The sequence below is a fragment of the Rhea americana genome, unplaced genomic scaffold (genome assembly GCF_003343005.1).
Source record: "Rhea americana isolate MKP2758 unplaced genomic scaffold, rheAme1 scaffold_87, whole genome shotgun sequence".
NCBI classification, from domain to species: Eukaryota; Metazoa; Chordata; class Aves; order Rheiformes; family Rheidae; genus Rhea; species Rhea americana.
Window position 1 is genome coordinate 284,717 of NW_028187055.1, and position 65,854 is coordinate 350,570.

Sequence of the window (65,854 nt, forward strand, 5' to 3'; positions counted from 1 at the left end):
CTGAACTTGAAATGTCTTTTCATTTGGCATGAAAGCTGCCGAAGCCTTTTGCAAGAAGTTTCTTCTCTTTGAGTACTGTAGCTGCAGCAACTTGTGCTGCACTGCGGGGGAAACAAGATGGGCTTAGCAAAGGGCCACATAGAGCCCCCTCTGGCTTTTCTCTCACCTCAGGGCACCCCACACCACACTAGAGGAGCCCTGTTGATTTTCCTGTTTTTCCTGCAGCTCGCACTGCTCCTGCCTTCATCTCCCCGCTTCAATGTCTGTGCTCCAAGCATGACCAGCAGCTGCTGTTGTTCAGGAACAGGGGAGGGTGTCTGAGATAGCACATAAAGGTTTCTGGGGAACAACTCGTTCCCACCTTTCTCAAATTCTTTTTTTTTTTCCATTTTCAAAGAAAAAAAGAGGGAAAAAAAGAGCAGAGGGAAATGGGGCAAGTGATGAAGTGGGAGCACAGAGTGTGGAGGACAATACATCTTCGCTGAAGACGATGCAGCTGACAGGGCTGACCTGCTCCTCCAGAGCCAGCAGAGCCTGCAGTTGCATGGGCACAGGGACTGAGGCTAAGGAAAGGGCAGGAGTACCTAGCAGGACAGAATGACTCCTTTTTTTGTCAGAGCACCATCTTTGATCAGCATAAGCTATGCAGAAAATGACACTCCCAATCTTACTCTGCTCCAGGAACCAGGAACTCCCTCTTGCACCTCAAAATCCTCAGAGTCCCCTCATTCCTTCCTACTCCACACCTTACCCATAGGTATCTCCCCTGACTTCCTTGCCTCCAGCATTTTAGGTGGAATGAGGCTTAGCCCACTAACAAAGCCTTCTGCAGCTTTCTGTCCCAAGTACTGTGCCAATGGTAGAAGCAAGGCACGGCAAACTGAAATGTGGTAACACAAAAAAGACCTCAGAAAATATTTTGCAGGAAACTGAGATGGAGCTTCACGCCTCTTGGTTGCTTAGGCAGGAGGTACGAGTTTGGAAATGGGCAGGGCATGGCAAATGTAGATCTGCATTTGTATTCTTAACTCAAAGATCAGACGATGAGATTATGGAAATTTGTAGCTCTGGAAACACTGCTCCGAAAATAACTCTTCCTAGAAAACAGTTACAGCTATTTGGAGATACTTGTGCTTTTAGAGGTGGTAGATACAACTTCTGGATTATCTCCAGTTTAAACACTGAGGAAGAGAGGTAGAAATTTGTTCAGCATGGACAGAGGAGGTTCTGGCAGCTGGGTGTCAGGGCACCGTGTGGCTCCCTGTGGCCACAGACCAGTCTCAGCAGGGGCTCCTGCTGGCTGCAGGGCTGGGCCTCTCTACTGGGGCCCATCCCACTGCCTGAGAGGAAGCCAGGCAGCTGGAGACAACTAGGGCAGCCCCAGACCTGACAGGCTGAAGCCAGAACAGGTAGTTGTCCGCTGGTTGCAGTGAGGGTCAGGGGAGGACCATGGCCAAACTGGGGCAGGGCCATGGCGGACCTGGAGCCAGCACTGATGCAGTGTTGTGGGACTGGGACTGATGGCCCCCAAATGGGCTGAAATGGGGGCTGGAGCTGGGGGTCAGGGAGACCTGCAGGGCTGGAGGAGACCCACAGGACCCCGACACAGGGACACTGGGGCAGAGCAGGGCCTATCAGATCGCCAGTGCTGTCTCTTTTGAAGTTAATGGCAGAAAAGGGGGACTAGCCCCACAGTAACTCTTCCAGTCATAGAAACACAAGAGTGGCTGGCTCTCCCTGCTTATGGCCAGGTTATCAGTGTTATCTCCCCTGGGCCCTTTGGACTAGAGGAATGGCAGCATCTCAATCCTTTGGCCTTATCTCCTGGGTTTATCTCCCTGCGTAACCACTCTGTAGATGCTTTGGCCTGACACAGTTGTAGAGGTATGAAGACTCTCTCAGTACCACAATTAGTGATTCAGGTCTTTTACCTCTGAGTTCCTGTACTGCTCTTGGCTGACTGTTGTTGGGCCTATAGTTGCTCCATAACCCCTCTTTGTTCTCAGACAAATTCTCTGCTGATTTCCCAACAGAGAATGGTCTTGGTGTGAGAACATCTCTGAAACCTCTCAGGGWGAGCAGGGATGAACAGCATTTCTCTGGTTTCTCTGAAGGAATTCTTTTTGATTTCAATTCCTTTTGCTCGTTGTTCCACAAGTTCTTATTTGGTCACTGTTACTTGTTTTTACAAGTAACTTGCCAGCACTTTAGATCCTTTCTATTTTCTTCTTTGAAAACAATTTCAGCTTCTTGGAGGATGCTCCTTTATTCAGAATGCCTAGCCATTCTGCCTTCCTTTTGCTCCTTTCAAGTATTTCTTGACAGAGGGGAAATGCTCACTCTGTGCTGCCAATATAGGGAACTTATATAGTGTCTGTGTGTCTGTAGGGATTTCATGCTGTAGCTGGAATGCCATTTGTACCTTCCTTGGTCATGTCAGGCAGTTCAACACAGGCTTCGCATGACGACCCAGAAGATGTTAAAAGGAGTGGAGACTGTTAGACAGGGCCTCTCAACACACAGCTGTGATGAGTGCTATTGATGCTTTAATTATGAACAGAATAGACAACAGTGGCCACGGGATTCAAAAGAGGGAGAGCCCTGGTTCATGTTATCTAAGATAAACATTTCAAAACTAGGCATTAAACATATTGTATATTTCACTTACAAGATATATTACTGATATTAAAACTCCATCTGCAAGATCTAGTCTAAACCCAATCTAGTCAACAAAAATACATCTTCCTGCTTTTTTTTTTCCCGAACTTCTCCTCAATCACCCTCCAAAACCCTCATATTTTCTAAAGTGTGGTAAAAGCCCATAGCTGTGAAGAACAGACAAGCCTAGTGCTGCAGCAGGAGTGTTTGCAGATACTTGGCTTCGTGCTCTGTTCTCTTATATATCTTGACTGAAGATGCAGGAGTAAAGTGTATGGTTGGAAGATTTGGTCCAGCATTTCTGTTCTGAGGCTTGCCACTTAGTATGTTCTCTTTCCCTCTCTGTGTCCTAAGAGCTGAGTTGAAATATCCCATTAAAATCAGCACTTCCAACTGTGCTTCCTCCCCATGCTTTTCCTTGTTAATGGCTGAGAAGGTAATGGCAAGTGATGGGAGCAGGAGAGTGAGTAACCTGAAGAAAGCTCATTTTGTTCCAGGATTTTTCTCTCTGCCTTTTCAAACAGTGGTGTGATAGAGTTTGCATTTCTAAGGAACTTCTGCCAGGAGAAAGCAGATGCTCCAGTCCTCTGATCATCTTTGTAGCCCTACATTGGACTCTCTCCAATAGCTCCATGTCTCTCTCATACTGGGGATCCTAGAACTGGACACAGTACTCCAGACATGGCCTCACCATGGCTGAGTAAAGCAGCAGGATCACCTCCTTTGACCCGCAGGCAACAGTCTGCCTAATACAGCCCAGGATACCATTTGCTTTCTTGGCTACAAGGTACATTGCTGGCTCATGGTCAACTTGTTGCCCATCAGGACTCCCAGGTCCATCTCCACAGAGCTTCTTTCCAACTGGTCAGTCCCCAGCTTGTACTAGTGCATAGGGTTATTCCTCCCCAGGTGCAGGATCCTAAACTTGCCTTTGCTGAACTTACATGCATGACTGAACAAAAGTAGTTTCAGTCTATTTTGGTTGACTCACTTTCATTTAAGATATCCAATTTTGCCAGTCAGAACTGATGATTCTTCCACCTAGGTATGAGTTCAGGGGGGTGTTTATGCTTCACTTTGTTGAGTTTGGTGTAGCAGCATATTTTTTTGAAATGTCTTTACAGTTGCAACACTTAACAGGCTTACAGCCCTACTCACTTCAGAGGTTTGATTATAAAGAAAAGGGAAAAAAAATGTTACTAGTCACTATTTCTTCAAGCTTTAAAAGATTCAGGTTTGGACGATGCACTTTGGATTGTTTCTCATTGCCTTCGTGTAAGATTTTGGAACAACTAAGGATATGGTAGATGCTCCCATCTCCTGAGGGTCTTCCTAATCACTGCTAGATTTTCCAAAAATATGTGCTGCAATATAAACAGAAATTATAGAATGGTAGATCAGGTTCTTCAGTCTGTCTCAAGTAAGGGTTCAAACCAGCTGATTGTTATGGCTTGTGCCACACCATCTTAAAAAGACACAAATTAGTGAGTAGACACAGATTTTCTTTCTCGGAATCTGCCCTCCTGTGCAAAAGAAAGCCTGTAGTTTTTATTGTTGTTAGAGGATCAGAAATTTAAACTGTGGCGTTAGAAGCAAGAAACAAAGAAGAAAATCTGTTCAATTAGATTAAAAAAAATACCAACAAAAAAGCCTAAATCTCTCTAGACAGAGTACAGGGGAATGACTTGTCATTGCAATATAGAACAGAATAACTGAACTGAGCTGCTGCAAAATGAAGTGTTGCACCATGCAAGTTCTAAAACTGACTCACTACCTTTGACATGTCTGAAAGACTTTGCTATTCTCGTGTTAAATCCAAAGTATATTTTGCCTGTGTGACTGTAGAGAGAAGTGTTCACAATATTACAGAAAGACATGCAGTCTGAATGAATAAGACCTAAAGGGGAAGGAGAAATGATCTGAGAATAAGCCACACTGCAACTCCTTCAAACCATTTCTCTTTTGAATGGTGCTTTGTCTTGTCATTTCTTATAAATTGATATTTTAAGCAATAAGGGTCTAAACATGTCTTCCACTTCAGAAGTACAGAAGACTCTCTCAGTTCTGAACTTCCACACAGTGTGGGAGACTGTGAAAAAATGGGGCCATCCGAGATGTCTTTCAACCACTATTTTCCTTCTTTCCACAGCAGAGAAGATGCACTGATAGTACACTGGGGGATGACCATGGCAGTGGTAAGAAACTTGCTCTTGTGCTTCTTGCTTATGCAAGCTAGAGAGAACAAGGGAAGGAAATCCTGCAACAACCAAAAGCCAGTGGCTGTACTAGGAGTAGGAGACCATCTGTGCAATTCCTGAAATCTTGTCTGCGCTAGATTTCTAGGTGAGCATTTTGCCCCTAGATCCATCTTTATTAATCCCAAAGCCCTTTAATTAGGTCTTGCATGGAAAGTAGTAGAAACTGGATAGAGAAATCATTTATCTTGCTCTTCATCCAAGACACTCTTAGGAGAATAATTTTCATCTTAAACAGGAAGCTCTTTGAACCAGGCTATTATTTTACTACAGCTGTCTATAAGCCTGGATATAAGGTGGTGTACCTATAAGCCTATATGTATATTATTCTCCACATTATTCAATACCTTTCTCACTGACAACTCTGCTGCCCTATTTTATCCAATACCCACTGAAATCAGCAGACACCTTCCCAGTGGGCTTTTTATCTTCTTGTATATTATTTCAATGCCACAAGTTTCTATAGACCTAACTAAAACTTTCCGGATCACCTATTCCTGATATTAAAATGTTAATGTTATTGTAAAGTTTTTTAGCTCACTCGAATACATATTTAGTATCCTCTGAAGTTTCCCAGTAGAGCTTAATGGACGCATTAGATTTCAGAGGGATTGAAAAAAGTTATTTCTCCGTGGGTTGCCTATATCCTGGGTAAATATCACTAGGAAAGAGAAAAGAAAACATTTTATTATCAATTTCTGCACTTTGTTTTGTAAAATACAGAATAATAGTTTCCTGTTATGGGCTGATATAATTTTATTTTCTGTGTTTTTTGCAATGCAAGTCTGAATGTCTCTGATTGTTGGTGTTACGAAATGTCATGATACCAACAGCTGAGTACAGGAACAGCTCCCTTGCTTTCAAAGGAGGTAATCAGTTTACACTAACTGAGGATTTGGCCCATTTTTTGTAAATTTTACATCTGAAAGTCAAGACTGGTTCCAGATATAACTTGTGCATTTCACTGATCATACAGAGATGAATGTGCAGGGTGTGTTCCTTCAAGCAAGGCGTAAAATGCACATGGTGATTTTGTTGTATTTAACAGATCTGCCAAATACCAACTGGAGGAGCAAGAATCAACATGTTCACAACTCATCTTAGCTGTGTTCAAGGATAAGCAAAGGCCTTCTCTCTGTCCTCCACCAGAAATACACAACTGAAGAAAATGTACACTGTAGAGGCAGGCCCGTTTCTAGTGAAAGTTTCAGTGAATATTGATTCTAAACTGCTCTTTTCTTTAAAATACAGATGTTCTGACTGTGAAACTGCACTAAATAACTCAGGGAAGGTGTATACCTTTACCCACATTAATCACTCAGACTCACAACTACTCAGATCATGGAAGAAAATGACTCATCTGATGATGACAGTGGATAAAAGAAACAAGAAAAAAAGTCTCCCGATTCTCACATCTCCTCCCTTTGTACATAACAGAGAAACACAAAAGGGAATAATACAAACACAGACCTGGAAGGGAAGCTATGTGTCAGAGTCCAGGTCTGCTATGGTGGGCAGTCATATCATGTAATCTCTTCCAGAAACTGCTCAAACTCTGAGTAAAGTTCACACATTGATCTATTTACAGGTGCAACCCTTTCGTGCATGCAGGCTTTCTTATGCTAGGCAATAGAGTTCCTGATAATTCTGAAAAATGTTCCTATGCTCATTTCAGAACTTACTTACTGATTGACTTTTATGCTGCCAATAACTTACTAGTCAAGGTGCTCCCCAGATCATCAGAACAATAAATTATGGATATGTGCAGAAAGCATTTTCAAATAATAACCGTATTCCAGTGGTAAAATGATCTCAATAACACGAGTGCAGTCATGTAAGCAATACTAAAGAGAGAGGCACTTTGGTGCATTGAAGCTGCCAAAACTCGAAGATTTGAAAGTTTATTAGATGGAAAAAAAATGACTGAGGAAACATGACAAACCTGAGTTTGCTTCCATTTTTTTCTGGGTCAAGCAGCAGGTTGTTTAGAGTTGCAGTTACAGTCCGGCAAAAGGAAGTTGGTGCAGTAATTGCCAGCACCAGTGACAAAGGAAAAAGATTATTATCAGTATTCCCACGAGATGGCACCCTGAACTATCTGTGTTCACAGGGGTGGATTCAAACTTTCTTCTTCCTGTCAAGAGCAGATCATCAGTCAGAAGCAGTTAACTCAAAGCATTGTCCCTCTGTTTGTTTTGTAGAAGTTGATCTTAGTCATTTCTACAGTGGAGAAAAAGATAAACTTTCAGATTAATATGTGTCATGCTTTTTTTGTGTTTTTTACATACATGGAAGTTCTTTCATATTTCCTAATTATATTATGAGGCTATTTCCACAGGTTCTCCCAAGTAGTCCTTCATGTCTGTGGCCTTTATTAAGCTGATTTATTTGTATTTCATCAAGCATTATCCCAAGTGCTAAGTACTGGGAGCAGTGTCTGAATGGAGAATGGTCAGATGGTAAATGAGCCAATTCCAGCACATGGGATCATTCCGTTTCTATTTGCCACATTAAAGGCTTTGTTCTGATTGAAAGTTGTCAGCTGTTTGATGGTCTGTTTCAATTTTTTTCCAATGAAATGTTTGCTCCAAACCAAAATAACCTTACTAGGAAAACCAAACGATGATGTGAGCACGTGTAAGTATGAAAAATTAATTTCCTGTCTGTTGTTAGAATTAATTACTGGTGAGTAATACTTCTACGTCAGTAGACACATCTAAAGAAAACTGAATTACGACCGTATGTTCTGAATTGGTATGTTGCTGTCTGACACCACCCTTTACGCATATCAGTGCAAATGCCGTGGGAAGAAAGGGAAAAAATAGAGGGCTAGCAGGTTACTGTTCGGTTTATGCCTCTTTCAGTGGAACCATAGAATAACACTTTCGTACTGTAGGTGTTATTTTAATTGCAAATTAAATTTTATGTTTTATAACTGTCAGTCTGATCTTTATTAGTGTTAATAAATTGGAAAATATTTGTGACTGTGTTTATTCCTATTCCTTAGCAGTAACATAGACCCATGTTACATGAGGAATACAAGAAGTTCTGCTGTGTGTACATATTTAAAGACATTGCAATTTTACTCTGAGTTTTTCTAGTTTGGTTAAAAAGTTGTTAAATCAAACTAAAGGCATAAAAATGACTTCCTATTACTGACTTTCTTGCAAGATCCAGAACTTACTATGAAAGCTGCAACTGAATTTAAAAATGCTGTACCTTTCAGGGCTGGATGGCATAAAAATACGCACCAGTTTGTTCTATTCAGTCCAATTTGCAGGTGATTTCTGATGTGCTCTCCAGAGCATAATAGAATTAATTGCAATCAGATATACCCTGAGTATCAATGAATTAAAAATAAAAAAAAGACTGTAATAGACGCTTTGAATCTCTGAAATAGTTTATGACGCACTGAAGAAGCAGGAGTATTTATTTCGTTTTTTTTCCTCCTCCTACCCCCCCCCCCTTTTTTTTTCCAAATAAAGCTTGTTCAAAGGGAGGAGAGAAGTCTGTTTTCTTTCAGGTAGCGTGTAGGAACGAAGTTCCTGGGTGGTGTTCGGAGGGAGTGGCAGGGAGAGTCAAGGGATCTAGGGCACAACGCTGACTGAGTAACAGGAAAGTCACAGCTCTTCCACAGTGAAGCATGTCTAGCTTGCTGATTCATAGATGAGGACGTATATATTTTATACGTATTTGCTGGATCCTAGTGCCCAGTAAAGCATTAGTTTGTATCTTTCATTGAGCTATTGAAAATGTTTGTGACCTGGAAAAGGGAGACAAAAGCTCAACTGTTGCTTTGTTAGTAGACTGTAACTTGTCTGCTTTATGAGGATTCAGTTTTTAATAACCAAACTATTCTGTATCACACACCCACTGTTTCTACCTTTTTATTCTCTAACTTATCCTTTGAGATAATGTCAGAAAGGAGATCTCCAAGTTACAGGAGAGATAAAATAGTTTTGACTTTATGATGAGGAAAAATCCCATTACTGAAGCTATTAATTTTTAACTTAGTGACAGAAATACTGGTTATTGTAGGTGTGCCTTGAAAATACTTCAAGGTTAAACTGAACAAGACTAACTTCGTTCAAAGTGAATACAGGAGATGATGCAGCCAAGTGTCAGTCAGTCAGAATGAGAAAGAGCATTCTAGGATGGGAAGCAAGCTTTCCTTCTTGTCTCCTGCAAACTCTGAGTACATCAAGTTAAACATCTTCTGCTTTTCAAGGTAAAATGTTTTGGTTTTGCAATTTTCCCTCATTGGTCCATATACATGACCCAATTAGCCTGGCATGCCCATAAACATTAATATAAAGAAGTTCCTTACTTTCATAGCCTTACTTTCTAGCCTTCATAGCAAATCAACCCAAAATATGAATTTTAAGAAGTAGTCGGACTGCCTTTTGAGCCATTCTGTTATCAGTACCAGTATGCATCCCTTCATTTGAATGCATCGCAATTCCAGCAGTGACTATTAGTTTCATGGCACCACAGAAGAAATAATAAATTTCTCAGTAGTAACTACATCAGGTTAAAGGATTCTGTACAGCTGCACAGTGCCAGATCTTGCTTATCATGGAGAAGTAATCTTGTAGAGGTTAAATGATGTTTATGTACTTTGGCAAAATAGAGTTCTTCCACTGTTTCACTGCCCAGAGTAAGCCAAATCTGTGTACTTACCCACCTGTATTTCCCACCCATCACTATCAAGGGAATTGATCTGATGATTTGTGCTGTCTCTATAAAGAGAATCTAGCAGTTGTCCACTCTGCTGTTTATCTGGAAAGCTCCTAAATCACTTCATAGTGGGCTATATTTGTAGACTTGAGTGTGAAGGAACGTTTGCTCCTGCAGGGACAGCAATGTATTGGCTTTAGATTACCTGCAGACAGTTGAAAAGATTCTGGTAGCTAACATTCTTGTGGATTTTCATCAGAATTTCTCCTCCTGAAGACACAATAAGATACATAACAATGATGGCCTTCCTGCTCAGATCACACAGTTTACCAAACTGGCCTGTATCTTCTTTTAATTGCTTAAAAATGTCCACACTCTGTGTTTATATGAATTCACTTATGCCAAAGCATAAAGCTTTTAATTTCACTATCTGGTGAAATGGCACATCCTTTCCTCATGTGGATTAAACACACACAGTAGCCATGTTGCTGATCCCTGCTGCAGGCAGCTAGACTTGCTGACAAGAGAAATGGTGGTAGAGCAGAGGTAGGCCACTTTTTCCTTGCCAAGAACYGAGCGCATCTTTCAAATAAAAACAGACCTGGCAGGCTGCATCTTCACACCTTCCTCTCCTTTTCTTCTTCCCTCCTCCCCTTATGTTCATCAGTAGGAATGCGGACAGTAGAACATGAAGCCATGGCTTGTCCTGGCCTGTGGGTTCTCATGTTCCCCATCCTGGAGGTTAAAGAGAGGAGCCACAGTCTTTTGTTCCCCTCAGACTTTTGGGGACAGCTAGCAGAGGGCCAGAAAACTGAGTGGGGAAGTCTACTCCTAYGTAGATGAGCCTGGCTTCCTGATGGAGGAAGCTCTCTCTTCAGAGGAGCAAGAAGGACAGATACTTTTCCTTGAGGATTAGCTCCTGTCTTGCCTTGGGCTCTTAAGGCAACCAAATGTACACACACACCCCTTACAGAGAGAGTGAGACACTGCCTTAATGCACAGATGCAAAGTGCCCAGCCATACACTCTTACATATTATGAATTTCTTCCTAAGTGTGTTTTTCACAATTACAATTTTCTACAAATAGCATTGATTCCAATGTAACCTGGAGCACTGTTTTTGCTCAGATCTTTTAATTGCCCATTCACTCCTATACTCTGTCTTCTGGAGTCTTCATTCTTTTTTGTCTGGTGCCTTTTGTAGTGCACTTGCTGAAGGCAACATACAAAGGCTGCTATTTCTTGCTGGAGCATGTTGTTGCAGTCAGCAGCTGGGCTTGCAAGGACAACTCTGGTGTGAATCATTTTGCTCTTCTGAAGTAGGAGCTGGTATGAAGAATGAGTAAGGCACAAAAAAAAAAAAAAAAAAGAAAGAAAGCGAGAGTGAGAGAGAGCGCATGCACACAAATTAGGATTGGGAAAGTGGGAGTGGTGTCGATGAGCCGGAGAGCTAACAGATTCTTCTGGTCGGCAAAGTTTCACCACAAGTAGCTAGCTCTTCGTGCTGTGCTGATTTCATTGATTTGTTTACCAGGATTATAGCCTTCAAAGTAAGTACAGCTTCTTTTTCCCCCTGATACTTTAGTTATTACCTAACGAGTAGTTAACAAATCTCCATCATGAAACATAGTTCCGTAAAGGGAGTGGGATAAGGAAACTTGTATGAAATAAYACATTTTTTATGCCCTATCTGCATATGGGAGAGCATTCCAAAGACCTCCCAAATGGTTTTATAGAACATTTTGCTTTCATTCCAGAATTGCTATATTTATCATGCTACATTCCTTCCCCCCAAAAGATTATTTGCAATGATGAATAGGTTTTGGCAGTTGAGATTGCAAATACACTAGGAATTATTAAAATCTTTGTAATTCCTACTGTCTATTGCAAATTGTTTGGCATGTATGACAAAAAGCAGGATGTATATGATTTTGTGAACATGTTCCATGTGTCTACATAGAATTTAGGCAGTTTTAGAAGTCTTTGTTGCAGAGGAGTATTCCTCTCATTTTCTATAGGGGTGTGTATGCTCTGCTCTGCTTGCTTTGACTTACTGATCAAGTAACTAATCTTCACCTACTTAAAGTGAAGGGCAGGAACTTAGATCTACTAACTATCAATTGATTTTGATTGTGACCATTTACTTGAAGAATTCACTGGTTATTCAGGTACAACAAAGCATATTCTGGCAGTTACTTTCTGTCTTTTCTTTTTTTGGAGTGACTGTACYTGCTCTATTGCTGACAGTGCTTTTTCCGCAACTATGTAAGATTCACTGAGCCCACATTAGTAAACCATCAGTTTCRTGTTTTGTGTTTCTTAGAGAAATGTCTGTTCAGAGGAGACTGTGTCCTTATTAGATAACCAGATAGTCTGCTTGTTAGCTGCCATTCGTTTAGAAGAAAAGGCCCACAAGTCTTCCATTTCCTTTATATTTTGTGTCTTTTATATTTTCCTTTTTTTCTGTTTCCTATTTATATTTTCCTATGTTTTCATATTTCCTTTATATATTATATATTATATATATTATATTATATATATATAAATATATATATATATATTTATATATATATATATAATATATATATATTATATATATTATATATATATAATAATAAAATATTATATATTTTCCTTTGTATTTCTAGTAAAAGCTGAACTGGGGTCATGTTAAGTGCAGGAGCTTGAACTAGTTTTGAACGTTCATGCCTCATTTGTCAAATGAGCATGTGGGTTGTTTCATATCATTTCTCCTCTCAGTGGAAATTTTGTTTAAACTGAAGTGACTGCGGGGCTTTCACTCGCAGCTCTTAAGCTGTAAAACCAGTGCACAACCTGGGCATCAGCTAGCCAACACTTTCCATACTTTACTTCCAAGATGTGTTCTGCCAGAAGGACTTCTTAACCTAGAGAAGAATAAAATAAATACTTGTTCTGCACCATCAGRTTATCCCTACCATATAGCTAACCTGATTTGTCAGGTTTCCACACAGGTATTGCTATTTTCCTGATTATTGTTTTAAAGGGTAAGCTATATTTAGTTCTTCTCATAGTAAACAAACAAAGCCTTTCTGTTTTCCTTTTGTTGCATTCATTAATGACTAAGCAAAAAATGGTGTCTTATACCAAAAAACAAGCATAAATCAGTTTTTCCTCTACCAGTTCTATAGCCTTTATGGTATTTGAAGTTGCTTCTATARCACCTTGGCCTAGCCACAGGTTTAAGCAAAGCTGGGTGGATCACAAGCAACCTGTGCTTGGAAGATGCCACAGTGCCGGGGGCCTCTGTCAAAGTGCTGACATACTTCTTTCCTGGGAAAGGAGGGACTCAGCAAGAATCCATGCTGCAACCCCTTTTCAGATTTCTTTTTCAWCTTTCTGGCTCCTCCCTGCTTGAGGGTTCCCCGTGATTACTGACTCAGGAGCCCTGTCTGGTTTCTAAGGCTGCTAATGGGCAGCTAATGGGCTTTCCTCCTGATGGGAGTCTCAGTCCCTCTCACTTAATAGGAGTTTGCTTTAATGATCTCTCAAGCCTTGGGACTCTCAATGCTTTAAAGAGGTTCAAGATTTTATAATATACAATACCGTAAATTCTTTTCTAGAATATGAATATCATGAGCCTCTGAATAGCATACATCACTAATAAATAGAGACTAAATACTCTGGCTGACCAGGTACAGTTGAAAAAGATGATGGAATAGAGATTATTCTTTGCTATCCAGCCCAGCACTCAAGAATACAGATGAAACTGAGCTTTTTCTTCTAATAAAATGCCCTGATTCTGCATTTTTTCTACTGTAGCACTAAAAGAAAGAAATTATAAAAATGGAGAGCTTTATCACTACTAGAACCAGTTTTACTCTGCACAAAAGAAGCTAAAACAATATCAGCAGTTACTGGATGAACAAAGAGTAAATGAAAGGTTCGTCATCAAATATCTTGAGTTTTCAGCTAAGGTAAAGGATACTCCTTTCTGAAGAAGAACATTAAAACCTAGGAGAATATAATCCAATAAACAATATCAGAGCTACCAGTGAGGACAGAAGAAGAGAGTTTCTAAGTCATGTTACAGCTTTTCACTGATGTAAGGAAGAAGAGTTTTATTCAGTTTTGCAAGATTTCGTATTTGATTTCTGTACTCTTAATTTCTTGCAACCCGAGAGAGCAAAACACAGTTAGCACATACACATTTTAAAATAACAGTAGGTCCATTTGCCAACACAACGGAAAATATTACTGGTAGAATGTCAGCATAGTATTTGTAGTAGAAGGAGTGAAACAATAAGTGTTTTCAAAAGAGTATGATTGCATATTGATTCTTAGTCTGTAAGGTTAGGCTATAAGCCCAGATGGAATAATATTAGGCCAGTCAGCACTAGAGTATGATATTATACTCCACTAGTAAGTTCTTCTGTCATTCTGCATTGTGAGATTTTGTGTATTTCAGTCTTTGTGAAGATTGTAAGTGTCTAATGACAAATTCTTCTTGGTTCCTTGGACTTTTTCCAACAACTTCTTAGGAAGAAATGCCTGGGAAGTTGGTACTTGCCCCAGATCTGCACATTCTGATTTTAGCTGATGAGAGAGGAGACAAAGTATGCACATATATTGTGTGCTTATGTGTGAATGACTCTTCAAAGGTCAAGTTAATGGGGAAAAATAAGATAACCTATGCAAAATAGTTCATTTGCAATATTTAACTYATACATAAGCACAAAGGTGCATGTCTGTGATGACCAAGTGCAGAGAGGCATTTTAAAGGAAGATTTTACATTTGCTTCTTTGTCCCTGGTGTTCCAAGTTACTCTCTAAAMAACAGTTACCGGTCTTTACATTGGTTTTAACTGTTTTTTGCCACYGTTCTGCTCAAAGCTCTCCTTCTTTAAATGCTTAGCCCAAAATTTCTAGCAAATTTTGCTTTTCTAGCAATTAATTACTCTCGTGTGCAAGAAAGTGAGACTGTGGGAATGAGATAGACAGTTGCAGTGTGGTGGTGGCATTTAGTTCTCTGCTTTATATTCCACAAGATACCTGGAGTTTCTTGGATCTTAGTCTAACACCAGCTTGAAGCATACTGACACTGTAGAATGGAATCTCAGGTGGAGAATTTCTCTTTCCGAAGCTGCTGTCAAGATTAGTAGAACGTGGTCATATCCTGCCACTATGACTTAAAAAAACCACATACAAGTGTTCTTGAAAAATGTCCAGATGTTGTAAAGCATCCTCCTTCATCCTCTTTTAAGTGGGAATAACTTTTTTTTTCAGTGAAACAATTTATTTCCCTCATCAAAATGAATTACTTTTTTACAATGGGAGGGGATTCATTAGCAAATAGTTTGATGTTAATACCAACAGAGAGAGTGCTTTGCAGAAATGCAGTGCCATCTAGATGTTCTTTTCAAACATGGATTTGAAAAGCCTTGATGCCAGTACACTGTTTTTAATTAATTAAATTGYGCAGTGCATTTCAGTAACCTTTTATGCAGGATCTTCAGAACCAAATAAACCAGAGGCTTATCCAAGAATATATAGGGAAGTGAATTACAGTAAAACTAAAGACATTTATTTTGTAAAAAGCCCTCTCTAATCAAACAAGCCCCACCAGTAAATGAAAGAGTTCTTTCTACTTCGTTGAAGGCAAAGCATGCACCCGTTCTGTTATTCTCATAAAAATATATAAACAAATTATTTTGGAAGTCACCACTGTCAAGTACCACAGCTTCAGAGGGACTGCTCCATAGCTTCTGTGTACATTCATGTGGGATATTCAGCTAAGCTGGGCAGTAGGGCATGTGCACTCAAATAGGAGAATTTTCTCATTAAAAAATGCCTTTCTAAACAGCGTTGAGAGTGAATGGTCAGATAACATATCCTGCTGGAGAGAGTTCGCTGCCCATATATTCCTTTTCCCCTTTTCTGTCTTCTGTATTTTGCTTCTCTCACCCAGAGAGATCCTTTCTGGCTGGGATGCAAATGATATGAAACAGCTAAGTTAATTTTCACAGCTGTAGTGTTAAGTAGTCAGTTGTTTGAGAGAACTCCCTGTTCTTAAGGAGTTTTTCAAAGGCTTGGTAAATCTCTTACCAGTACAATGCTTTGGAGAAATAACTGAYTTTTCTTTTCATAGTAGAAAGATAAAATAGAATCTGTAGATCTTCGGTAGCAGAGCCTGAAATGTAAGTGTGAATAGGCATGTGTTCAGATAAAACACACATCTTTGTATCACCCCCTCCACGCTATATTTATTCCAATATATTGTCAGTTTTCCTGGAGAGAGCAAATGCTGAAGACAGTGTTAAGGGCCTGTGTAAAATCCTGACTCTTTTGAAGTTTCTCACAGTATTTATCTTTTCCTGGCTGTCAACAGCTTTGAAGAAGCTATTTAACCCAAATTTTAACACATTGCCTTCTTTTCAGAACACATGATGTTGAGGGACTTGTTAGTGTTARTGTTAAATTCCAGAATATACCCAAAAGATCACCTTCCGTGCTTGCTGGTCTAACGTCAGACTTAGGCTATTGAYTTAAATTCCATTGTTCACTCATTAGCTTGAATCTACACAAATGTACTTACACCAAAGTACAGTTCAACCTTTTCGAAAATGGTATGRGAAGATGAAAATATTCCATAGCTTTCCCAGAGCATTGACTGTAACAATCATCCCTTGAGCACTACGCTTTCCATTCCTGACTTCATAGGTCATCTAACTACTGTACAGCAATTGCARTATTAGGAACTGCTAGGAAAATATTTGCAGTTAAAACCTAGCAAGCAATGACTGGGTACACAATGGTATTTACTTAGGTGACTTTAAGTTAATACAACGATCTCAGCTAAMGGGACCAGACAGCTTTCTGCAGAATTCTAGCAAGACTAGAGAGAATAGAGAATCCTGCCTTAGAGGAAGGACATGTGCCAAAGCTAAAGCTTTCACGGACAATTAGTCATGAAGTAAGAGAGCRGGAAGATTTAGAGACTAATAAAGGGATGTCTGGGTGTCAGGGGAGCCCAGAGCATAGGCAAAGTATCTTACAGGTTGGCATGTTTCAAAGAGTATCAATTCAAAACAGATTAAATTCCCATTTGGTCCAGTTTAACTCAATATGCCTGGATCACCCTGACCTGCCCAGATTTGTTCAAGTGCATCTGGGAATACTGTTTCCCTGTAACACGTGGCATTGCCAGCTGTCACTGAAGATGATGAATCTTACTGAATCACTCACATTTACCTTTCTCAGACACGGATGAGACCTTCCCTGTTCCTCAAAAACTGCCGGTGTGCTCTGAAGCTGAGCAGGTTCAGTCAGGCTATTGCATTCTCTCCTTGTAGGTTTAAGCTGCCCAGTTCTCATACTGGTGTCCAGCCTTTTTCTTCAGCAAGTAAATCAGTGCTCTGCCCAGAGACCACTCCAGCAGGAGCTGGAATTACGCTGTCAGTCACATCCCTCTTTCCTTTTCTGTTTCAGGATGACGATGGATGCTCTACAACTAGCAAACACTGCCTTTGCAGTTGATATGTTCAAAAAACTCTGTGAGAAGGACAAAACAGCCAATATAATTTTTGCTCCACTGTGTACCTCAACTTCTCTGGCTCTGGCCTATAAAGCAACAAAAGGTGACACTGCAGACCAAATGAAACAGGTGGGCTGTCAGCATCCTCGCTGTTTGTGCAAAATTATGTGCATGTTGCAGATGTCTTTCTTATTTTTTCTTTTTACTACTCTACTGGCTGCAATAGCAGTGTAACAGTGGTTTTCTTATATGCCGGACTGTAAACTGTCCATCTGAAATTCCTTAGAGACCACACTTCAGGGCCCCACATATCAAAAGAGATTGAAAATCACYGGCATAAAGAAAAAGCTTTCTAAAATGTCTATAAGATAGTAGGTGACAKGGGGTAGGCTGAGTTCTCAACTGCTGCATAAAATCTCATTGCTTTTGAGCAATCAGGGTTGACTGTAATTCCAAGTTCCAATCCAGATCCCTGCATTTTCTGGATAATGTTTTTTAATTGTTCAAGAAGGTCTAAACTTTATAGAATTGGAAATAACTTAGTCCTTATCCATCAGCAGTGAGCATTCTTGGTGGCCTGTTGTCAACCTTTCCCCTTTCTCCTGTGATACACTGAAGAGAAGGCGAATGCAGTAGAAGAGGTCCCAACTTGAACTACGTTCCCCATGCAAGCAGCTCATGGTGTTAGAGGGGTTTTCAACACCACAGCACAGAATCACACCACCACGATGTGATGAGTGTACCAAATCTGCACTGTGGGGCAGGGAGGTGGTCTCACAGCCTCTTTTGCTGCCTCTTCAGGCACAAAATTTTACATAGTTTTTCTTTTTTTTATCTCACTAAGAGTGCCCTCATTTTCTGCAGTTACCTAAAGGTGAATGAGAAGCAAACTCAGTACGCATGTATATGCAAATTATTCCCTGTCTCTGAAGGACATTCTATATATTCTAAWTCATTTTCCCTCCTTTAGAAGTTCCTCATTCTTGAGTGCATCTTCCTTCACTGAAGGTATGCTGAGCACATCCTTCTATGCCCCCCACTCATTACACAGATTACACTGAGTCTTGTGCTATTCACAGGGCTGTACAGCAACACGTCCAAGAAGATCTTCTAGAGATTCCAAAATATTCTGTGATTTTTCAAAAAAAAAAAAAAAAAAAAAAAATAAAATTATAAAAAAAAAAAAAAAAAAAAAAAAAAAAGAAAAGAAAGAAAAAGAAAAGAAAAGAAAAAACTAACCCTTTTTACTTTCAATGACACACTCCACGTTCCTCATTCTCTGAAAATTCAAGCACTGGCCTTTTAGTGGGAGAGTTCAAAATTTTAATCTGCGCTTTGTTAATCTGTAATTTCATTTTCCTTGTGTCTGCAATTTACTTTGAACCTTTCCATAATAAGTTAACATACACTTTCACAAAGAGTACTGTTGCACAATTGCATTTATGGTTCACATTTTTCAAATAATACACAAAATGTGCTGAGCACAGATACTAAGGAGGAACTTGATATGTTTTTATTTGTCATCATTCTTATTCTGCATGTGTTTTCTAGTTTCTATCTGTCCCTGAGTTTATGCTTGGTATGCTTGGGTTTTAAATTCTAGATACAGAGAAAGTCTGACTGGCAGTCTTACYGTGGAATATCATTTAAGAAAGTTGTGCTAAAAGCTCTTCCAGGTAGATGAGTAGAGGAAGTGTAGCTTTCTCCCCAGCTGTAATTTGCAGACAGAAAAGCTTTCTGCCCTTAATGTAGTGAGAAACAAAAGAGTTGGAGGAAGAAATGAGTTGAGAAAGTTGTTTCAGAGGAAAAAATGATCATGGAGTTTGGCTGTGACAAATGTGCTCTTGTTATRTACTTGGGAGGTTGGTTGATTCTGATCCCAGTGAGCAAGGTGAGGGGAGGACACCGAGGGGAGCTGAGGCAATGCAACAATTTAATATGTCTGAAAAGGTTTGAAGCATTTGGGGAGAAAAAACAGGACTGGGGGATGAAAGCAATGCTAATGCCTGATATGCCTCATGCAGGAATATGAGAAAGGTGAGGAGGGTTGGGCGAGCCACCCTTAAATGAAACAGCCACCATCAAAAGCCTTATAACAAGTAGGCCTAGATGTTTGATTCTTAAAAAAAAAAAAAAAAAAAAAAAAAGATTATTTTTGATTAAAAACAACAGGAACCTTTCCTATCTGATACCTAGAAGCAGCATGTTTTAGGTCATCCCAGAACTCCCTGGAACGGGGCTTGTAATTCCTGAGAGCTGTGATGTGGTGTGTGTGGGTCTGCAGCCCTTGTCCTCAGCTCATACTTTGGCTATTCATGCAAACATAGTTATCTGATCAATTTTTGCTGAAATTTCATGTAAAGTCATGTACCAATCACAGCAACCAAAAAATCTGATGATCAGTTAAGCATTTTTAAAGCTTCAGTCTAATTGTAGAGAGAGGACTAACTAGGACCCTCATTTATTAAGCCTAAAAGYTCCATATTTTTGGTTAAGAACGTGAATTTGCTGAAAACATTATAACTCCATACTGCAGATATGTAGYCAACTAAGTTACTACCAGTATGAACAACTCTGTTGATTTCTGTGTATTTCTCAGGAAAGAAATACATTTGGTTAAAGTTTGGACAGGATCTGATCTTTAGATATAYGTGAGACTGTCAAATAAAGAAATATCTTTTGAGTGAAGAGCAAGAACTGGCTTAAATACAAGACAGTACTGCTCTGGCCATAAACAAGCAATATTTATTGTTAGGTTGTTAAGAATGTTTAAATAAAAAAATGATGCTAAGTATTTTACTGTGTTCCTTAACAGGTACTCCATTTACAAGACGTCAAAGATGTTTCTTTTGGGTTCCAAACAGTAACTACAGATGTTTCCAAACTCAGCTCTTTCTTTGCATTGAAAATGGTCAAACGTCTCTTTGTAGAAAAGTCTCTTAATCCTAAGACAGTAAGTAGTGCAGAAAAGTCTTGTGGCCAGCATGTTGACAGGTTATGGTGTGAGATCTCAACATTATTCCAAATAATGATGAAAAAGATAATCTTCTCTGCTGCCATAAATGTTTGTAGAAGTATGAGTGTGCTGCTTATCCCCAAGGTGTACAACTGTTGCAACATTTGTAATTCTTTCATTAACATGTATGAGGTCAGTAGGTTTAGTAGGTTTGGAATGCAATATTACTTTTGTGCCACATCAAGGTCTTTGAATTGTAAATATGAGTGAAAAGGAATGGAAAAAAAATAAGATGCAAATGTGTGTCCAGTTCACACACCCAAGTAATTACTGCATAGGCTGTATTTTTTTTTACATATGTAAGGAGGCACTATCTTGGCCTTAATGCTCATAGAGCTGGCAAAAGATTGAGAAAAACTGTTTTTCTTCCAAAGGGCCCCAAGTAAGGTCAAATTCAGCCTAAAAAGTGATATTTCAGAAAATTTACGACACAAATGTCAATACTCATCCACAGCAATAAAATCCCCAACTGCCCTGCTGTAAAGAGCAGGTGGTGAAGACAGACATGGTGTGAACTATTATCTCAGTCCTTTCTCTTACTGGGATTTCGACCAGGGGTTACTTTATCCCTTCAGACTGTGGTAATATGCTCCCTCTTGCAATATCAGTGTACTTTAGTTGATGATATAAAGCCGCTGGACTGAAGACAGTCTTCAGAGCAATCTGCTGAATGCACCTGTGCAGCTGATTGTCACCTTCTGCTATTTAATAACCGTCCATAATAACAAACTATCTAGCTACCCCATGGTAAAAGATGACTTTGGTTCCTTGTGTCTTTCAGGACTTTGTCAACTCTACAAAGAGGCCTTTTCCATCTGAACTGGAATTAGTGGAGTTCAAAGAAAAAACTGAGGAGACCCGACAGAAGATCAACAAATCTCTTTCCGAGCTAACTGATGGTGTGTACAGTTTAACATAGGGGATGCTATTTACTTCTTTGAAGAAAGAGATCTTTGTCCTCATCTCTTTAGTAATGCCTTCATAAATAAATACATAGTGAAAGTAATTGGACTACACCTATTATTTGAATTAATGAGGATTAGCAATGTTAGCATATTCTGCAATTATTAATTTTACTACTGCAGCTTTTTGGAAGACAGAAATTGGATACTTTGCATAAGTCTCAAGGAAAGTTGTTTGCATTTTACTTCAGCAGACCAGTCTGGGAGAACAACAGCTCTTGGCTGTGGAGCTTCAAAAACATCTGACACCAGCACATTGAAYCAAGGCCCTATTTCCTTTAAAATTTTTATTCTAACAGCAAGTACTTGCTAGATGCTGAATTCAGGGCTGTTAAGTCCGGCTGCTTTGCTGATTTTGCCAGCAAGTGTGCCACATGCAGACATGTGTTTCTTATTTGGAGATGCCTTCTGTGCCAGTTAGGTTGAGAACACTTACCCCAAGCTACCACTGAGCCACTAACTACTAGGCTGAGGTGCACCAGTGACCATGAGGGTCCCCAGGTGCAGTCTTCGCAGTCTGTGGGGGACAGAGTTCCAGTCTCAGCTGGTGTGTGTATGTAGTGCCTGAAAGAGAGCGTATTTACAGCCTGTTTACAGATAACTCTGGGGTCGATTGCTATCTGTTGCCCTCATGTGGTACAAATATGAAAATATAGGTCCAAGCTGGTGCAGGTGGCCTTGTGGAACCCTTGCATTGCCTATACAGTCTATGCCACATCCATGCCTGAAGAGGGAACTTCCATCCCCAGGGTTCTTAATTCAGTGTCTTTTATGGCTGTGCTTGAATAGGTCTAAAACGGGGTGAGGGGAGGAGAAGAATTCCTTGCTGTTTTTGAAGGCTATAGCAATATTTGGTTATGAACTGTAATCAGAACAACATTTCCCGTTATTCTGGTTATTTTATTCTCATGTATCAGTCTAGAAGCAAGTAGGAGCTAATCTGGAACTTGCCTCAAGTTTTGCTGCCCAAATGACAAATGATACCTTTCTTACACCTATTGAATTTCACTGAAAATTCAACACCTTCTTTAAGGTAGTAAATAAAAGCAGGAGACATGTTTTGGATTCCATGCTACATAAGCCAAGAAAAAAAATGTCATTCAGAAGATCAGTCTGGATCCCAAATTCTGCTTCAAATATTAAACTACAATTAGGGAATTAAGTGCTTTTTTTGGATTTTTCCCTTAGAATTAAAATCTTCCACCTGTGAAGTACAGGACACAAATATTTTAATTTAGCACAGTGGCTCCATATTCAGCTGAAACAGTTGATATATTGATAATATATTGTTGTACTGACAACCATCTTAAATATCTCCACAGGTAAAATGGATAACATTTTGAATGAAGAGAACGTAAATGACCAGACTCAGATCCTCCTAGTTAATGCAGCTTATTTTGTCACAAACTGGATGAAGAAATTCCCAGAGGCAGATATCAAAGAATGTCCTTTTAAAGTTAACAAGGTAAGTTTTGAAAACAAATAGAGTACTGTTTCCACTTAAATAAATGCTTTCTAGCTTTGAATTAACCAAATCCCGACAAGAGAAAATGAGAAATGTTTGTTGTTACCCTTGCATTCTTAGATTCTCTATCAAAACTGTGACCAGCCATGAACATAGTGACCAGAGAATCAGTTTTAAACCAAGATATACAGCTGGACAATATTTCTGAGATATAGACTTTATACTCCAAGAATACATTTATATATATATACACATTAAAAAAGTTGGAGTCTCGAGTTAACTGAAAAAATTATTAAATTACCAAATCAGCAAACAACTTCAGYTAAAAAGGTTTTTAAAATGATAAAGTTAACGCTATGATTTTTAAGTGAAAAAACTGCAAAGTCTTTTCTGTGAAGTGATATTTTYCTACTTAATTTGAGCCTTAAAAGGAGTTCCCAGAAGAACAGAGCAGTTAGTTGATCTTCCCTATCAGGTAAAGAGTTTTTGTTTTGTTTTATTTCATTCATGAAAAAAAAAATCTGKCTTTGGGTAAGCCTGTTTTTTTTTTTCTTGATCTGTTTCAGCTCCTGAATAAAAATGACAATTATTCATGTTGAATGGCTCGGCCTTCACTGCTGAGATGTGCTCTTTTCCTGACACTTACTGGCAATATGATGCCCYTGAGACAGTATTGATTGTAGCTGTCAGTGAAAAAGGTGTGAAGGGCCACCAGTATTAAGCGAGTTTCTCTTCTAAGGCAGAGTATGTTGCAATTGTATTCAGTAGAATTCTGTTCCCCTTTTTCTTCAGAAAAAAGAAACGTGCCAACGTTTAGGGTGCCAACGCCTATCACTCTAGAAGGGATTCAACACTGGTTTCACTACATACAAAAGCCAGTAAATTTCCTGGTGATAGCACAACATACCACTCCCGCTTAAGCTTACAAACTTTTCTCTCTCGCTGTCTTAGCTGTGAATTAAAAGGTATGCTAGGTTGTTTCCTCTGTGTTTTGCAGACTGAAACTAAACCAGTGCAAATGATGAATCTTGAAGCTTCTTTTTGCCTGGGCTATGTAAAAGATTTGAAAGTTTCAATCCTTGAGCTACCATGCCTTAACAAACATATAAGCATGCTCATTCTGCTGCCTAAAGAGATCGAAGACGATACCACTGGCTTGGAACAGGTGAGAGAAAAAAATAGAATTGGTACGGTGCTTCCCTTGGAAACAGCCCACTTAAAATGAGCTGATTTTCTAGAAGGTCTTTGTTATTTAAAAGCTATTTAGAAGGAAAGAACAAGTAGGTTTCCTGTGACTTTACCTTCTCATTCTGCTCCTCTGTTCCTGATGTCATATTTATGATATCATCATTTCCACTGTGGTTGATTCTGGAGTCATGAACAAGACATTATTTCAGACAGGGTGTGCACAGAGACAGTTATAAAGTGCAGAAGATGCCCATGGTGCGCTKGTGGGAATGTATAAACATTTGAAAATCTCACACAAAGATTTAATTTTCATGTTAAATTTTTTTCTAGTAAATTTTTTTTCTATAATAAAAYAGTAGAGCAATGTTTACCAGATTTTCAATAGTGTGGACCTTATTTACTTAGGTCTCCGTATTTTTTTCAGTWGCCATGTACCAGTGGTTTATTTTATTGAGTTCTTGCACTTCACACTTCTCTAAGTTTTAATTTTGGTYAGAGATGTCTAAAAAGAGTCATCTTTGCAACTACAAACACACAAAAAAATAATGAGCCACTACCTAAAGAACCAAATTTTCTTATGTCATTTCACTATGAAAATTATAGATATTATTTTCACCTCTACTCAAAGTTTAAAGATTTAAGAGGCAGATYATGTAAACTGTGTAACCTGCTACTACTAGCCCTAAATTTCCAAGGCGTGAGGAATCTGCCCTTGCAGTTGTGAGGYACTTTTTAATGTAATTTATGTAATTACAGAACATAGATTTTAAAATGCAAGCCAGACCTTTCCTTCATATCAGTTTGTCAGGGCCTCAAGTCCTATAGCCCCACTCTCCAGTTTTAAAAAATTGTTTCAACAGCGGCATGACTGATCAAGATCATGCTCTGGATGTAGAATCTTCTTCTTTCCAAATACCAGCAGTTTCATTACTCAGTAGTGCCAGGAATCAAAATTTTGGTTGTGCCAATCAGCTCTTTGTAACCAGGTTCAAGACTGTCTTTCTCTAATTCCTTCATGTGGTTGTAGAGATGATTGCACAACATAAACTTGTAAGGTACTAGCAGCCAGAGTAAGCACATTCAATGGAGTTGCYCCGGGAGGCCATATCCTATGAATTAAGTCATTCATATACTGAGGTAACTGAGAGCTTAATTCAAACATGAATGCTCCAACTGTGAATTCAAAAAGCAAAGATTGCCTTTTGGATTTTGGGTTTTGGGTGTTGACAGGAGTGGGAACTGCAGGAATGATCTTTTTTTCTCACTGTTTTTTTTTCTTTTTTCCTCCCCCCTGCCCTTTCCTGAAACTGACCATTAATTTCCTTCATTACTTTATGATTTCAGTTGGAAAAAGCGCTTACACCTGAGACGTTATTACAGTGGACCAATCCTAGCATGATGGCCAACACCAAAGTGAATGTATTTCTTCCAAAGTTTAACATAGAAGCTGATTATGACCTGAAGCCGCTCCTGGAAAGCCTGGGGATGACAAACGTCTTTAACGAGAGTACATCGGATTTTTCTGAAATGTGTGAGACTAAAGGGGTGGTTTTGTCAAAGATCATCCATAAAGTCTCTCTGGAAGTAAATGAACAAGGTAGTGAGTCCCAAGAAGTACCAGGATATCGGATTCTGCAACACAAAGATGAATTTAAAGCTGACCATCCGTTTATCTTCATATTTAGGCACAACAAAACTCGCAACGTGATTCTTTCAGGCAGATTCTGTTCTCCTTAAGTGGAGCATATTAATTGTGAAAAAGCACAATTACATTTATGGTGATGCATGTTCCTGTAAAGCTTGGCATCCTGACTATCACCTTTGAAAGGAAATCTGAGGTGTTCGTATATCAGCTGTGTAATGCAATGTACTCTACATATGCAGCAGAACTTGTTTGTCTCCTTTTGTTTCACTCCCTTAAGCTGAAGGATTCCCACTATGGAGAAAACATTATATTTTAACCAGGAGATATCCCAATCTCAGCAACAAGTAAATTTTGTTCCTCTTTGGCACCTCTTCCCCTAAAGCAAAGTGAGCTGAGAGCCCGTTTCTAATAGACTGTGAACAGGTCTCGGGGGGGAAGAGATGTAGGAAGAGCGACATTCCCATTCCATAGCTAAACCACTCTCCCTCGTGACCCACAGTCTATGCGTTCCTACTGCCTGGAAGGGGAAAATGTGGACATGGGGTGTTAGAGCCCTCCCCTTGCACCTRACCACAATCTGGCGGTCCGGGGTGCTTCACAGACCCCTGCCAACGCACCAGGAAACAGCACTCAAATTCTGCAGTRCTGCTAAGCAGTTCAGTGTAGAATCAGAGCCTGAATCTGTGGAACAGCAGCCGCACTGAGACCTGTGGGTGCAAGGGGCAAGAGGAACCGCTGTCGTAACRTACAGCCGTAGCACTCTTCTGCATGAGCTAAACAGTTCGCAGGTTGGAAGATCTGATTCCTCTGTGTGGGATTTTTTTTCACACATTCCCCTTCAAATGTGGAAGAGGGGACCAGTTCACTGCAGCTAGGAGGAGTACTGTTGTGTCTATCCTGAGAAAAAGAAGGTTATGCAATTCTAGGTTCGAAATACTAGAAGAGCAGCACTTTTCAGGCATTAAGGAGCATTTGGTTTGGGCATTAAGGAGGCTCCATACAATTACTTAATGTCTGAGATATGAGAAGGGAATAAGGAATTCAGTTTGAGTGGGATTAACATTGTAATTACCAGTCTCCAAATTCCATATGCGCTCATGGTAATGAGCCTTCATTTCTATCCAAAGACTGCTTGCTGCATATGTTCGGTACTGGTTTAGCTAATTACTATTCCGAATAAAGTACTATAAACCCTATGTTGAATTCTGCAATATCTCCAGTGTCAGTCTGCTATCATTCACTTTACACCTCCAGTAGATAGTATAGAACTGAACAGATTCGTTTAGGCCAYGGAGTCAAAACATAAGACTAAATCAAGGTCTGAATTGTCCTTATGGATCACACAACAGTAGTTCACAGTAAGGATTATGCTACTGGCAGGTCAAAATATGCAGTGAATTCAATTAACTATCCTCAAAAAAAAGAAAGGAGGGAGATTTTATCTGAGAACTCCTCTTGGTGCTTCAGATCTGAAAAAAAAAATAGAAAAAGATTTAATGGGAACATGCAATTTGTAATATGTATAGCTCTCTTCTAACATCAGTGTTTTTACTGAGCTGAAGGGAGCACAGCATAGTGATTAGTAAGAATTTGGAGATGAGAGATCTTTATTCTTGGTCTTGCCAAACCATAAGTAGCCTTTAGTCACAATGATTAAATGGTTTTACTAGTTCCTTCCCCGTGTGTGCCTTTGATGGGTTCTAGCACATTTTAATATCAAAGGGTTATCTGGAGGCACTCACCCAGTCTTTAAAGGACTAACTACCACCAAAAACAGTGGAAGGTGGGTCCCTACAGACCTCTGGGGATCTAAACTGATATTCATCAAGTGTTACATGGATAGAGGGCATGAGAAGAATTTAAAATACAATTATTTTGCAGTCCATCCTGTCTGACAAGGAATTCCTTGTGAAGAGCTCTACCAGCTCAGTAGTTTCAGTGACAACTGTACAACATCACTCAACGCAGTGGGACATAGATGACCAGATAATGTTTTAAATGCTCTTTTCTTTRATCAGTTTTGGAGGCTTGAGTCAGAACTATCTGGAGCTGTGATCGCTATGGTTTCTAGTATGGTTCTCCTGTAGCAGGTGGGTCAGGCTRTCTACACAAGGGGTTGATGCCTGACCAGCAGCTGCATAGTGAATCCGTATGTAGGCAAGGTGGACTAGTTTCTTGTATTCTGTACAGTTTGTTTGTGTTTGAGCAGTGACTCCTGGTCCAGTAATCCCAGAAACACAGCAGGACTTATCAGACATATTTCTGTTACTTTGTTGGTCTACTAGGCTGCTTGAAATTTCTGACAGATTGCCTAATTCCWCTTTTTCCACCTGGATGAGACTTTCTGAAGGAGAAAAGCCCAAATATCACTCTCTCCACATTTTTCTGAGTCTGAAAATATTCCAGTCCACAAATGAGTCTTTATTCAGTGAAGCTCRTGCTCTTTTTAAATGCTAAAGTTAGCAGAGTTGCACAACTTCATGTGAGCAAGCAGAGTTCCCTGTCAGTACCTTTGCCAGGAAAGATTATTCCATGAAAGCAGAGTAACATTGCCTCAGGGTGGGGCTCATCTTTTTCACCTCCTGACTAATGCCAAAATATCCTAGCCARTGCAAGGCAAGCAGATATTACAGATACGAAACTGTCTTAGTCTATGGAAGGCAAACAAACCTATTTATTGGTCATTTATAAACAAAAAAACTTGCTCATGGAAAGTTCTGKTTCATCTTTCACTTCTGCCTCTCTGCCAGTACACTTTGTCAATATTTCTTATTTTCTATTAGCAAGCYCAGACTGGTCTATCTAACATTTAACTATGCTTTTCTAAACTCCTAACTATAATGAATTAAAGGCATTTTGATGTTGTATTATAYTATCTAATACTCTAATGCCTAGTAAATGAGTTCAGATAAGATATCAGACTTATGCTACGATCTGGTGTTAAGGAGAAAAGTGTGGAAGGAAACCAGATGAGCTAGGAGATAAAGTGGTGGTCATATAGCCTGTGGTGGACCAGAAGGTGCAGCTGCAGGTGAAGCTGTAATTTAATCCATCTACATGAGTTCCTGGAACCAGCTGATCACTTTCATGTGCTTTTAATATATTCATATAGCCAAAAAAGGAGGCTACACTGTAGTCCTCATTTTGTTCAGAAATTGGTCTCAGGTGTACCAGTTCCATTGCCCTTATGGTCCTGTGGAAATTTAGAAGTCTTAATATGAAACCCATTAATCTTGCACAGTGTGAAAGAAAAGTGTCAGTGAGGTTCCTGCTGGTATGAGAAATGCTGTTATAGTCTATTGTTGTAATTCCACCCATTCCGGCCTCTGGGCCTTGAGCAAGAACTGCCATAGGAGGACATGGGAAAACGTGTGTGGGAGCTTGTGTGTAGGAACACTTATACGTTGAAAGATGGTGCCTACCATGGAGAAAGCGAGCATAGCTGAAGACTTGCTCCGATTGCCAAGTTGCTCCACCTCGCCKTCCACCTGGCCTGATGGAAAAAAAGAGGGCCATGTCTGTTTAGTGAACTAATCACTTGCTCACTGCACTGTCGATGCCCGTTTCTTGCTTCCAACATTTTGTAGAATAGAAGTGAGGTATCTTAGTGTGCTGTAACAGCAAAAATTGTATATAGGGAAGAAGCAAGTTGGTTCTGAAACTTGCAAAATACTTTGTACAGCCAAAGTGTGGGAAGGGCAAGATAGTACTGGGAGACCTTTTTTTCTCCTTTCTCCCCTCACCATGAACAATATTGTAAACATCCCATGAACCCAAAGCCAGTGTTGTGCTTAACAGGAAGAAAGCAGAGTATGAGAAAAGGACAGAGTTCCCAAGGCTGCAAAGCCAAATGCAGGCCAAGAGGTGTCTATCTTGACCACTGAGTTCAGCTAAAATAACCTGTTGTTGTGCCTGAGCTCAGTAGTGCTGATTAAGGGTATGAAATACTGTGTTGGTGCATTTTCTTACTTCCCAACTCTTTACCTCTACCACACTGCATGTTGGGGTATAACCTATGTGATGAGCTACTCTTAGTCTCCATTTATTGTTAATTCTAAAGATTTAAAAGAATACCCCCTGGCTGGGGATTTCTGCTACAGTCCAAGGAAATCTTCTTCCTTCTCTAATTAAAATCCTTCGATACACTTTAAGCTCACTCCTTACCCAAGAGAGAGAAATGGCTGTAGGCAACATAAAAACTCACATTATCATTCATTTCCTCTACCACTGCAAGCAAACTCASCTTCAAACGAGGTTTCTCTGAATCCTGGAGTGAACTCTGCGCACCCCTGCGTCCAGGCCAAACCCCACTAAGTGCAAAAGGGACTACACAGAGCAGTGCAGCTATGCATTTGCAGGATTAAAGACCAGTTTAAATGCCAGGGTAACTTGGCATTACAAGCAGGAGATGTTGTCAATAGCCTGCCAAACTCGTTGGACAGTTCAGAGAGAAATGCTCTTAGCATATTGCTGGATAAAGGTTTCCCCCATCTTCTGCAGGAAATTACACGCTGATGACATTTGCATTAAATTACAACATAATGCTACCATCAACAGTTGGTTAGAGGCTGAACTTTCCCACAGAAGAGTGGGAGATTTGTAAATACAGTATTCCCGAGAACGTGCTCCAGAGCTCAGCTGTTGTACTCTTCATTTAACCTCTTCAGGCCAGAAGGTAAACAATTCTTTTTTTCAAAAGTAACTTGTGATTTTTTTGACAGATCCAAAGGACTCCACATATTGGTAAAGAAAACATCATGCTTACAGACTGGGAAAGAGAGGGAGATATTTTTTGGTTTGCAGGCAGCAAAAACCACTGTTAAAAATTAAATGACTTAAGAGCTAACACAAAGTGCACTGGTCTTCAGTGGGACTTGGATGAGAATTTAGGACACATACCCAAAGCTGTGAATCTAAAGATATCTGCCTAAATTTCACAGACTTTTGAATCTGAAATTTCCCTGGCGCTTCTCTGCCCGTTCAGAAAGCTCTGCTTCTCACAGCACAGACCAGCTCAGTGACTTATGCCAGAAAGTCAATGCTTTTCAGCCTATGCCTCCAGAAGGGCTACAGGACAGGCTGTTTCAGAGCATCCCTACCTACTCTGGTAGAAATGGGATTCACGTGAAATGATGGTGCGATGACACTGGCAAGGYCACCCCAAAAGTGGGAGATGTAGGTTAATTTGCCTTTAGCAGGTTTTCACGATGTGGAGAAAAGAAAAAACAACAACTCTATTCACTAGTGCAGACAGAGGGCTTGCAATTCTTTGACTGGATACTTGGGCTTTTCCCATGTATCCAGATCCCTGCTGCCAGGATTGTTTATGTTAATAAACAKTGACTTTATGAAATAAGGAGGGTGGAGTATATTTTGGAATCTGTTTTGTCTGGGGAAACTAGTCTTCACTACAAACATGTCARCTTTTGGATTTGGCAGCAATGTTTAAAGCTGGCTACACAGCGGTACAACAAATGAGTTGCCAGTATACAGCCCAAAACAGGCCAGTGTACATCTTGGCTGTTTAAGCAGGAATAACTGTCCTAGAAAGAAGTAGAAAAGATACATCCTGAAGGTATTGATGCAAAATAATAAAAGCACCCAGAAAAGCCCTCTCCATCATAACAGTGGCATCGTGAGAGGCTAAGTTTTTTGGAAAACAAACTTGAAGAAACTTCTCTTGAAAATTATTTTGTACCAAAATGTACTGGTTTTTAATTTAAAGAATATTACTTTGGAAATGTTTTGCATCACATGGGAATTATTAGAATTTTTATGTTGTGGGAAATTATGTTTTACGTTTATGCTATTTTCTTTTTCATTCTAAATCAACACGGATAYATTTGAAAATGTCTTTTTGTATGAAAGGCCACGAAAAAAACGTCACTTCATCCCATCATAGATTTTTTCAAGTGAGGAGACTGTATTATCTCTAATGTACTCCTTTTCTAGGATAGGCATATGTTGTGGCCAATTCCCTCTTCCTTTGTTTATGAGAAATAAAGGTGTATTAAAACACCTTAATGGGAGACACACTGAATAAATAAAATTTATGCAATGTGAATTATCATGAGGCATCAGAGAAAACAGGTTACTTCTTGTTTAACCTTTTATTAAATACAACATCACATTCAAAAACAAGGCTACAACKCTCCTAGGATCTGCACGTTATTTATTCCCTCTTCCTACTGACTACATGATATAATCTATTACTCTTATTGTTTGTAATAGCTTTGAGTACAGCTTTCTATTCTCTGAGAGTTTCTGCTTCAATATCATCTACCTCTAGCCTAAAACAAACTATAAAGATACAAATGAATGTGAATAGTCACTGAGCCATGGAATAAGTTTGTCGTTAAAACGTTTCTGCTATGCGGTTTCTTCTGAGGGCAGCTTTTTTCCTGAATACCTCCTTCCTCTTCTCGCATATATCAGCAGCAATTTCCATCCACCAGATGCTACTGACCCATGATGAATCTCACTTCAGCAGCTGTAAAGCTGTAGCCTTCCTTGCTGTCTCAGCACTATTGCTAATGTTCTATGCAAATATTTTGGCTAGCACAAAATGGCTCCTATGACCTTTCATAAATACTTCTTTTGATCTTATTTGCTGTTGTTTCCACTCCAAGATCTTTTAAAAGTAGTATTTCAATTTGTTCTTTAGTATCCAGATGTTCTCTGATCTCCACTGCCCTCCCAGTAACAGTACCACTCTCCCTGGTGAATACTTACACAGAATGTGCACACAACACAGAATTATTTACAGATTTCTGGCTGTCGAATTTAGATTAAGAAAGCTTACTAAATCCTTTCTCTTTCCAATAAGAAAGTTCCTCCTCCGACACACGTCCATTACTTCCACTGTAGCTTTGGATTTCTAAGGCAGCCCTCTAACTAGTTCAAACTCAGAAAGCCGTAGAGTCAWCCTTAAGGTTTGCACCTCCGTGTCACACTGAGGACAGTCTGCTTCTTTTCTAAAGGAATGGCACTTCTGTGCTCCAGACACTCCCTTTTAAAACCTGTTTCAGGTCTAGGCACTCCCTTGGCAGCCAGTTCTGCCCCTGCAGGGTGAGGTGGAGATGCCTCCTTCTTGCTGGGGAAGTTTCTTCACTCTTTTTTTTCTCCTTGACTCCTTTTGAGATCTGGACACACCTAGAATAAGCCTCATGACCTAAATTCGCAGAAAATGATCTTCCTAGATTCATTCTACATCCTTCACAAGCTGTGAAAGTGGAGCAATACAAAGTTCAGCACTAAAGTGGTTATGGAAAATTATAAATCTTAATGAAAGTGGAAACAAAGAAAAATGGTTGTTTAGTGCAATGTCTTTTTCTTATTGGCAGGATGATTGCATTAATGAAAGCAAAATGAAAATAGTATATCATACAGAGACATGAACAACAGATCTATTATTCTAGAACAACTATTTTCAGACTTAATAAGATACAATTCATCTTTAATTTGTTTGTTTAAATTACCTTTTGAGTATATCTCCTTTGTTTTGTTCATTTACGTTAGATCTCCATATGAAGTATCTCTGGACTCAAACAAATGCCTCATTATGAAACAAATACGAACTTTTGATTTCAGTATYACAGCTTTTTTCCACAGATCATCAGCTAGAAAGATGATCAAGCAGTGATTATTGCTGTGCCCTTCAGCTCTTCCAAGCCAGTGGGGTAATCTTAGTGACTTAGTGACTTAGCCTATTTTTTTTGTATGCTGAGTTCATTTCCATTAATTATCAGGCACTTGCTGCAGGCTAAGATGGTTTGCACAGCTAATTGCTGTATCTCAGCTGAGCCTCAGTAAATAGTTATGCCACGGTAACATCTTCTGGTGCCTGTGCCCCAACTGTGAATGCAAAGTTCATATCTGGCTCATGGCTGAGGGAGAGAAAGCAAGTGCTCTGCATCTCTGAGGAAAAGATGGGCCAGTTTGAGTAGATCTTGGGGTTAAGAAAAATCTGTGAAGGCAGGCTCACTGAGAGGGGAGCACTCCGTGACCCATMGAAGATCCAGGGCCTCAGTGGGAGAGTGGGTGCAGCAGGAAACCTTGGCTAGGAGGGGATGGGAGCTTCTGATGGCAGCATCCTTCCCAAGAAAACTTCCAGCTCCTCAGYGGCCCTACATCCCTCTCAAAATGGCTGCTGGACACCAACCAGCCATACAATGGCTCTACTGATGTAAAGTCCTGGAGTTTGGCTTTCATCTACTGGATCTCACCAGCCTCTCCCCACCTGCAGCCTTCTGGTCCTGCAGGAGACATAGGGGCCTTCTTTCTATACCGTGGCTGTGTACTTATTCCTAAATAAATTATCATTCCAGCACAAAAGACAGAGCTATTTGTCTCGGTGTCTGCAAGAAGGCAAAACTGTGTGCTTTGYTTTTTTGGCATTTTTATGGTGTGCTGTCAAAGATATCATTTATTTGACATAAAAAGTGATTTTTTTTCTAGTATAATATTTCTAAAAAGCTCATGTTCTCCCAGCGTTATCGTATTGCAGCTTTGCAACTCCTTCCCGAAAGAACAGGTAAGGATTTCCTAAAAACTTTTCTTCAGACAGCTTTCTACCTGCATGGTCTGAATTGGAACTTGATCTCAAATTGGTCTTTAACAGAATGGATTTAACATAAATGACCTATAGGAAAAGTATCAGGCTGTGGTATGTCTAGCATGGGAAAAAAGCAGTCACACAGATCTTGCTATCATATCACCAAAAAGGAATCTACAGCTTTTTTTTTTTTTTTTTTTTTTTTTTTTTTTTTTTTTTTAGGGCTATTGAGCTATTGCTTTGCTTGGAAACACAATTGTTTATCCCCTCTGTATCCGTGGTTTCTGGAAGGCACATGAGGAGAGAAAAAGTATATTACAAATTGTTCGTGTTTCCATTTGTAGTACAGTTTCCACAGCTGTTAATGAACCTTTATTCATATGGAAAAAACATTTAATTGATAGTGATTTTATTTTTTTAAAATCTATCATTTGAATCCCTCAGATCAGAACTCAGGCTACCAGACATGGTTATGTGCCTGTTTAGTTTGTAACCCTGTAACTAATCATACCTTTTTATAAGAGGAGAGACTTGGTATAATTGTAAATGTCAAATCACTATGTCCTAATACAGTCTGGAGGAGGAAAATGTGAATTTTGTTTCAATACCATCACCTCTCTCATACAGAAGAACTAAGATACCTTATGGGATAAGACAGAAAAATAGTCCTTTCTGAGTAATTCAACATATGATGTGAATGTGGATCCCTTCTCCACACACTGCTGTGTCCTTGCTCCCACCATGGAGCATGGAACACAGATTTGTGTGCAAGGTTGGCTGCTTTAACTCCCAGAACTTATCAAATTTGTGTAATTTAGCAACCCGTTGTGGAACAATCTCAGTGTGACCTTGCTAGGCTATGAACTGCATTACATCTCCTGTTTTTTCTTTTTCGTTCTCAGTTAGCTACTCTCTTTACAATGGCCTCCATTTCTAGATCGATCACTGAGTTTTGTCTTGGCCTTTATAAAGAATGCAACAAAAACGCAGAGGGCACGAATATCATCTTCTCTCCGATGAGCATCTCTATTGCCCTGGCCCTGGTCGAGTTGGGTGCAAAGCACAACAGTGCTGCTCAGATAGAAAAAGTGAGTATTAATGAAATGTGGAGATGCCTTCACATAGCTTGCTATTCCGTTAAGGCAAGTGTTGAGCATCATAGCACAACATGTGTGCAAGATGTGTAGGAAACAGGCCTGAATACTTTTGTATTCAGTGCTGCCTGTAAAGCATGTCTTGCTGCATTACCATCCTTGCCATCTGCTTGCACGAATTGCCTCATGTCCCTATTCAGACTCAAGAATGTGSAGCAAGAGCTGAGTGGCAGGAGGTGACAGGCAGGGCACTCTGGCGTTCCCCCAGCCTGCTGCCGGAATATCAGACTTTGTTTCAAAAGGAAAGTCAGGTTTTTCTCTTGTGGTTGCAATGGGAATCCTGAAAGTGTGGGTAGGTAGTGGGAAGAGATGCAGAAACCTGAAATGATTGCAACTGGATGGCAGGAAGTGTTAGCTCATTTATCATCTTATGACATTCAAGTGTCAAAATGTCTCACAAGAGGAGTTCCTGGAGACCCAAGGGGGCAGGATGGGATGCAAAAAGCCACCCCTTTTAACCCCAGACCTGTCTTGCACACTAGTGCAAGTTCTTCTTTCTGTAATTTTTTTAATGTTCCCATGAACAATGAAAGACCAATGATCTTCAGGTATAGGTTCTTGTCAGTAGCTGGGAAACCATCACTGTCATTGCAGATCAAGAGTGTTCACACATGAAGATTCACTCACAGTGGCTCTGGCTAAATGCTGGTAGCTCTTCATTCATGACATCCTAACATTGCCACATGCACAGTCTGACTGCTGGGTTACCCTCAGACATGGTTTCCTTATGAGATTCCCAGGGACTGTTGTGTAGTTTGGGAAAGTGGTGGGAATCCAGACTTGCGAACAAAAAGATTAACACTTCGTATGCTTCAAAATTATTGTTATGGAGAAGCTGCKGGAAATTATTCAGCTCAGTGTTTGCACATCAGAAATACGGACTGATTTCCATCAAAATCACTGTGGTTTTGATCCTTCTCCAGAGCTGAGATAAAGAATTATTGCCAAAGGCCAATTTTCATGTTCTCAAAGCAAGTTACCTGAGGCAACTTTTCATTTTGAAATATAAGCTAACTGTAGTAACAGAAATACAAATCAAACGTATTTTAAGTTAGTGGAGACTAGTGTTTTGAGGGATTAAACCTAAGTTCTTCTTGTTCCCTAATRTATGAATGTAAATTTGAACATGAATATATGAATACTTTCAAGTTTGACTTTTCAGCTTGACTGAAGTTGAAAACATTTCTTTTAAAGATCTTGGCCATTTTTCCAGGACAGTATATCAAATCTTTTAAACAAGGAAAAGCCTTTTATCCCACTTAAAATTGCCACAATTGCTGACATCTTTAACTGCAGGTGCTTCACTTGAGGAAAGCTACCGAAAGAGTGAGCCTTGGATCCATGCCTGAGAGCACAGCCCCAGCAACTGAGGTGGAACAAAGCCTGGAAAGACAGCCTCACTTCTCACGGGTATGTCCTTGCARTGGGTAGTACAGGAGCCTTCTCTGCCCTGCAAGGTAGGTAACCAGGGTTACATAGCACTGGAGTCTGCCACTGGAGGGAGTCAATGCTCACCCACACWGAGTTCATCCATTGGGAAATGCATCATATGAGGCATGAGAAGCTTTGATATTAACTTTGGGGAAAACTTGGTCCTTGTCTGAAGGAGAATCAGGCTAAAGCTTAGGTTAGCTGAATTTAAAAATCAGTAAATGTAATTAATTAGGATGCAAACTAACAACCAATGCTATATTGAAGGATTTTTTTTTTTTTTGGCTTGTTAATGTTCATAGTGTAGCACAGATGGGGAAACTCACCATGAAGAGTTCCATGCACTGCTTCTACAACTACAAAACCTTGACAAAAGATATATTCTGAGCCTGGCCAACAATCTGTTTGTGCAACAGGAATTTGAATTCCGGCAGGTAAGTTAGTCATATCTGCTAAGTGCTGTGGCTGGGCCCTCTAGCCCTCCCGTGATTGCAAGCCTCACTGTTGCCCCCTCGTGCATGTTTTAGAGCACTTTGTATCTTCCTTGTAGCCTTGTCTCCTGGGGCTCATGAGAATAAGACAAGGGTATCAGCTTTTAATTCATTCATTCATTTATAAATAAACCATTGTGGAGAGCAGTGGCTGCAGCGCAAAGACAGAGCAGGAGACTTTTCCCTTTTGGCATACACCTACACTCRGTAACTGGTGTTACTGCAGCCAAAACTGGCCTACCCAGCTGCCTGTGAGTTACTGGTCAGCTTGCGASTGGAATGGCTGGGACAGTGGGAAGCTTAGAAGGGGTTTAGCRTGTAAATTATTACATAGCTTCCTGTGTAGGACTTCTTGACTGAACTTTTATTTCTGTCTTACTGAATGCAAGAGCTGTCTCTAAACTCTGTTAGCATGAGTATCTTACTAGTCACACTTTCACTTTGCTGTCTGTTATTTCTGTTGAATGATTTGGATACTTAACAACGCTTGCATCTACTCTATTTATTTACTTGTATCTGGCCTTTGGCTATGCAGTTTTCCATGGAAAGACACTTTCTTGTAGCTTTCTTTTTATTAACTTTTTTGGCTTATGCAATAGAGTAACTAGTTCTTCTTCAAAGACTCTGCATAAACTTCTGGTAGCTGATGTTTCCAATGCTGAACTCTACCTTAAGTGGCCAATAAGACCCTCATCATTTCCAAAATGGTTCTGAATGACTGATTTCTTTAAAAGAGGATAACTATTTTGCAGAATAGACTAAATTCATAATATTTATTTTACTTTACAGCAATATTTGATGTGCGCTAAGGAACTGTATGGAACAATACTGCAAACAGTTGACTTTCAAAATGCTCTTGAAGCGACCAGAGAAAAAATTAACTCTTGGGTTGAAAGTGAGACACAAGGTAAAACAAAACAAAAGAAAATCACAGCCAACTATCATTGCCTTTTCCCACTACACCAACAAAACAAATTCCAGGGTAGGAAAAGCAAAGATTTGTTCCCTTTTCTGAGCATTCAATCCTGTATCCTTTAAAGACAATTTATTTTCCCATTCATAATTGAAATGAAATATTAGAGTAAGTTGTCAGTCAAACTATTTCTGAATTAAAAGTATATTTGTTGTCAAGTACTTTGATATTGCTACCTTTATGTCCAGCATGATACCCGCAATAATACCTGTAAGGCCTGAACAGAGTCTCAGATGCCTTCATTTGCTTCTGCAAATACCCACTGCTTCCACAAATATCTGGTACAAGGTTCCAGAGGATAGAAGCTGTGAGTGTCACTGAGAGACTGGGAAAAGCCTGTGAGGGAAGGAAGATGACCAAGAACCTGGTTATTAGTAGAGTAATACCCACAAAGATGAGGGATGTGGCAGCTGGCAAGATGCACTGTCACAAGTAACAGACAACCAACTCCTCCCCTTAACAAGCTGGTAGGGGCCACAGGCTCTTACTGATTAGRGTAAACATGATATATGCCACTTTCCTCTGGTTTTGCCAAAGCTGAAGCATCAATTGGATGATAAATTTCTAAATCTTCTGTGTGGACATAAAATAGAAATTATCAGGGGACAGCTAAAGATATTTTCAGCCTTCTGTAATTTCTAAGTTGCCCGTTGCCTGACCAAATCTATGCTTGTACTGACAGAGTAGCCTGTGACTGGTGTGGGAAAGAGCTGCTAAACCCATSTGGCTCCCAGAGGAGCCCAGGATTGAAGGCCACCTCGCATAGTGCGAGGAGCAATCACTGCTCTGAGCATCAGCACAAGGCCTGTGGACCTGTCAGCTCCTATTTCAACCTCCACGATGAAAGTCAAAATCTCTGCAGCCTATTAACTGCTGCACTCGGTGTAAACTGAAGGATGCACTCGTGTAAACTGAAGGATGCCCTCATGTAAACAGAAGGATGTGATTAACCGTGCTGGCTCCTTCTCCAGTGGTGAATGTCACCCAGCACATAGGTATCATCACTGATGGCCAGTTCAGCAATGCCACCTTCCCCTCTAAAACAGACTAGTAGCAATGTAGAGGAATATACCCCATTTGGTTGCCTACGTTATCCATGCCCTTTGAATAAACAAAGAATTGGATTTCTAAGTTTCCCCCAACAAGGTTCAAAGACAGATAATTGAGATTCAATCCTGAATATTATGAATAGCTGACATGTACTCTCTGAAATTTTCCTTTAGGTAAAATCAAGGAACTCTTTGCCCCTGGTGTGATCGATTCACGTGCAGTGCTGGTGCTGGTGAATGTAATCTACTTCAAAGCATCTTGGGAACACAAATTYGAGGAGAAAAATACAGTAGAGAGAGATTTTAGACTGAATCAGGTACATCTGCATTCTATACATCTTAACGTTATTTGTTCCACATACTGTAGCATATATTGCAGTATTGCATATTGTATGTAGCACATATTGCAGCAAGTGTAACACAGAGGCACAATGCCCAGGGGTTTCACCTGCTCTGTGAATGAGATATGGGTGCACTTCAAAGTTAACCTGTTTCTCATACTGACTAAAGATAGAAGATTTTCACAGAAAAGCATAATCTTTACTGAAAAATGCACAAGACATAAGTTGCAAAAACGCAGTTTTGCTTTGATGACTGAAAATATATCAATGCTGGAGTATAGCCTCAGAGTATTTTTTATTTATTTAAAGAATTTGAAAGATTGAACATTTGTTTTAAATATATTTAATTTTTAGCTCTTTTTTTCTACCATAAGGTTATTCTCTTCATTATTTCACTAAGGTGTTGTCAATGGGCTTCCAAAGTTAAATCTTTAACAAGCACATTCTCCCAAGTATTCTTTGTGGCATTTAAGTCTAATAGATACTATCAAAAAAGACAGTTAAGAACATTTGCTTTCATTTAATTCAGTTCTGAAGAAGGAAGAAATATAGAGTTTGACACTACACTGCGACTCAGCAGTCTGATTCTTGCAGTGTCATCTTTTCTGTATGCCAGTCCAAACTAGCCTACTGGCATATGTGCAGAGGCTTTCAAATCTAGCAAATAGCAGCCTATTTGAAAGTGCAACACTATTAAACCACTTCACCAGATGTTTAGTTACAGGGAAATTGGGTTTTATCAGAGTATTAGCCTCTTCATTTATGTATGGCAAAGCTGACGTTGTGTGTCACTGTAGATAACAAAATAAAAAAAACCCAACAAAATAAAAAAAAAGTTTAGCCTAATAATAATTACTACTGCAAACCCTGACTACTGATATTATATCTGAAGTTTAAACATAAGAGCTGTATTGCTTAGCTGAATATATCATTTTCTTTTAAATAGAATGAGAGCAAACCTGTGCAGATGATGTATCAGAAAGGCAAGTTTAAATTAGGCTACATTGAAGAGATTGGTGTTCAGATCATTGAACTCCCATATGTTCAAAAGTCACTGAGTATGATTATCCTGCTGCCAGATGACATGGCTGATGGATCTACCAATGGTCTGGAACAGGTAAGGCTATCATAGACTATGGTTGAGTTGGTGTGAAAGTTGGTTAGACAACCAACTAGTTAAAGCTGGATAAAGATCATAACTTTCCAAAGCTCTCCACCTAATTTAAGCTCTTTTTTCATCTTCTAGATTGAAAGGGCAATGACGTACGAAAAGTTAGTGCTGTGGGCCTCTTCTGAATACATGCATGAGGGAACTGTGGAAGTGTACCTCCCACRATTCAAGCTTGAAGGCAGCTTTGACCTCAACTTGTTCTTACAAGCGATGGGGATGACTGATGTCTTCCTTGAATCAAAAGCTGATCTTTCTGCAATGTCATTTGCAAAAGGTCTGTTTCTGTCAAAGGTTGTCCACAAGACCTACTTAGAAGTCAATGAGGAAGGCACTGTAGCAGCAGGTGCTACAGGAGCTGTCATTGTAAGAAGATCTCTTCCCTTCACTGAGGTGTTCATGGCCAACCACCCTTTCTTATTCTTTATTAGGCACAATCCCACCAATACTATTCTTTTCTTTGGYAAGCTCTGCTCCCCTTAAAAGCACGGCTATTTTCTAGCATTGTAAGAAACACTTAGATGGAAATCAGGAGTAATCTCCAATGCATTCTTAATCCTTTAACAGCCAGCTTGTGTTTCAAAGTAATTCACTGTAGACAGTTTAGCTTAGAACCAGGAGTTGGACACTCCTTGAATGGCAGATTTTGACCTGTATTAACACTATGAGTAAGTTTTGCCTGAATCTTGTTGGATTTGAGGAATATTCTGTTTCCTCAAGTCCTACATACACTCCTGTATCTCTTACAGTTCTCCAGCCCAGACAYGAAGTGTAGAGCAGCACCTGACTGTCCTTGCAAAGGTGGAGCTGGTACCCTGCTGTGTAAGAGAAGTAGTCTGTAACAATTTTCAGTAATTGCTAGTAAAAACRGAGTAGCCATGCCCCATATTTTTTGACTCCTAGCCATCTGGGTCCTGGTCAACAAAAAGGTGCTTTTGCTTATCCACATTCTGTAGCTGTAGCAAATCCTTTGCACAGAGGAGATCTGCCTTTGATAATTTCCTTTTCTGCAGCAACAGTTGCAGGAGATACTCATTTACAATAAATATACATATGAACTGAAAACTGTACCACTTTCTCTCCAGTGATGTGTCCTGGATCTGCCTTTGTGTTATTCTGAGCTATATAAAAGGTTTATGCTAGAAGCAGCTGTGGCTTTATTAATTTATTTATATGTAAATCTAGGTAAATGTCATCTTATGAACTGGAAGTATGAGGAATGTACTTGTGCTCCTTTTGTGAGTCCTGTTTTTTTTTTTTTCAGTTGAGTCTTTGTTACTAGTGTTGTTTTTTGTGATAATAGACATAGGAATATTCTCTAAGGGAAAGGCCGCATTGTWTCAGATGCCTTAGATCACAATGCAGTAAGTGCTGCAGAGAATAATTCCTTGAATGTAAACATGATTGAAGAAAGARTTGTCATTACTTTTATCTCTTTGAGGGCCCAAGAAGAGAGAAAGTAATATGCAGGAAGACATGTAGGAAGCTTATGGTAAAGCAGAAAATTAACCTGAATTCTAGCCTCACAAGTTAGAAGTTGATCCTGGGATCTAAATTCATGCATCAGAGACAGGAGATCAGAAGTCTAGAAAGGAGGCAGCAGGAAAAGGGGAAAATCAGTGAACACGAACAGACTTTTTTATTCAAACACTCAAAGTCCCAGCAGYACCTCGTTCTTCCACTCTGCAATAGGATTCCCCCTTGTGCTCCTAAGTGTCATCAAATTCATGACCATTAGTAAGATGTTTGAGGGGAAGAGGATATTCTTCTTTCATTGATGATATCAAGAAAAATAAAAAGATCAGTTTCTTAAATATATAGGAAACTGCAGCTTTGCAAAGGAAGATACATAATTYTAGGCTTCATCTTTCTGAAATGAAAGTCCATACTGGCAGGAACAGAGCCTCTGAAGAGTTTTGAAGTCACCCCACAAGCATTTAATRACATTCCAATTCCTGTCTACCTACCGTGGCTTAGTGGTAAAGTTTACTTTGTGTGAAAGGGTCAAAAGGCACTTTCCTACCTTCCATCAACACCAGCAGTGGCTGCATGGGCTGCTGTGCCATGAAAACATCGTTCCACTGGCCCACAACTAGAGGTAGTTGTGGGGAAGTGGGTTGTTATGATTTCCTAGATACCCTTAATGTCTCCTCATCTGCATTCTGTAGTTAGATATCTGCCTTCAAAGAAGAGTTGCCTGTAACACTGTGAGGCACTTCAGTGTGGGTACAAAATACAAGGAAGCATAATGAAACTTCATCATTCCGAGCTAAAAACATGCTCTAAAGCTTGACTAGCATGCATATTCACTAAAAGTAATAATCAAGATGTGAATAGTTTTCACATATATGTTCAAGGACAAATACAATAGCTATTGGATGTTATGTATTGTCAGCGGTATTCCTGTTCGTGTTCAAAAACCAGGCAAGGCCAAAATTGCAGGGCTAGATGGAAACTTCCACTTACTTTGTCTGTTCTTCATGCAATAATGATTCATGGAAGCACATTGCTTTAAAGTCATCTTTTCGCTAGTATCTTCTTCTGTTTAGTAAAAACACCTTGTTTTGTGAAGATTGCTGGCAAGTGATACTGGTCATATGTTCCATAGTAGATGATATTCAGATGTTTGCAACCCCCTGGGACACAAGTATTTGGTGTGGCTCATAGGCCAGAAATAAAAAGGTGGCCAAATTTTATCCAGAATCGTATGAAAGCAGCAACTTTATCAACTGCAAAGATCAGTTCAACTCCAAAAACGGAAATGGGGAGCGAAGTAAGAACCATATTTTCAAGGTAGGTCAGTAGTTCTCGGCTATCCCAAGAGCAGACAGGGAATTTGAACCATGTAGTGATTAAATGATATATTACATACATTCTGTGGTGGAATAAGAAAAACATATTGCTTGTACACCCATATCATTCCGTGGCCTGAAGAAGAGCCTTCTCTCACTAAAACAAATTCTCATCTCTGGTGGACCTGCATCGGTTTACATCAGTTGAAGATTTGACATCATGTTTTCAAATTATACGTCTGTCAGTTCCTTACAGGGCTGGGCAGCTTGGAAAGGCTGTTTTCAGATTTTATTTTGGTGTCAATAATTCAGTTGCTAACAATATTGGCTCCATATTTCATTTTGGATCACAATACATCTGGTTTTGCTAGCTGTAAGGATTGGTGAGAGTATCCTCACACTAATTATTATGCAAATAATATATTGACTATCATGCAAGTGCATGATTTGGCAGCTATGGAAATCATGATTTGAAGATGGTCAAGGGAATGAGGAAGAACAATTAGCTTCAACGTCCAGGACTGAGAAAACTATGCAGTTCTGAAGGATGTTTCAGGTTTCCAAGTCCATATTTGGTTGAAGTTGCCAGCAATACCCACACTGAGAAGAATAGTGTGATTAGCATAGTGATGAGTTTTTGGTTATGAGTACATCTACAGTAATTACATTTTACAATTGATGAAACACTCCCCAAAACCACATCCTGTGTGAGGAATAATTTACCTAACAAATATCTGCCTAACTTGGCCAGCAGCATATCTCAAAGTTTAAAGATGGCTGGGTATAACTGTTCTAATTTATAGATAGGATGATTTATGATAGGCATAAGTTAAAAGTSGGGGACAATAAAGTGCTGAAATGTAACAGAGGTTTGGAAACTCCTTGTCTAGAAGCTTCTAAAAACAGGTTGAACAAACATCCATTAACTATAATGTAGACATCGTTGATCCTGCCTTAGACAATCTCAAGGTCCCTTCCAGCCACATACTGTGATTTCCAAAACTAAGTAATGGCTACACGAAAGTCATCAAAAAAACAGAGATTTGCTTACTATATCTGTTTGGAGTTATTACAAGAGTTGTTGGTGAGAGCAGATTTTTCATCCCGTTACCATCCATGTTATTTTTGGAAACTTCTTTTACCATATGGACAACTGATTTTGTTATCAGGTCGTTCTGTTCTGAAACCATTCCCTATCCATTGTACTTTCCATGCTCAGGTACCAGAACCACAGAACAAGGAGACGGCACACCATGTAGAATGTATCTGATGGCTGAATGTAAAATTTACAATAAGTCTCTCCCACTTCTTCAGACACAAAATGTGCCCAAACAGCCCTTTGTCTTTTACCATCCAAACCCAAGAACAATGTGAAAATGAGCATAAATCTGTACCAAATGTGTTGTGTTCTGCAGAATGTTAGGAAAATCATCAAAAAAAATTCATTTTAACTAACATTGTATAAACTCTTGTGGTATTCCCAAATTCTTTGAACATATACCTTGCTCTGTGACATTACTTATGCCTCTGTTAGTGTTAAAACATTAAGTACTTGTGATGAAAGTCCATTGTTCTCCAATATCCTCAATAAAATGTAAAAAAGCACGAGGATTCTAAGGAGAAATATTTAAGTGATAAGARATCACAAGTGAATAAACATGTATAATTTCCATTTCTGTCAGTTGGAGTACCCCAAAGTACATTCAGAATTATGATACTTGTTCAATTTGAAACTTTTGCTCTGGGTTTTCATCATTTTCTGGGTTGCAGAATCACTAGTTTGAAGGATTATCATGGCTTCAGCAAGGAAAATACCAAGGGTTGATGTTCTAAGAGACAACTGAAAGATCATCTATTGACTGCTGTCTGATTTGGAATGCCAAAATCCTGTCACTGCTCTATAAAGGCAGCATTTGAGTGCCATGATCTATTTTCTTGGCATCTGAAGTGTTAGTATAGGCATCTCTCAAAGCAGAAAGTCAGAACTGATATTTTATCTCAGCAACATTTCCATTCAGGAATAAATTTAATCATAAAAAAATGTAACCAGTCACTACATTAATAGAAATAAATTTAGTAATGAAAAAGAATGTTTTTTGCATTTTCAAAGATCTTTAACAACAGCTCCRTTGAACAAAAAACTTTATTGTCTTTTTTGGTGGCTAACCAATATGAAAACCCAGTTTCCTTTTTAAAAATGCAAAGTCTTTTAGTAGTATCTTTATAACTGCACTCTCAAAATGCTGTCTGACATGAAAAGCTGTCCATTGAGATGAAAAAGAAATTTAAATGTATATGCAACAGATAGGATATGAATAGTTGTTATTGTCTCTATCTTGTGTGGTTTTCAAATATATTGAATTTGTTGTTTGGTAGGAAGGCCTGGCCTAGAAAATGACGTGAATTACCACAGAGGAGTGATATCCCATGATGCTGTAAATGAGATCAACCWGTAAGTTCAGATTAGCTGGCAGTATAAAGCTGGCATGACCATCCAGAGATATTGATCTGCACCTGGCCATAATCCCTTTCCTTGTTGATGCCAATTGAGAAGGCACATGCAGGCACTCTTCCTCGCAAATGAAATTTCCTATGCTAGAGTTTTTTTCAGTAGTCAGTAAAGATGAGTGAACCAAAGCTAAAAAATTTCTGGCTCCTGCTTTGTGTAGAATTTAACTCTCTCTGGAGAGTAAAGGGTTCCACTGAAAGAATGAAAAAAATTCTGGTGCAGGAAGAACTTCAGGTGGAGGAAAGAAATGCTGACYTCACCTTCCCCTTGCCCAGTTAAACGAACAACATGAGGCACCCACKGAATAAGGGGAACTCTGCAGCTTTGTAAAGTTGAAACCATCAATTCTTACACTGCATTGCCAGTAAGTTCAGCATTGGAAAGTCAGCAGACTTTACTGCAGTTCAGAAAGTGGTATCTGCTGTTCACTAGGTTCTTGGCTCATATGGCCTGCAAGTCACAGGAGATAATAGTAGACTTTGTGGTGTTCATATGAGCCACTTCAACAACTGCAAGAGGTGTTTTTCTGTCATACTAGAGTTGTTGTGTGTCACCAGAGACGTTTTATCACTCTAATTTCTCTGACAGGATGCATGAAGTCTTCTATTTTTTATGATGCTTACTTATCAGATGGCTACAAATAKGTTAGACCCTCTTGGTCTTCGACTGAGTGAGAATCACTGGAGTCCTCATGCTGTTCTTGCTGTTCAACAACCCTAATTATCCAATAGTGTCTTTATTCRTGGGCATCCTCAGACTCATCAAGCACTTTTTAATTTCCAACTGAGCAGCCTGAGTGGTAGCAGAATGTGCATTTGTTAAGAGGAAAGGAACGTGACAACCGCTGTCAGGCTTGACTTTGACACCTGATTGCACCATATGATTCTGCTTACCTGCTGAATCCTGCAGATACTGTGAAAGAAAGGGGAGAGTATGGCTGAAAACAGAGAAATAAAACCAAGGGAGATCTATAGCCATCTAGGCTTAAGGCAGTTTRTCCATTTTCAGCAGAAAATAATTGCAAGGGACCTACTGATGGTCTGCTCTGTACAGAAGGAGTGATTACTTCTTGCTGTGAAATGCACTTGCTGATTTGCACCACTGAATGGTCTTGTTCCTTGTTCTGGCTTTCTATACTCATCCCGACTGTGCCATCAGAACTTCTCCTGCTTTACAGTGTACATACAGGAGTCTTCATTCCTTTGTCCTTGGTCCCCAAACCATCAGAAACACAAGTAGAAATTTCCCTGGTGAGCATAGGAAACGTTGGAGACTCTAAACCAAATTGATCGCAAACAGGTAAACAGTAGTGAACAAAACTTGCAGGTGAAGGTACTTRACCTATGATGACATGATACTACTTACAGTCAAGTACAAATGTGAGGAACTTGGCAATCATAGGGATAGGAGGAAGCTCAGTGGGTGACTTGCTCCTCAGTGCCTGAAAACAACTTTACTGTGGTAAGCATTTGACCACCAGAGCTAATAGGACTGTTGTTGAAATCTTTATGCTCTCAGAAGTATTCTAAGCATCTGAAATGAAGTCTACCACTTCCTTTGTACTTGCAGAGCTTTTTCATCTTCCTCTACCTTTCCACACAATTCATCCCAGGAATTAGTTTTTTGTAACCTTAAAAAAGCTCCTCACTGGGGAGAAGACATTATTCTGAATAGCACCTAGGGACTTCTGATGAGTGACTAATGGTGGTAAAGGGGAAAAAAAAAAAAAAAAAAAAAAAGGCTTCTGATTACTTATCCTTCATTGTTATGAGGCTCATCCTTGGAGAGTAATAAACAGAGTCTCCTGAGCCTGAGATTACTATAATCTTCTTCAGTTCTCTTCATTTTCCTCTATCCAGCAATGAGTCTTTGCATTATTTGAAGAGCAAAAAGAAGAGAATCACAGAAAGTTAGGGCTGGCATGGATGCTGTGGGTCCTCGTCCATTTCCCTATCCAAAAGCAGGATGAACTATATCTTTGCCTTTCCCACCAGACATCTGTGTACTGCACCCTTAAACCCTACAGTGCAGGAGATATTTCAATCTGCTTAAATAAAATACTGTAATGCTTCCCAAAACTTCTCATCAGAAAGCTTTGCTTGTGTAAAATAAATTTTCCTTAGAAAKCTGAGCTCTTTATTTCTTGGCCTTTACTTAAACACTGCCTTTTTGCCTCTGCACAGATTTTTCATGTCTAGATTCTATCTTCTTATCTTTCTCATTATCTCTAACCTGCATTTTACTAACCTAGAAGAGCAGAAAGTATCAAAGGAAGAGATTTGAARAGCTGCGAAAAGTATCCCTTTCTGGGAATTAATGATAATCCAACTATTTCTCTAATTATAATATAACCACTGATGGAAAATGGTCTGTGTAAAACAAAACCTCCACTGAACGGAGTGACRGAGTGAAAGTTAATCTTCAGGGTAACTCTAAAGGGAGAAAAAAAAAACAGAAGTACCTAAAGACATAGCAAACAGCAACAAACAAACTTGTTTTTATAACTCAGTAAAGACAAAGGCTGAGAACATTCAGAAACCTCTTACAATACTAAGAATATAGTACTTCTCTCTTTTAGCATGTTAGGTAACTTGGACCTCAACTTGACAAATTCATATATAGAAGAATGAAACTTGAGAGAAATTATGGGTCTAGCACACATAACTGTGCCTAAAACATATAATTAATTGTGCTCCAGGGCTGTCATTTCCCATTCACTACATTAATTTTGATTCAAAATTGCCAGCATTCCTGAAAGAGAAATATTTTGTGGTGATGTACTGCCTGAAAAAAAATTCCTTTCCTCTGTTCTAGGAGCTGACTAAATAGTAATCTGGTTTAATGTTGTTGTACCTTGCTGCTCCTATTTGCACACTTTCCATTCTTATTTTCTATAAYCTTTTTTCCTCTGAATGTGTTATGATTAATGACAAAAGTGCTAATGAAGAAGAAAACCTACTAATGCAAGAAAAGGAACAGCATCTACTCTGTTCTGCTCTGGGCTTTCCTTTAGGATACAATGTAATGAAAAGGCTCTGGAACTGAGTTTTGGAGAGACTGTGTGGAGAGCAGCAACTTTCTGAGCAGAGTTCAGGAAAGCAAAACACACTTTGGAAATTTTTCTTGCCCCAGTGTTGAACAATCAAAAAAATACTCCATGGCTGCCCACTCACACACTATATCAACCTAAATGTGAAGGAAGACCTTTTTTCAGGATAATAACCCCAGAAACATACCGCTTTTTATAACGACGTTGCTTCGTCCCTGCTGCCTATGCCTTGCTGAAGCAGCAGGAGGTAGAGAATGGRTTTTTCCAAATCACTGATAAAAATGAGGAGAAGTCCTGGGCCAGCCTTAGCTGATAGAGCAGTGTCCTGTGGAAAACCTGCCTGGACAAAACACAACCAGGTTTCCTGCAGACACACTTGTAGAAGGCAAGGCTTTGAAGAAGATTATGTGGACAGAGACAGTTTATCTGTATGTTGTCCCCTCGTGCCACAAAAGGTACTGACAGCAGGAAGATCTGGAATTCCCAGCAGAGGACCAGAACACTCATATTATCTGGAAAACCTGAGGAAGTGCAAATGGTGCGTGAGGAGCCTCTAACTCTGTAGTACCTCTGCAAGTAGCATAACATCACCGATGTGCGAGAGTTAGTTGCACGTGCTCTGTGATTGATAGGAATGCATTCAATCTCTATGGCAGCACTGCCAAGTGCTCAGTTGCAGCAGACCTAATGCACACATCTGCCACAGCCATTCTGTGCATGCACCATGACCATTCTTCTAGGATTCCTGGATGTCACACAAGCCAAAGGAAGATACTATTTGTATATATTTTGATGGACATTCAAAAAAAAAAGGCTAAATTCCTCTTTTCCTTTAAGCACAAAATTTCTAGTTGTAAAAGAGAAAATTGTGTAGGGAAAATTCCCTGAAGAGATCTTTGTGAAAGAAGTCTTCAGATGCGCAGAACTGGAGCAGGCAAAGGGAAGAGCCACATCGCTTCAGGAACCACAGTCTCATGTTGCAGTTGGCCAAATAGATACTTTTATGTTTTATATTTTTCTTTACCTTGCTACTGTGCAACACCACCTGCAGAGGGAAAATAATTAATTTCAATTAGAAAAACAAATGTACTTGCAGTCAGTGATGTTATTTCTAGTAGTGACATTGATCAGGGATTGCAGCATTTCTTTTTAAAGGTTTAAAAAAAAAACCATGGAAATGCCTTCATTTCTAGCAATTTTAGGTGACTTATAAACATGATAGAATTCTTTTAGAACTGGGTATGCATTTAAAATTGTGACTTCTTTCTCAGTTCCTAGAGATAAGGAAAAATTCAAGATTCCACAAGAGCTCTCCTAATTATACTAAGTGTTTGCAACAGACAGGTATGTGGATCATCATGAATGAAAATAATGTTGCTACTGGAAGTGGCAAGAGCTCCAGGAATCCTGACATCAAGCTCGGCAGGTGAGTCAACATCAACAGTCCTGAAGAGAAGGTAAGTATCTCCTTGAGCTTTAATTATAACTTCTGTATTTTTTGATATGATTAGGAAACACCGAAAGATTAATATGTACATTAAAGATGTACTAGTCTGCTTAGCACAGATCTATCCTATATAACACATCTTGAGGAAGTGAGCACTTTTGCCAAGATGCAGTGCAATGGTTTGGACTACATTAAGATGTTTAGGCTGTATCATGAAGCTATGCTTAACCCGTACAGTGGTTTTACCAAGTGTGTTTCTAAAAGAGGTAAAGAACAAACCATTTCCCACTTTTTTTTTTCTAGATTGGTAATTTATAAGAGCATAATACTTCTATACCATTCAGTATTTATAATATTTATATTGATAATTTAACTCTTCCTTTGAAATGGGGGAAATAATGTTCTATATATGTASAGAAAGACATTCAGACTTGGTAGGAGTCTGAATAAAGGGACTTAGAATATCTGGAAACTCTGAAATGCTGAACTAAATTGCTAAGGGACAGATGCCTCTACATCACCTTACTGCAAGAAGATATTTGAAGAAAAGAGCTGGCACTCAGTCCTAGGTCTAAGAATGAGAAGAATCTTGCAAAACAGTCAATCATCTATTAGTAATAATTGTGATCATAACTGACATATATCTGGAAAAAAATGTTAAAGCTGCAGATGACATAACGAAAAGTGACTGAAATTTGCCACTAATACACAATGTGCCTTTCTCGACAATCTTAAAGTTAACCTTTCTGTAGTTCAGTTTTCTGTAGAAAAATTTTTGAACAACCATCCTTAGAAGGATATAATGTCTGAGGTAATGTGATTAACATACATACAGTTTTTAGAGAGAGAGATGGATTGTGGTATGGTCTAGGAGTGTAATTAATAAATATTATGCCTAGAGAACTTGAGGCAAGAAAGCCCAGGCCATAAAAGGAACTGAGACTGTGAGATAGCAGGCAGGGATAGCACTAGGTTAGGGTCAAGTAACAAACCTATGACTACTGATTGAGCTGAAGAGACAGCTAAACTCAGAATACTGTTTCTGAAAATTTATTTCTCTTGCCATTCAGGAAGATGATTTTTAGATGAGTTGTTTCAATTTGAAGTTCACTATGAAATCCCAGACCTAGCAATCAGGAATCTTCAGTGATGCACTGGGCTATCCTGATAAGCTACTCAAGGAAGCCTTCCTAAGCTCTATCAAGGTATCTAGGCTTAGCAAAGGAAGATTAAGTCTTTGTTTCCCTTGTTCTAGGCTTTAGCAACATCTTTATGTGCTCTCTCAGTGCAGCAGCAAATACCAAGTTTGTCTGGACTTTTTCAAAGAGCTCAGCAAAATAAAAAGAAATGAAAATATCTTCTTCTCCCCATTAAGTCTTTCAGCTGCCTTTGGGATGGTCCTCCTTGGTGCCAGGGGCAACACATTCAAACAGATTGAGAAGGTGGGTTTCCTTTACTCTGTAAAGGGAAAGGTGCTCTCTTGGCTAACAGTAGAGTCTAATATAGTTCCTAGTCATCCAAAGGTCTGATCCACAAGCATACATGTAACTTTTTCAACCCCTCCCCTTGCACTATTACTAATATCAAACTACTTCAAACTAAACTCTATCACAGTATCTGCTTGTTCAATGAAGTTTTGCTGGACATATCGCCGAGCAGTCCAGGGCTCAGAAGTGGTGGTTCCATTTGATGTGATCTTCTGTCTTCCCTCAATGCTCAACACGTTCTTTCCCAAGAAGAAATATTTCAAAGTTTCATAAGCTCAACATCTATGAAAGCTTAATGTCCACTTGAAAGGATCTCAGACTAAAGAAAGAACCAGGCTTTCCCTACTTACTGTGGTTGACTGATTTTTGGGATAGAGATGCAATATTTGTTTTAGCTTTGAGATACTGTCATGCTTAGCTGCATTCAACCAACATTTACATTGCAGGTATTTCATTTCAATGAAGTTTTGAATAGTACAAACCAAGGAATCAAATATCTTTCTCAAAAGATAGAACAGTTGCAGCTGAGACGAAGCAACAGATGCTGGTGTGTCAGCCTTTTTCTCTGCAAACCATCACTTAATCAGAAAGCATGGCATAGCTGAGCAGCGTCTCCGTTTAGAGTCTCAGACCTGCTTATTATTGTTCTTTCGTTATTTATTTAAGAGGCCTTGTGAAATTCACGTTTCAAAGCTAAGCCTTCTCATTACAGGCTTATTACCAAAGCAGTAGCATTGATCTAGAAGGTGATAAGTGTGTAAATTACCATCTGTAAAGGTGTGTCTACAGGGCATGCCAAAAGCATATTGGAGCTTGCTCCTTCCAGGCACTAAGCCAGCAGACTTTTGCTCAGAGCACGTGCAGAGCGACCACTGTAGGATATAAATCACTTGGGAGTGGGGTATCGTGGGCCTGACGAGGAATCTTCATGTAGTTAGAGATGGTGTTCGGATGTATTTATTTCTGTTTCTAGTAAAACTGGGTGCAGTCAAGCTTCTCATACAMAGCGACATCATTATTCAACCTCAGATCTAGCTTTGCATAGGGAAGAACAAGCCTACTAAGAAACTTCTATTTTCTTTTTGAAGCGTGAAGAAGCTGGAGGTGTCCATTCTCAGTTCCAGGCTGTGTTAGCAGCAATCAGTGAACTCAACACAAGTTCTTCTCTCACGATTGCCAAAAGGCGCTTTGGAGAAATTACTTCTCAGTTCCTCCAGGTAAGCTGCCTTAATGTCTATTTTAACAGCTACTGGGAGTTAGGAGCTCAGCAGAATTTCTTTCTGCATAAAATACGATGGGAAATGAAACAAAATGGCAAAGTCAGGATGAGCTATCTGAAGACTGCATGCCACAGCTCTTGTGGTGAGGGAGCCTTTCTGTTCAGTTGCTTGCAATTAGACATTGGAAACAGCAGAACAGTGGGAAATCAGGACTTAAAAACTTTTACATAAAGAAACTGATGTACAGCAACAGCTTGCCACGGGCATTCCAGAAACTGTTGCAGCATTAATCACCATCAATATATCCTTGCAGTGCCTGCTCCGTGTCTAGTAGAACAGGCACTTGCTGTGTGCTTTCTACTTAAGRAACAAAGTGGGGTGGCCCTGTGACTAGAGAAGCCTTTTTTCTCCGCTGATGGCYTTTTTTGTTTCTAAAAAACGATGGAACTCACTCTGCCACCTTTCTATCACAGTCTAGTCTCTCTCTGCTTTCCACTTGCCTTTTTAAACGAGGCTTAGATGAAAGCAGCATCTTTGAGACTCTTGTCAGTAAGTCTAATTTAAGTGTAATTGGTCACTTCAAAACTTATTTTGTGGAACACTGACAGTCCTGGCAATGTAATCACATACAAATTATTTCCTCAGGAAATCAGACTTAAAGTATAAGTGTACTGTTAGCAAATAGTACAGTTTTAGCTTTCTCTTTTCAAGTCAGGATTTTATTTTCCTTCCCAAACTTTGCTTTTAAGGTAAAAAACAGGTGCTCAGCTCCCTGGAAAAATTCTATACTTAATACAAAATACAAGTTTTACTCTGTATAAATCCACACATCTATCTATCTATCTATCCGTCTTTCTGTCCATCAATTTGTCATCATGATGTTATCCATTCTGACTATTTTTTGTGAAATAGGATAACCTTTTTTATTTTCAAGGCGAGGGGGCAAAGAGAAGAGGAGAGGGGACTGAGCAGGCAGTGTTACAATGATATCTAAACTTCAAGAAATTCACTAGTTTTTGGCCTTAGATATTTTTGCCTGTGAAGAGAGTGATGAGAGATTTCAACTGCTCAGTACAGCTTGAAAATATAGAAAACTACATTTATAAATATRATTTGTTCAAATAGTCTCTCTCTAAAAACTGCTTGCTTGAGTTAATACAAAAGATTCTTTTTATATGCMTTTTTTACTCATTCCATTCTTTTTGATGTACTATATGGAATTATCTTGAAGTCATGCAATTATTGATCTTATAAAAGTTATCCTGTTGTGATAATCTTCTGTCTTTTCTCCTTTCCAGCAATATTTGGATTCTGCAAAGAAATTCTATGGAGCAGAACTGGAGGCAATTGATTTTAAATACACTAAAGAAGAAATCAGAGAGAAGATTAACTTCTGGATGGAAAATGAAACAAGAGGTAAGAATATATGCAGATTTTTTGATTTGCACCAGAGTCAGTTGGGAATATTGTATCTGAATTTTAGTTGCCACCTCTCTTTCTTCCAAGGGTTGTAAAATTTTTATATATTAAATATTTACTGCATTTTTTTCCTCAACAGGAAGTAAATGCAGGAAGTACAAACGTACTCTGAGTTCCTGGTTTTAACAGCACTACAAAACTTTTTGTTATTTGTTTGAAAGCATTATAGTACTTTTCAGATTTATAGAAATAATTATTAACACTCAAAAGCAGCTAAYTGTCTGAACAAAGAAATAATTCACCTTAATTCATTACTTTAAAGGTAAAACCAAAGACTTGTGTACTACTGGATGTGTCAGCCCCTCCACTGTACTTGAGCTGGTCAGTGCTATATACTTTAAAGGAAAGCAGGCAGTAGAATTCAAGAGGACACTAAGGAAGGAAACAYATTTCAGACTGAACAAGGTACAGTATGGGCAATAGTTGGGGGGGGATGGAAATAGGATATCTGTCTCCTTTTAAAAGCAGATAGGAGCTTKCCTGCTCTCTGTTTGAGCAAGTCAAAACACTGTCCTTTAACTGGAACATGAGAGTGCAACATCTCYCCAGGTAAATAACTGGGTATTTGTTTCTAGTGCTTCACATCAGATGTGGCTCTTGTGTGGCTGAAATCCTGATTGTGTCAGAGTCTCTGAGTGTATGCACTGCTTTTATTAGGGATTTTACAACTAAAAAGCAGTTTTGAAAATATTCTGCTTTCAGGACTGAATTTGAGGAATCTTCTTTTGCTACTGTTGGTCACCAGGACAATGTTTGTGCTGAAGAAAAATAAGTGGTAGAGACAATTTTTCTTTCTCTCCCTTATGTCATTCACCAAGTTTGGTTCACATTTAATATATCTAATTTATCTTTTTTTCCAAGTGACTTTCTCATACATATTCATGCATAAGTTTTGTTATCTGACATGTCAGAAAAAAAGAATGAATTAGTGAGGAAATTGTAAGTAAAGTTACTTGACACCAGTAAAAATATGAMAGTAGGTTTTGCACTTCTAAATTGGATAGATTGTTTGAGACTACAACTACAAGAGAGGAAGACCTAAGAACTACAAGTACATTAAACGCATGGYTAGAATAAATAATAGTTTCTGGACCAAATTCTAATCTCAATATTGAAATCAATTGCAACTAGGGTGATCATTTCTGTATTTTCTTCTTAATATATTTCATGTGTTGCAGAATGAGAGAAAGCCAGTGCAGATGATGTTTCAARAAAGTTATTTTAAATTGGTTATTATAGGAAGAACTGCAAATTAAAGTGCTAGAACTTCTACACTTTAATATGAACTAAGCCTGTTCACTCTTCTTCCTGAAGCTGCCTGTGAGAACTTTACTGGCCTAGAACAGGTAATACCCTTTCTTTWCTCATAAGGGGCTGCAAACAGAGCAATATTTTAGCATTACTCCAGCACAGTCAGAAAACAATGGGGAAAAACTATACCTTTTATCTTTTCCTTCCCTTTATTATAGTATCGTTTATTAAGTCTAAGTACTTTCTCAGAGTAGTGACATATGTGTTTCTTTCTGTTTGTTTCTGGAATAAAAAAAAAAAAAAACACAAAACAAAAACCAAAGATACATACACAAACTATGAGAACAACTTCCAGAAGACTCTTCTTATAGTGGGACTCCACTTTGGGTGCCTTATGTCATTGCAGTCTTTGCCTCAGCAAAAGTAGAGAAGGGGACTATGTACAAAACGAAAGCAGAGTATTAAAAATTGTAGCCTGTTAATCATTGCCCGATAACATTCAATGATTTTGTCACTTATCAGTCTAAATACAGAATTATAATGGAAATCTCTTTTGTTTACCTTTAAAGAATTTAGCTGATTTGAAGCTATCAAAATTTTATTGTTTTTTGAGAAAATACCCCTTCTGAAAAAGAGTGACATAAAATATAATTTGTATTTTCTATCTCGTGTTTTTCAAGCTGCTCTGAATTAAACTGAGCTCAAGATACATGAATTAAAAAAGTCATTAATCCAGTGAGTTTATTTTTATCAAAACGGGAATGCCTCTTGCAGATAACTGCTGTAACTGTGTTCCAGTATAAATGAAAACTGGGCTGCATTATCCCTGTATACTTCAGAGCTGGATCTCTTTGATCTTTATGTCTTTTTCTGATTGCCCTGTCATCCCACCCTCTTCCCCCATCCCTAATACACCTTAACAGCTTAAAACACCCTCACATATGAAAAAACAGCAGAATGGGCCAGCTCGACTAAGATGCAACAACGAAGAGTGAAGGTCCTCCTGMCCCAGTTCAGGGTAGAGGAAGGTTACATTCTCAACAAAACTCTCCAGAAGAGGGGCATGATTAATGTTTTTGACTGGGGAAAGCTGATTTATCAGGAATCTCTAGAAAGGACATTGTGGTTGTGTCCAAGCCCACTCACAAATCATTTGTGGAAGGTAATGAAGAGGGTACTGAAGCAGCAGGTGCTACAGTGGTTGCTCCAATGCCTCTGTGTCGCCTGATTTCTTATGAGTTCAAAGCTGACCACCCATTCCTCTGCTTCTTTAGACACAATTCAAACAAAACTATTCTCTTTTTAAAGAATCTAAATTATGTAGATGCCTACCTCTGATTTTTAAATATTATAAATAATAAAAATAAATAATTAATAAAGTATTAAATAATATTTTTAAATACTCACCATGCAAAGTTTAGACACTGGACAATTCAGCATTGGAATAGGCAAACCATAAGTCTCATCTCTTGCTTCTCTCTTGGGCTTGATTTTACTAGGGAATTAAGGATGCATTTTTAGGGCATGGCTGAGCCACACGGTTCGTGCCACAGAAGCAGAGGATGCTGCTCCCATAGCCTCCCTCTTTCTCCTTGGTCACACGTTTCTGTTACCTCCCTTATGTCAGTGCTATCACTTGCCTGATTTGGTGATGACTTGGTGATTTTGTTCAAGTAACAAAATATTCATGCTATTGCAGAACTGCAGATTKGAAGAGCTCTTCCAAATGCTGAGATGCATAAGAAACTGCAAATTACAGCCCCTGGCAGTTAAATTTGTGTTCAATGAAGCAGGCCTATAATAGTCTGTGGAGATGTCTCATGTGGCTGTAATTTCAGTATGAGAAACAGCCTGAGAAAGTGAAKTTACTAGCAGAGACATAGGTTTTATACCGATTAGCTGATATGAAAAGGTGAAGAGAACACCAAATACAGGCTGAGGATTCATCTAATGAAGAACATACTTGAAAAGTAACCACGAGTACTTTTTTAGTGACTACCATAGGTATTTTGTGTAAATTTAGTTTGATTTAAAAACATCTATTACTTAAGTAGAAAAAGAATGAAACAAACAGTTTAAGCATATACTAACTTGCTTAATCAGACCCATATATTTTCATAAAACATAAAAGAAAAATATTTTACGGCACCTATGACAAAGATAAATGTAAAATATGATCCTGAAGAGATCATATCTCATTACAGGAACAGAATTCCTAAGTGTGAACAAAGAAGTAGGTATGACAGAAATGAAAATTATCACTTACAACAGCAGAAGTAGTCATATATGGTCTCAGGATTAACCTCTTTCAAAATTTGCTACAGGGATATTTAGGTAATTTATAAGCCAGGAACAAAATGTAGTATCTTTTTATATAATTTTTCTCTCAAATTACTATCTTAAATAAAAAATAGTCTAAACACAGTTGTGAAAACAAGGAAGCACTGGAAAGTAGCTCTGTGCTCCTAGTATGGAAGCTGGTTTTCAAACAAAACAGTTTTTGCTCTTAAAGGTCTCCCTGCAGGAATCCCTGAGATGTAGGCTGGTGCTCCTTGCTCTCACCCTTAAAATCAGGGATTCTGTCATATGAAAAGAGGTTGAGAGATACTGGGATTGTTTAGCCTGGAGAAGAGAAAGCTCAGGATCTTATCCATATATAAACACCTGATGAGAGGGTCTAAAGAGGGTGGGGCCAGAGTCTTCTCAGTGGTGACCAGTGATAGGACAAGAGACGATGGGCACAAACTGAAACACAGGAAATTCCATCTGAAGATAAGAAAACACTTCTTCACTATGAGGACAGTTAAACACTGGAATGGACTTCCCAGAAATGYGGAGTTTCCATCCTTGGAGATATCTAAAACTCAACTTGACGTGGTCCTGAGCAAGCTACTCTAGCTTGACCCTGCTGGAGCAGAGGGCTGCATCAGATGATCTCCAGAGGTCCTTTCCAACCTCAACCATTCTGTGATTCTTTGAATTGTATCTTGGTAATGTTCAGCAATGGAACTTGTGGAGTGGAGAGAAACTAGAGAGTATGAATAGTGACTGAAACAGATACATCTCAAAATCTGGTATGACTGTGTGTTCCCAAAGGATAGGCTTGACACCAAAAGTTGTTCCACGTCCTGTTCAACATACCTTTTTGCTCATCCAGACCAATATACCTCACGGCCTACCAAATGTATACACTGTGAAAAAGGAACGCAAAAGAAGACAAATATTATCTGGAGATAATTCAYGAAAAGACAACTCCAATATTTCCACATAGTATAGGTTTTACTATCTATGGCTTTCCACCATCTCATTACTGAATAACGCTCAATCTACTCATTCCCCATTTGACTGTACTCTAGCATCTATGGTGATTCTAGCTCTCATTTTTTCTGATATTTTACTCTTTTTTAAACTCTTCCAAAGTCTGTTTTATCATGCATCTATAACATGATTGCATTATATCTTTAAAATATCTACAGTTGTTGGACAAGAAAGGCAGAGGGAGTGTTTTTGGGTCTTCATGGAAAAAAAAACAAAGAGAACATTTTTGAGCATAATGCTCTTTTTCCCATATGAAGAACAGTCCTTATTTTCTTCAAACTATAAATGCTACAAGAAAGCAATTTTTCCTAGAAATATGTTAATGTTAGTAGTGTATCTTGTGTTACTGGTAACAGGCAATGTGACAGATAGCTGACATCAACAGTTACTGCCACAGTGAGCACAAGACAAAGTCAAACAGATATCAAGAGTATCACACGATGCAGCACTCTACTAAAAGCAGAATTTAAAGGGAAGAATCTTAGGATTTCCTCTGCACTGATGAGCAATGTGACAGCTGCTTGCCCTGGGCAAAGAACTGTACTGCTCGCCAGAGAGCACTATGAGAGTTGCAGTGGGTGAGATGCATGTATCTGGGGAACGGTAATTGTGGAAGCTTCTCACTTTCTTTTCGTAAGGATATGCAGCAAAAAAATATCACCTTAACGTTGTTTTTATGATTCCAGTTTGAGCTGTTGCTAGAGCCAACTAGTTGTCAAGGGGAATAGGTGACTGGTTGATGTGCTTAACTTCATCTTACCTCAGATTAGCGTGCAAACACAATACGCAACACTGACATATCATATGAGTCCTGAAGGAGAAAGAGACACTCTTGACCTGAACTCTATCCCAGGCCTGACACACTGATTCACTGAGAGATTTAATACAAGGTACCAGTTAACTCGGAAGTGGTAGCACCAACGCCAATGACAAGCTGCCTCAGAATGTGCATGTACTATGAAAAGTTGATCATTCCCAACAGAACAGATCCCATGAATAAGTAAAAAGTGTCTGACATCTTATAAACGTGACTTCTCTGGCCACATCTTCAATCATTTAAGGTCCTTGAGAGATGTCAGATCTGCTAAGCATGATGCAGATAGAAAGGCCATGGCATGAACAGATCTGAAGTATAAGCTACCATTGCCCACAAGCACTGCACAATAGTTCCTGAACAGCCATAGGAAATTAGACGTAAAAATCATAATGGAGATATGCTGATGGAAAGAACTGTTTTTTCTGCTGCCTAATCTCCTTGAGTATCCCAACATTGAGGAAAAATGGCAAAAATCATGAACTCGYTTGGGAACAGCTCCACAGTGGAATACCTGGCAGAGGAAAGGGCAGCAGAGTCCTCGTTGACCTCCTTCCTGGTACAAACAAGGATATGGAACGTAGCTTATCCTGTTTGTCTTGCTTTACAGTAATACACTCTTAGTTTCAGAAACATTTTTCTGAAAAAATGTTTCAGGAGAAATATTTGACTTCCCTAGACCCAATGCCCTATCTACAATTACAAAGGAACACTTGCATGCTGGTGACTGTCGTGGTGATCATGCTGCTGCAGAGGTATGAAACGTGGAATGTATAAAGAAGGCAAATATATCATCTGAGAGAACAAAACAGAAGCCCCTACATGCATTCCTCTGGATGGGAGGATGCAACAAGATGTTTGTTGTGAAAGTCTTGAATATTAGTCAAAGAACTGAAAATGTCTGTAAAGGCCAGCTGAGTTCTTCAGGTACTTGCCCTACAGATGCCTACATGAAAAAAATGTATTGAACTAGAGTGTATGAAGAGATAGCATGTGTGACTGGGAAAGCTTCTTAAGGAAGCCCCAAAGGCAAGTCTGAGTAGCACCCTGACCACCAAATGGAAATCTAATATGAATATGCAAAAATGGGAGAGTAACAGAAAACACACTGAAGCTCTTTCCACACAAAATCTGTGCCCTTCCACAGGAAATGCTCAGTAGGATAGAGAAGGCAATACCTACAGAGCCCGGCTCACAGGAAAAGAACACTAGASAAGCCGTGAGGAAAGGTACTTACTGTCTTTAGGTTTACCCACCCTCCTGACTGCTGTAACATCCTCACGTGGAAAGCCCATTCTGAGTCAGCAAGCTGCAAGCTACCCCAGTCACCAGGCTTTGCACATATACTCGTGCATTTCAGCAGAACAAAACAYGCTGCAAAGGATAAGGTAGCCCCTTTCCCCTTCACCAGAGGTGTAACTGCTGCTGTATGTTCTGTGACTTTATATGTACAAACTTGGGATTTCTGTTATTCATCCTGTGGCCTTTACAGATGGCAGACTTGTTCCTTTATTGCTCATCAAGTCTATTATTTGGTAGAGAGTAACAGCTTTTTTAAATTGAATTATATTTGATATTGTGCATTATGATTGTTTAACAGACCATGAATGCTGCTTCAGACAGATTCTGTAGTTTATTCACCTGCCATAATAAAAAGTTAGATATAGAAGATATATGAGAATGATCTGTGCATATACTGCAAGCCTTGTTGCTGTGACCTGTGGAGAATGCAAATTTAAAGTTCACTTTCAACCATTCAATCAYTCTTTAAATTCTATTGGCTGGTTAAAATCTATTTCTGAAAACTCCAGGGTCTGACTTTACAAGGTAGCAAATACTCTCTGACTCCGTTCCTCAAATCTCTTCCTCTGCCATGCCGGTTTCCATTCCCTAGTTCATCTCAGCATTGATGCTCTGAATGTTTTCTTTAAAATGAAGTTTCAGCAAAATGTATTTTCTCTTTAGACTTCCCCCTCACCCCACATTTGTGGAGCATCCGGCTCATACCTGATAAAAAGTGTCACCTAAGGTAAAAAGCTCTGGTATCAGCTGAGTACGGAAATAGATATTCCTGTGGCTGTACTTTCAAAAAGTCCTCAGTCCTCAGACTCCATGAATAGAGTTATTCATTTTGGCAGAGCAAAATATGTTTCATTTTTTTTGCTTTCCAAAAGTAAATAGAAAATTTTGATTTTGTTTTTGTATGAAATAAAACCTTAAAATTTTTTGAATAGAATAATCATCCTACAACTAGTTCGGTTTGGATGTGCACAGTTTTTCCAACACCAAATTGTTGCTGTCTGTGAGGCACTTCTCTCTTTTTCACTGTATAGATATGGTAGTGAGTTGTTGCATTTATATAAGCCATTCAGCAATTACCTCAATGTTCACTTTTCCCTTCATCCTTAGTGGGACGATTGTGTTAAAGTACTTTCTGTGTGTTTCTCATATATAGTGCCTCATAGGTGAGAACAGGAGAAGCAGCTATAAAGAGAAYAAAATCTTAATAATATGATGTGCTTTCTTGCAGCTCCTTTGTAATGAAAGATTACCTTTCCCCAGCTACAGCTGTGGATGCTTATTAATGAGGAGTTGTGGTGGGAACGGTTTGCTCACTCAGATCACTGTATTGTGACCAGATCTTGTTTTCCCCTTACATTTCAATATGTATAGATTGACTGTGAAAATCATTTGACATGATGTTACAGCTAGGTTTATAATAAATGTAATATTTTTWAAAAAATATTATGGTTCACTAAATATCTTTGCAATATTTTTTCTCCCCCTTCACATTCTTTTGCATTCATTATTCGTTTGGTTCTAGTTGCTTGTAAGACCCAATTACATTAATGTTTGGATTGAAAAGAACAGCTCTAAACATAACTCTAGACTTGTATTCTGATTGTCTTAATATAGTCTTATAAGATACAGCAAAACCTTGAATCATTCTATTTTTCATTAGGTGTTACGTCCATAAATAAGGATTGAGTTGCTGAAAATGCCTGATCTGCTCTACATACTGGTTCAAAGGGCAATAAATCAAGAGGCAATGCAAAGGGCAGTAACTCAAAGGATAACTCCCTGAAGGTTTACAGTGGGAGTGTCCCAAGTGGTAYAATATATATCAATGGGAGCTGAGAAAACCTGTTTAGGTTCAGCTAGTAAGCTGGATTACTACCTGTCTCTTTGAAGTTTGTGGGGTAAGTGTTCCTCCAAGTAAAATAAAATTTCTAATTATTTATTGCATTCTTTAGTATGGAAAAAAAGAATTATTATTTTAAAGAACTTTAAGGTAAGTACAAGAAAGATACGTAAAAATCCCAGCACATTCGGTAATTTTATCTGATTTTATCAATATATTTTACACTATTCAATTGTCAAATGTTTTTAAATATGTAATATCTGAGTCTTTGTATACCATAGCTTTGAGTTTCTTACCTCTTCTTCATTGAAAATCTGGTGTCACATTAAAACAGTTCTTTTATCATTTTAACAATTCTTTTGGAAATAAAAAATGCTTCTGTCTTTCTGAGCTGAGTCTCTGGAGAACACAGGAGAAAAACAATCAGTCAGGACATTTACCTGACTGAACTATTGCAGCTCTATGCTGCAACAAGCTGTACTGGCAGAACCTGTATTTATGATGTATATTTATTTTATTTTTTTGCAAAAAAGCCTCAATAGAGATTAAATGGGAAATAGAAACACAGGAAAAACAATCAATCAAKCAAGCAAGCAAATGAACTCATCAAATCTACATTTCAGCATCTAAGCAACTAGTTAGATTTACATAGAAATTTGCTCACATTATTCTTATAAATTACATGAAAGTAACCTTCACATTCATGGTTGCTTATACTAAAAAGCAGCAAAAAGCACAATATAAATATTTGAAGTTGGCTACATTTGATTGAAAGATCCAAAGCATGATCCACTGCAGCCAAAGGAGAAATGAAATATGAAGTTTATATTGTCTCAAAAATCCTCTGGATATCATAGGGAATCTCATCCATCTGTTGCTGCATTTTATTATACTGATGCATAGATTAAATTATTTACTTCCTAAAAGGCAAATACAAGATAGTATTTTGATAATGAGCTAGTATCTTGCTGAAGGAAAATAAGCACATTTGGAGAGAAATGGGTCAAAGAATATAACATTTCTTACAATCACAGAATTTGTAGGCTTGACATCCTTGATTCAGCATCACAGAAACAGCATTGAACTAACAGCTTTGAGGTAGTTAAAATCATTTCATGCAGTAAGTGCTACATATCAATACTACACAGTCATATTTCTGTTTACTCTAGACAATACTGATTTCACAATGGGATCCATAAGCGCAGCAAATGCAGAATTTTGCTTTGATATGTTCAAAGAGCTGAAAGTTCACCATGTCAAGGAGAACATTTTCTACTCTCCCCTGAGCATCATTTCAGCCCTGTCCATGGTCTATATGGGAGCAAGAGGTAACACTGAATCTCAGATGGAGAAGGTAAGTTACCTGCATTAAAGGATACAAGATCCTTTTGATCCTGTTCACCACAGCATCTAATTATTCATCAACATTTCCAGGGCTTTCTCCATTTGAGAGGGCAGTCATAGTCACATTTGTCACTGAATTCAAACTAGCCTAGAAGAAGAATGAAATTCAGCCATGAGGTTTGCATCTGAAACATTTTACCATTGCTTTTCATCATGAAGGACAAGAATAATCTTTGGTTTACATTAGTAAAAAGTAATCTTGAAGAATGCATTTAAGGCAGGTCTCTTCCTTCAGTTTATATTCTTTCCCAGACCTTATCCCTTCCAGGTATAATTGACAACTTGTAATATTCAATGAAACATCCAGAAAACAAGAGTCAGAGTTATCAACAGAAGACAATGTAGATGTAACTGGTTTCTAGACTGAATCCTAGTATTTGGAAAGCACGAGTCTAAACAGAGGGTCGCATTCAGAAATTTTCAGTGGCACATGCAGTAAAACTGATTTCAAGCTCACATGAAATTTCTTAGTTCATCTATATGTTAATCAGACTTGGTTATGCTGAGACAATATTTTCAATTCAAACATCAATAATTCTCAGTTGTCTTCAGATACTGCTGCTTTCAATTGTAGGTTCTTCACTTTGATGAAATTGCAGGACTTGGAGGAACTATTTACACCAAGGTACAGAAATCTAAGGTACATTTATTTCTCTTTCAAATCTTTCTCCTAAGTGAAATTAGAGTTGTTTTGACTGTGCTTCAGGTAGGTCTAACCCCTTCCCACACTTTTGCTAATGCTCTCAGCTAAAACGTTGACAAGAGGAAAACTCAAATTCATTCAAAAACCAGAGAAAGTAAGTAGATTGTACATACTGCACCAGAACAGGGACAGATGCTTTGCGCACCTGGATACCTACCTGGGTAAACATGTGCTTGCACGTCTGCAAGTGCTGCTGGGAACCAATGAGTGAAAGGGACTCAGAAGCCAAGGTACAGCAGCCAGATTGTTGTTAAGAGACTGCAGATTGGGGTAGGAAGATGCAGAAAAGGCTCCAGAATACTCAGCGGTTAGACAGTAGTTGCACTCATCAAAAAGCCACAGGGCCTTTTTCAGGCTCTATTTCCCACTGCTACTGGAAGAGCACCATGTAGGGTACCAGTTTCTTGATACCATGTTTGTGCTCTGGTCCATGTTCATCTACTCTCTCTGTGAAGACAGCACGAACCACACTCCATAGCACATCCCTCTCTGCTTGGGATCCTCAAATACAAAGTGGGACTTGCACAGAAAACACTTTCTTTTTCTTTTTCTTTTTCTTTTTCTTTTTCTTTTTCTTTTTCTTTTTCTTTTTCTTTTTCTTTTATTTTTCTTTTTCTTTTTCTTTTTCTTTTTCTTTTTCTTTTTCTTTTTCTTTTTCTTTTTCTTTTTCTTTTTCTTTTTCTTTTTCTTTTTCTTTTTC

General features: G+C 39.0%; 3 protein-coding genes and 1 pseudogene across 4 annotated transcripts in view; all 4 read left to right on the forward strand.

Annotated features, from left to right (window-relative positions):
• The first annotated feature begins 11,039 nt into the window (after positions 1–11,039).
• On the forward strand, positions 11,040–25,487 carry SERPINB5 (serpin family B member 5). Its single transcript, XM_085323750.1, has 7 exons — positions 11,040–11,139; positions 17,057–17,231; positions 19,918–20,055; positions 20,900–21,017; positions 22,403–22,545; positions 23,543–23,710; positions 25,078–25,487. Exons 2-7 carry the CDS (start codon positions 17,058–17,060, stop codon positions 25,468–25,470), a joined length of 1,134 nt encoding a protein of 377 aa, XP_085179876.1. The 5' UTR covers positions 11,040–11,139; position 17,057; the 3' UTR covers positions 25,471–25,487.
• Positions 25,488–29,776: 4,289 nt separating this feature from the next.
• On the forward strand, positions 29,777–41,022 carry SERPINB12 (serpin family B member 12). Its single transcript, XM_085323747.1, has 8 exons — positions 29,777–30,053; positions 34,839–35,020; positions 36,383–36,496; positions 36,820–36,951; positions 37,798–37,915; positions 39,205–39,347; positions 40,318–40,488; positions 40,618–41,022. The coding sequence occupies exons 2-8, from the start codon at positions 34,853–34,855 to the stop codon at positions 41,020–41,022; spliced, it is 1,251 nt and encodes a 416-aa protein (XP_085179873.1). The 5' UTR covers positions 29,777–30,053; positions 34,839–34,852.
• Positions 41,023–51,608: 10,586 nt separating this feature from the next.
• Positions 51,609–57,111, forward strand: LOC146584978 (leukocyte elastase inhibitor-like; annotated as a pseudogene).
• A 7,113-nt stretch (positions 57,112–64,224) lies between these two features.
• Positions 64,225–65,854, forward strand: part of LOC146584979 (ovalbumin-like) — a 6,971-nt gene continuing 5,341 nt past the window's right edge. The window contains exons 1-2 of one of the 2 annotated variants that reach the window (XM_085323756.1): positions 64,225–64,401; positions 65,026–65,091. In XM_085323756.1, the coding sequence (XP_085179882.1) occupies positions 64,234–64,401; positions 65,026–65,091 (234 nt within the window). In that variant the 5' untranslated portion in view covers positions 64,225–64,233. The remainder of the gene's footprint in view (positions 64,402–65,025; positions 65,092–65,854) is intronic. The other variant, XM_085323755.1, reaches the window with a different exon arrangement.

What these genes read in the sequence shown, in the direction of transcription:
- SERPINB5 (XM_085323750.1), top strand. Translation starts at nt 17,058, where the DNA reads ATGACGATGGATGCTCTACAACTAGCAAACACTGCCTTTGCAGTTGAT. An exon ending in AGTCTCTTAATCCTAAGACA is followed by an intron (nt 20,056 to 20,899) that starts GTAAGTAGTGCA and finishes TGTGTCTTTCAG; the next exon opens with GACTTTGTCAACTCTACAAA. An exon ending in TCTTTCCGAGCTAACTGATG is followed by an intron (nt 21,018 to 22,402) that starts GTGTGTACAGTT and finishes ATATCTCCACAG; the next exon opens with GTAAAATGGATAACATTTTG.